This window comes from Brienomyrus brachyistius, unplaced genomic scaffold (genome assembly GCF_023856365.1).
Source record: "Brienomyrus brachyistius isolate T26 unplaced genomic scaffold, BBRACH_0.4 scaffold163, whole genome shotgun sequence".
Classification (NCBI taxonomy): domain Eukaryota; kingdom Metazoa; phylum Chordata; class Actinopteri; order Osteoglossiformes; family Mormyridae; genus Brienomyrus; species Brienomyrus brachyistius.
In genome coordinates this window covers 13,228-84,956 of record NW_026042438.1, presented here as the reverse complement: position 1 = coordinate 84,956, position 71,729 = coordinate 13,228, and the positions used below count along the sequence as shown (strand labels likewise).

The 71,729-nt window shown below is 46.6% G+C and overlaps 1 pseudogene; it reads left to right on the top strand.

Moving 5' to 3' along the window:
- Window positions 1–25,444: 25,444 nt before the first annotated feature.
- On the top strand, window positions 25,445–52,728 carry LOC125728128 (intersectin-2-like; annotated as a pseudogene).
- The last annotated feature ends 19,001 nt before the right edge of the window (window positions 52,729–71,729 follow it).

Here is a 71,729-nt window from a genome sequence, read left to right as displayed (position 1 = left end):
TGCTGCTGGTTTGTCAGTGTCAGGCTGCTGCTGGTTTGTCAGTGTCAGGCTGCTGCTGGTTTGTCAGTGTCAGGCTGCTGCTGGTTTGTCAGTGTCAGGCTGCTGCTGGTTTGTCAGTGTCAGGCTGCTGCTGGTTTGTCAGTGTCAGGCTGCTGCTGGTTTGTCAGTGTCAGGCTGCTGCTGGTTTGTCAGTGTCAGGCTGCTGCTGGTTTGTCAGTGTCAGGCTGCTGCTGGTTTGTCAGTGTCAGGCTGCTGCTGGTTTGTCAGTGTCAGGCTGCTGCTGGTTTGTCAGTGTCAGGCTGCTGCTGGTTTGTCAGTGTCAGGCTGCTGCTGGTTTGTCAGTGTCAGGCTGCTGCTGGTTTGTCAGTGTCAGGCTGCTGCTGGTTTGTCAGTGTCAGGCTGCTGCTGGTTTGTCAGTGTCAGGCTGCTGCTGGTTTGTCAGGGTCAGGCTGCTGCTGGTTTGTCAGGCGGGTGCTGGTTTGTCAGGCTGGTGCTGGTTTGTCAGGCTGGTGCTGGTTTGTCAGGCTGGTGCTGGTTTGTCAGGCTGGTGCTGGTTTGTCAGGCTGGTGCTGGTTTGTCAGGCTGGTGCTGCTTTGTCAGGGTCAGGGTGCTGCTTTGTCAGGGTCAGGGTGCTGCTTTGTCAGGGTCAGGCTGCTGCTTTGTCAGTGTCAGGGTGCTGCTGCTTTGTCAGGGTGCTGCTGCTTTGTCAGTGTCAGGGTGCTGCTGCTTTGTCAGGGTGCTGCTGCTTTGTCAGGGTGCTGCTGCTTTGTCAGGGTGCTGCTGCTTTGTCAGGGTGCTGCTGCTTTGTCAGGGTGCTGCTGCTTTGTCAGGGTGCTGCTGCTTTGTCAGGGTGCTGCTGCTTTGTCAGGGTGCTGCTGCTTTGTCAGGCTGCTGCTTTGTCAGGCTGCTGCTGCTTTGTCAGGCTGCTGCTGCTTTGTCAGGCTGCTGCTGCTTTGTCAGGCTGCTGCTGCTTTGTCAGGCTGCTGCTGCTTTGTCAGTGTCGTGCTGCTGCTGCTTTGTCAGTGTCGTGCTGCTGCTGCTTTGTCAGTGTCGTGCTGCTGCTGGTTTGTCAGTGTCGTGCTGCTGCTGGTTTGTCAGTGTCGTGCTGCTGCTGGTTTGTCAGTGTCGTGCTGCTTGTTTGTCAGTGTCGTGCTGCTTGTTTGTCAGTGTCAGGCTGCTGGTTTGTCAGTGTCAGGCTGCTGGTTTGTCAGTGTCAGGCTGCTGGTTTGTCAGTGTCAGGCTGCTGCTGGTTTGTCAGTGTCAGGCTGCTGCTGGTTTGTCAGTGTCAGGCTGCTGCTGGTTTGTCAGTGTCAGGCTGCTGCTGGTTTGTCAGTGTCAGGCTGCTGCTGGTTTGTCAGTGTCAGGCTGCTGCTTGTTTGTCAGGGTGCTGCTTGTTTGTCAGGGTGCTGCTTGTTTGTCAGTGTCAGGCTGCTGCTGGTTTGTCAGTGTCAGGCTGCTGCTGGTTTGTCAGTGTCAGGCTGCTGCTGGTTTGTCAGTGTCAGGCTGCTGCTGGTTTGTCAGTGTCAGGCTGCTGCTGGTTTGTCAGTGTCAGGCTGCTGCTTGTTTGTCAGTGTCAGGCTGCTGCTTGTTTGTCAGTGTCAGGGTGCTGCTTGTTTGTCAGTGTCAGGCTGCTGCTGGTTTGTCAGTGTCAGGCTGCTGCTGGTTTGTCAGTGTCAGGCTGCTGCTGGTTTGTCAGTGTCAGGCTGCTGCTGGTTTGTCAGGCTGCTGCTGGTTTGTCAGGCTGCTGCTGGTTTGTCAGGCTGCTGCTGGTTTGTCAGGCTGCTGCTGGTTTGTCAGGCTGCTGCTGGTTTGTCAGGCTGCTGCTGGTTTGTCAGGCTGCTGCTGGTTTGTCAGGCTGCTGCTGGTTTGTCAGGCTGCTGCTGGTTTGTCAGGCTGCTGCTGGTTTGTCAGGCTGCTGCTGGTTTGTCAGGCTGCTGCTGGTTTGTCAGGCTGCTGCTGGTTTGTCAGGCTGCTGCTGGTTTGTCAGGCTGCTGCTGGTTTGTCAGGCTGCTGCTGGTTTGTCAGGGTCAGGCTGCTGCTGGTTTGTCAGGGTCAGGCTGCTGCTGGTTTGTCAGGGTCAGGCTGCTGCTGGTTTGTCAGTGTCAGGCTGCTGCTGCTTTGTCAGTGTCAGGCTGCTGCTGCTTTGTCAGGGTGCTGCTTGTTTGTCAGTGTCAGGCTGCTGCTTTGTCAGGCTGCTGCTTTGTCAGGCTGCTGCTTTGTCAGGCTGCTGCTTTGTCAGGCTGCTGCTTTGTCAGGCTGCTGCTTTGTCAGGCTGCTGCTTTGTCAGGCTGCTGCTTTGTCAGGCTGCTGCTTTGTCAGGCTGCTGCTTTGTCAGTGTCAGGCTGCTGCTTTGTCAGTGTCAGGCTGCTGCTTTGTCAGTGTCAGGCTGCTGCTTTGTCAGGCTGAGGCTGCTGGTTTGTCAGGCTGAGGCTGCTGGTTTGTCAGGCTGAGGCTGCTGGTTTGTCAGGCTGAGGCTGCTGGTTTGTCAGGCTGCTGCTGGTTTGTCAGGCTGCTGCTGGTTGGTCAGGCTGCTGGTTTGTCAGGGTCAGGCTGCTGGTTTGTCAGGGTCAGGCTGCTGGTTTGTCAGGGTCAGGCTGCTGGTTTGTCAGGGTCAGGCTGCTGGTTTGTCAGGGTGCTGCTTGTTTGTCAGGGTGCTGGTTTGTCAGTGTCAGGCTGCTGCTGGTTTGTCAGTGTCAGGCTGCTGCTGGTTTGTCAGGCTGGTGCTGGTTTGTCAGGCTGGTGCTGGTTTGTCAGGCTGGTGCTGGTTTGTCAGGCTGGTGCTGGTTTGTCAGGCTGGTGCTGGTTTGTCAGGCTGGTGCTGGTTTGTCAGGGTCAGGCTGCTGCTTTGTCAGTGTCAGGGTCAGGCTGCTGCTTTGTCAGTGTCAGGGTCAGGCTGCTGCTTTGTCAGTGTCAGGGTCAGGCTGCTGCTGTGTCAGGGTCAGGCTGCTGCTTTGTCAGGGTGGTGCTGCTTTGTCAGGGTGGTGCTGCTTTGTCAGGGTGCTGCTGCTTTGTCAGGGTGCTGCTGCTTTGTCAGGCTGCTGCTGCTTTGTCAGGGTGCTGCTGCTTTGTCAGGGTGCTGCTGCTTTGTCAGGCTGCTGCTGGTTTGTCAGGCTGCTGCTTTGTCAGGCTGCTGCTGGTTTGTCAGGCTGCTGCTGGTTTGTCAGTGTCAGGCTGCTGCTGGTTTGTCAGGGTCAGGCTGCTGCTGGTTTGTCAGTGTCAGGCTGCTGCTGGTTTGTCAGGGTCAGGCTGCTGGTTTGTCAGGGTCAGGCTGCTGGTTTGTCAGGGTCAGGCTGCTGGTTTGTCAGGGTCAGGCTGCTGGTTTGTCAGGGTCAGGCTGCTGCTGGTTTGTCAGTGTCAGGCTGCTGCTGGTTTGTCAGTGTCAGGCTGCTGCTGCTTTGTCAGGCTGCTGCTGCTTTGTCAGGCTGCTGCTGCTTTGTCAGGCTGCTGCTTTGTCAGGCTGCTGGTTTGTCAGGCTGCTGGTTTGTCAGTGTCAGGCTGCTGCTGGTTTGTCAGTGTCAGGCTGCTGCTGCTTTGTCAGTGTCAGGCTGCTGCTGCTTTGTCAGGGTGCTGCTTGTTTGTCAGGGTGCTGCTTGTTTGTCAGTGTCAGGGTGCTGCTTGTTTGTCAGTGTCAGGCTGCTGCTTTGTCAGGCTGCTGCTTTGTCAGGCTGCTGCTTTGTCAGGCTGCTGCTTTGTCAGGCTGCTGCTTTGTCAGGCTGCTGCTTTGTCAGGCTGCTGCTTTGTCAGGCTGCTGCTTTGTCAGGCTGCTGCTTTGTCAGGCTGCTGCTTTGTCAGTGTCAGGCTGCTGCTTTGTCAGTGTCAGGCTGCTGCTTTGTCAGTGTCAGGCTGCTGCTTTGTCAGGCTGCTGCTTTGTCAGGCTGCTGCTTTGTCAGGCTGCTGGTTTGTCAGGCTGCTGGTTTGTCAGGCTGCTGGTTTGTCAGTGTCAGGGTGCTGGTTTGTCAGTGTCAGGCTGCTGCTTTGTCAGGGTCAGGCTGCTGCTTTGTCAGGGTCAGGCTGCTGCTTTGTCAGTGTCAGGGTGCTGCTGGTTTGTCAGGGTGCTGCTGGTTTGTCAGTGTCAGGGTGCTGCTGGTTTGTCAGTGTCAGGCTGCTGCTGCTTTGTCAGGCTGCTGCTTTGTCAGGCTGCTGCTTTGTCAGGGGGCTGCTGCTTTGTCAGGGTGCTGCTGCTTTGTCAGGGTGCTGCTGCTTTGTCAGGGTGCTGCTTTGTCAGGGTGCTGCTTTGTCAGGCTGCTGCTTTGTCAGGGTGCTGCTTTGTCAGGCTGCTGCTGCTTTGTCAGGCTGCTGCTGCTTTGTCAGGCTGCTGCTGCTTTGTCAGGCTGCTGCTGCTTTGTCAGGCTGCTGCTGCTTTGTCAGGCTGCTGCTGCTTTGTCAGGCTGCTGCTGCTTTGTCAGTGTCAGGGTGCTGCTTGTTTGTCAGTGTCGTGCTGCTGGTTTGTCAGTGTCAGGCTGCTGGTTTGTCAGTGTCAGGCTGCTGCTTTGTCAGTGTCAGGCTGCTGCTTTGTCAGTGTCAGGCTGCTGCTTTGTCAGTGTCAGGCTGCTGCTTTGTCAGTGTCAGGCTGCTGCTTTGTCAGTGTCAGGCTGCTGCTTTGTCAGTGTCAGGCTGCTGCTTTGTCAGTGTCAGGCTGCTGCTTTGTCAGTGTCAGGCTGCTGCTTTGTCAGGGTCAGGCTGCTGCTGGTTTGTCAGGCTGCTGCTGGTTTGTCAGGCTGCTGCTGGTTTGTCAGGGTCAGGCTGCTGGTTTGTCAGGGTCAGGCTGCTGGTTTGTCAGGGTCAGGCTGCTGCTGGTTTGTCAGGGTCAGGCTGCTGCTGGTTTGTCAGTGTCAGGCTGCTGCTGGTTTGTCAGGGTCAGGCTGCTGCTGGTTTGTCAGTGTCAGGGTGCTGGTTTGTCAGGGTCAGGCTGCTGCTTTGTCAGGGTCAGGCTGCTGCTGGTTTGTCAGGGTGCTGCTGGTTTGTCAGTGTCAGGCTGCTGCTGCTTTGTCAGTGTCAGGCTGCTGCTGCTTTGTCAGTGTCAGGCTGCTGCTGCTTTGTCAGGGTGCTGCTTTGTCAGGGTGCTGCTTTGTCAGGGTGCTGCTTTGTCAGGCTGCTGCTTTGTCAGGCTGCTGCTTTGTCAGGCTGCTGCTTTGTCAGTGTCAGGCTGCTGCTTTGTCAGTGTCAGGCTGCTGCTTTGTCAGTGTCAGGCTGCTGCTTTGTCAGGGTGCTGCTTGTTTGTCAGGGTGCTGCTTGTTTGTCAGGGTGCTGCTTGTTTGTCAGGCTGCTGCTGGTTTGTCAGGCTGCTGCTGGTTTGTCAGGCTGCTGCTGGTTTGTCAGGCTGCTGCTGGTTTGTCAGGCTGCTGCTGGTTTGTCAGGCTGCTGCTTGTTTGTCAGGGTGCTGCTTGTTTGTCAGGGTGCTGCTTGTTTGTCAGGCTGCTGCTGGTTTGTCAGGCTGCTGCTGGTTTGTCAGGCTGCTGCTGGTTTGTCAGGCTGCTGCTGGTTTGTCAGGCTGCTGCTGGTTTGTCAGGCTGCTGCTGGTTTGTCAGGCTGCTGCTGGTTTGTCAGGCTGCTGCTGGTTTGTCAGGCTGCTGCTGGTTTGTCAGGCTGCTGCTGGTTTGTCAGGCTGCTGCTGGTTTGTCAGGCTGCTGCTGGTTTGTCAGGCTGCTGCTGGTTTGTCAGGCTGCTGCTGGTTTGTCAGGCTGCTGCTGGTTTGTCAGGCTGCTGCTGGTTTGTCAGTGTCAGGCTGCTGCTGGTTTGTCAGTGTCAGGCTGCTGCTGGTTTGTCAGTGTCAGGCTGCTGCTGGTTTGTCAGGCTGCTGCTGGTTTGTCAGGCTGCTGCTTGTTTGTCAGGCTGCTGCTGGTTTGTCAGGCTGCTGCTGGTTTGTCAGGCTGCTGCTGGTTTGTCAGGCTGCTGCTTGTTTGTCAGGCTGCTGCTTGTTTGTCAGGCTGCTGCTTGTTTGTCAGGCTGCTGCTTGTTTGTCAGGGTGCTGCTTGTTTGTCAGTGTCGTGCTGCTTGTTTGTCAGTGTCGTGCTGCTGGTTTGTCAGTGTCAGGCTGCTGCTTTGTCAGGCTGCTGCTTTGTCAGGCTGCTGCTTTGTCAGGCTGCTGCTTTGTCAGTGTCAGGCTGCTGCTGCTTTGTCAGTGTCAGGCTGCTGCTGCTTTGTCAGTGTCAGGCTGCTGCTGCTTTGTCAGTGTCAGGCTGCTGCTGCTTTGTCAGTGTCAGGCTGCTGCTGCTTTGTCAGTGTCAGGCTGCTGCTGCTTTGTCAGTGTCAGGCTGCTGCTGCTTTGTCAGTGTCAGGCTGCTGCTGCTTTGTCAGTGTCAGGCTGCTGCTGCTTTGTCAGTGTCAGGCTGCTGCTGCTTTGTCAGTGTCAGGCTGCTGCTGCTTTGTCAGTGTCAGGCTGCTGCTGGTTTGTCAGTGTCAGGCTGCTGCTGGTTTGTCAGTGTCAGGCTGCTGCTGGTTTGTCAGTGTCAGGCTGCTGCTGGTTTGTCAGGCTGCTGCTGGTTTGTCAGGCTGCTGCTGGTTTGTCAGGCTGCTGCTGGTTTGTCAGGCTGCTGGTTTGTCAGGCTGCTGCTGGTTTGTCAGGCTGCTGCTGGTTTGTCAGGCTGCTGCTGGTTTGTCAGGCTGCTGCTGGTTTGTCAGGCTGCTGCTGGTTTGTCAGGCTGCTGCTGGTTTGTCAGGCTGCTGCTGGTTTGTCAGGCTGCTGCTGGTTTGTCAGGCTGCTGCTGGTTTGTCAGGGTGCTGCTGCTTTGTCAGTGTCAGGGTGCTGCTTTGTCAGGCTGCTGCTGCTTTGTCAGTGTCAGGCTGCTGCTGGTTTGTCAGGCTGCTGCTTTGTCAGTGTCAGGCTGCTGCTGGTTTGTCAGGCTGCTGCTGGTTTGTCAGGGTGCTGCTGGTTTGTCAGGGTGCTGGTTTGTCAGGGTCAGGCTGCTGCTGGTTTGTCAGGCTGCTGCTGGTTTGTCAGGGTCAGGCTGCTGGTTTGTCAGGGTCAGGCTGCTGGTTTGTCAGGGTCAGGCTGCTGGTTTGTCAGGGTCAGGCTGCTGGTTTGTCAGGGTCAGGCTGCTGGTTTGTCAGGGTCAGGCTGCTGGTTTGTCAGGGTCAGGCTGCTGGTTTGTCAGGGTCAGGCTGCTGGTTTGTCAGGGTCAGGCTGCTGGTTTGTCAGGCTGCTGCTGCTTTGTCAGGCTGCTGCTGCTTTGTCAGGCTGCTGCTGCTTTGTCAGGCTGCTGCTGCTTTGTCAGGCTGCTGCTGCTTTGTCAGGCTGCTGCTGCTTTGTCAGGCTGCTGCTGCTTTGTCAGGCTGCTGCTGCTTTGTCAGGCTGCTGCTGCTTTGTCAGGCTGCTGCTGCTTTGTCAGGCTGCTGCTGCTTTGTCAGGCTGCTGCTGCTTTGTCAGGCTGCTGCTGCTTTGTCAGGCTGCTGCTGCTTTGTCAGGCTGCTGCTGCTTTGTCAGGCTGCTGCTGCTTTGTCAGGCTGCTGCTGCTTTGTCAGGCTGCTGCTGCTTTGTCAGGCTGCTGCTGCTTTGTCAGGCTGCTGCTGCTTTGTCAGGCTGCTGCTGCTTTGTCAGGCTGCTGCTGCTTTGTCAGGCTGCTGCTGCTTTGTCAGGCTGCTGCTGCTTTGTCAGGCTGCTGCTGCTTTGTCAGGCTGCTGCTGCTTTGTCAGTGTCAGGCTGCTGCTGGTTTGTCAGTGTCAGGCTGCTGCTGGTTTGTCAGTGTCAGGCTGCTGCTGGTTTGTCAGTGTCAGGCTGCTGCTGGTTTGTCAGTGTCAGGCTGCTGCTGGTTTGTCAGGCTGCTGCTTTGTCAGGCTGCTGCTTTGTCAGGCTGCTGCTTTGTCAGGCTGCTGCTTTGTCAGGCTGCTGGTTTGTCAGTGTCAGGCTGCTGCTTTGTCAGGCTGCTGCTTTGTCAGGCTGCTGCTTTGTCAGGCTGCTGCTTTGTCAGGCTGCTGGTTTGTCAGTGTCAGGCTGCTGGTTTGTCAGTGTCAGGCTGCTGGTTTGTCAGGGTGCTGCTGGTTTGTCAGTGTCAGGCTGCTGCTGCTTTGTCAGTGTCAGGCTGCTGCTGCTTTGTCAGTGTCAGGCTGCTGCTGCTTTGTCAGTGTCAGGCTGCTGCTGCTTTGTCAGTGTCAGGCTGCTGCTGCTTTGTCAGTGTCAGGCTGCTGCTGGTTTGTCAGGGTCAGGCTGCTGCTGGTTTGTCAGGGTCAGGCTGCTGCTGGTTTGTCAGGGTCAGGCTGCTGCTGGTTTGTCAGGGTCAGGCTGCTGCTGGTTTGTCAGGGTCAGGCTGCTGCTGCTTTGTCAGGCTGCTGCTTTGTCAGGCTGCTGCTTTGTCAGGCTGCTGCTTTGTCAGGCTGCTGCTTTGTCAGGCTGCTGCTTTGTCAGGCTGCTGCTTTGTCAGGCTGCTGCTTTGTCAGGCTGCTGCTTTGTCAGGCTGCTGCTTTGTCAGGCTGCTGCTTTGTCAGGCTGCTGCTTTGTCAGGCTGCTGCTTTGTCAGGCTGCTGCTTTGTCAGGCTGCTGCTTTGTCAGGCTGCTGCTTTGTCAGGGTGCTGCTGCTTTGTCAGGCTGCTGCTGCTTTGTCAGGCTGCTGCTGCTTTGTCAGGCTGCTGCTGCTTTGTCAGGCTGCTGCTGCTTTGTCAGGCTGCTGCTGCTTTGTCAGGCTGCTGCTGCTTTGTCAGGCTGCTGCTGCTTTGTCAGGCTGCTGCTGCTTTGTCAGGCTGCTGCTGCTTTGTCAGGCTGCTGCTGCTTTGTCAGGCTGCTGCTGGTTTGTCAGGCTGCTGCTGGTTTGTCAGGCTGCTGCTGGTTTGTCAGGCTGCTGCTGGTTTGTCAGGCTGCTGCTGGTTTGTCAGGGTCAGGCTGCTGCTGGTTTGTCAGGGTCAGGCTGCTGCTGGTTTGTCAGGGTCAGGCTGCTGCTGGTTTGTCAGGGTCAGGCTGCTGCTGGTTTGTCAGGGTCAGGCTGCTGCTGGTTTGTCAGGGTCAGGCTGCTGCTGGTTTGTCAGGGTCAGGCTGCTGCTGGTTTGTCAGGGTCAGGCTGCTGCTGGTTTGTCAGGGTCAGGCTGCTGCTGGTTTGTCAGGGTCAGGCTGCTGCTGGTTTGTCAGGGTCAGGCTGCTGCTGGTTTGTCAGGGTCAGGCTGCTGCTGGTTTGTCAGGGTCAGGCTGCTGCTGGTTTGTCAGGGTCAGGCTGCTGCTGGTTTGTCAGGGTCAGGCTGCTGCTGGTTTGTCAGGCTGCTGCTGGTTTGTCAGTGTCAGGCTGCTGCTGGTTTGTCAGGCTGCTGCTGCTTTGTCAGTGTCAGGCTGCTGCTGCTTTGTCTGTCAGTGTCAGGCTGCTGCTGCTTTGTCAGTGTCAGGCTGCTGCTGCTTTGTCAGTGTCAGGCTGCTGCTGCTTTGTCTGTCAGTGTCAGGCTGCTGCTGCTTTGTCTGTCAGTGTCAGGCTGCTGCTGCTTTGTCTGTCAGTGTCAGGCTGCTGCTGCTTTGTCTGTCAGTGTCAGGCTGCTGCTGCTTTGTCTGTCAGTGTCAGGCTGCTGCTGCTTTGTCTGTCAGTGTCAGGCTGCTGCTGCTTTGTCTGTCAGTGTCAGGCTGCTGCTGCTTTGTCTGTCAGTGTCAGGCTGCTGCTGCTTTGTCTGTCAGTGTCAGGCTGCTGCTGCTTTGTCTGTCAGTGTCAGGCTGCTGCTGCTTTGTCTGTCAGTGTCAGGCTGCTGCTGCTTTGTCTGTCAGTGTCAGGCTGCTGCTGCTTTGTCTGTCAGTGTCAGGCTGCTGCTGCTTTGTCTGTCAGTGTCAGGCTGCTGCTGCTTTGTCTGTCAGTGTCAGGCTGCTGCTTTGTCTGTCAGGCTGCTGCTTGTCTGTCAGGGTGCTGCTTGTCTGTCAGGGTGCTGCTTTGTCAGGGTGCTGCTTTGTCAGGGTGCTGCTTTGTCAGGGTGCTGCTTTGTCAGGGTGCTGCTTTGTCAGGGTGCTGCTTTGTCAGTGTCAGGCTGCTGCTTTGTCAGTGTCAGGCTGCTGCTTTGTCAGTGTCAGGCTGCTGCTTTGTCAGTGTCAGGCTGCTGCTGCTTTGTCAGGGTCAGGCTGCTGCTGGTTTGTCAGGGTCAGGCTGCTGCTGGTTTGTCAGGGGGCTGCTGGTTTGTCAGTGTCAGGCTGCTGCTTTGTCAGTGTCAGGCTGCTGCTTTGTCAGTGTCAGGCTGCTGCTGCTTTGTCAGTGTCAGGCTGCTGCTGCTTTGTCAGGGTCAGGCTGCTGGTTTGTCAGGGTGCTGCTTTTGTCAGCTCTAACATGGGAAGTCTAAATTGAGACCACTCTATACTGGAAAAAAAATCTGCTTGTTTAAAGCTGGTTTTGCTGGCAGAAAGGTACGCTGAGCGTCAGGTTGCTTCCAGGTTCTAAGTACGCAAGTGTACTTATATGGTGAAACGGGAGACACTGAGAAAGGCCAGAAAGCAGCCAGGTAAAGGGTGGAAACGACTTCCCAATGCTTGAGATGCCCGTTCACTTATCCGACAGTGCCTTATGAATCATGACCTCAAGTGACCTGTACTTGGTGGAAACGTTAAGTGCAGGTGTGAGGTGCACTGCTAGGACAGTTCATAACAGGCTCATAGAAGCAGGGCTGAAGTCCCATAAAGCAAGGAAGAAGCCCTTCATTAATGAGAAGCAGGAAAGAACCAGGCTGCAGTTTGCAAAAGAAAAAAAAAACATTATTCACAGATCCATACCCATAAAGGAGAACTGAGTGAAACAAAAATTGGTGCTATGGTCTCTAACTTTTTTCCATAGTTATATGTAATGAATGGGGAAAGGCGGGGGGGTTGAATATGCTGTGTCAGGCCTTGACCCATCTGGAATCACAGGCTAGGAGGCTTTGTTACAGAAAGGGAGAGTGTCCCCATACACTGAGATACTTCGACTGAGCCCAGCTAAGGGACTCCTGATGAGTGAGCACGGGAAGCTGTATGGTGGTTGTTCCTGTGTAGCCTGACTCAGAGTCTACAGCTTGATGGGACCAGCCCATCAAGTAAAGGTTTCAGCACCACGGACAGTGACCTGTGTTAAACTGACCTCAGGTTCCTACATTGGCTCTATGGAATTTTCTGTAAATAATTAAATGCCACTGGCCCCCTACATGCGGAAATGTTTCCCCCTCCCCCAGACTTCTTCAGAGAGCTTTGGAGGACATTGTCTGCACGCTACCAGAGGCAACTAAGAATGTGCTTGAGTTGGGAGGAGGCAGTAGTCCCCATTTTTCCCTCCTGCTGTAGAGGGTCATCGGGAGGAGGTGGGTTTGCTGCTCTCTTTCGTGTCTCTTCAGCAGGTGGCTCTTAGAGATTTGTCTAAGAAAGGTCTGTACCAGGCTTGTGTTAAAGTGCTGCATTTTCGGGCACATTTTCGGATTCTAGGTGGTCAGGTTTGTTGAGGCCTGGATCTTCCCCGCGGGGATGTTGGAGGTCCCTGTACAAGCCCCCCATTGAGAAGCACACGGTGGATCTTCAGTGGCAGATTGTGCACGGGGCAGTGGCCACAAACAGCTGATGCACATTGATTCCACAGGGTGGGAATTGGTTTTCTTAGCTAATCTGTTTCTTTAAAACAAAGAAATGGATTGTTTACTTGTGTCTTTTATTCTACATCATAGATAATGCGAACCTTCATATAAGTAAGAGGTAATATTTTGCTCAGTATCAGTTCAAGTTCAAATACTTCAGGTTTTTTATTTGGCAAAACACATAAAATTGTTCAGATACTTCAGGTTTTTTATTTGACAAAACACATAAAATTGTCATGCAAAGTCATTGATTTATTTTTAAAACTATTGCACTGTGATACATTTAACATCATATTTTCAGTTCTGCCAAATCTCATATTGACATCTTAGTGGTTTTCCAACGGCTTGTGGTGTCACATGGTGGTCGAAAATGATATTACAGGCTTTTGTTGAAATTACCTTAAAATTCATCTGGAATGTATTGATTTATGCCATAATTAATGATGCAAATTAACACAGATGGGGCCATTTTGACCCCATTTTGATGTTTTTGAAGAGGTAGACGGTCCAGTTGGCTGTATTAGTCAGTCTGCTAAGAAACATGGCGCCAACAAGCCCATGGCCCCTTTTCATGTAAAACTTCGTACAGGAGGCTGTTTGTGCAGATTAGTGCCTTTGTTAGCCTCGGCTCCTGTAAATCATATAAGCACACCCACCACACCCCCAGGAGCATTCCGCGTGCCCCCACCGGCCAACCTGCTTGTCCCCCCCAACCCACAGACCGTCTGTAGTTCTGAAATTTATCCACATGGCTGCTGACCAAGTCTAAGGTAAAATTTCATAAATGAAATTTTCAGTAAAATACATTTTTTTCCTCTAATCTGGGAGACAGTGCAGAATTATTGGAGTCGGTCCTAACTCTGTCAGGCACCTAGGACTCGTATCTCCCTCTGAGAATCTCTTCTAATGCGCTCAGCAGCAGAAATTCTCCATCCTAGATGAGCCTGCAAAGTTCTGTAGAAGTTAAATACAAATAAAGGATGAGACAATTTACTTAAAGCATGATACAGTTCATATTGCTCTTCAGGCTTCGTGATAAAATATTAAAATTATGGAGTACAAAGTTGTACAACCCAAATAATACGGATTATTTTCCATCTTAACCCATATTCTAAGCATATTGATTTCTCTTGTAAATTTTACTTTTACAGCAGTATGATTTAAGACACTAACAGCAATTCATTTTTCAACCAGTAATTGTTAATGTGATAGCCTCTGGATCTCCAGCAGAAGGGCTCCTTTCCTCAGCCGGATGTCCTCAAGTTCAGAGTGCTTCTCTGGACTCAGGTCCATGGAGACTGCAGCAGACAGGAAAAGGAGATCGTCAGCGGGTGTGGAGCTCAGCAGGTTGGCCATCTCTGCCAGTTTGGTTGTTGGTTCAACTCCCATGGCAGAGTAATCGTAACATTGTTAAGCCCTTGAGCAAGTCCCTTAGACCCAAGTGCTCTGACCCCAAACTCTCCTCACTTCGGACAAAAGCATATGCTGAATATATGTAATCCCAAAGGGCAGTTACAGAAGACCCCAGGACCGGAGTAACATGGGAAGCAATTACTGATGCCTGGAAGCTTTGGGGCATGCAAATAAACTGCATCCAAAGGCAAATGGCTAATAAAGAATGCTCTGAATGCCAGGCATTCGTCCAGCAGTGAGATCGTAGAGATAATGAATAAAGATAGAAAGTGTGAATAAAGATAAAACATTTTGATTGTATTTGCGAAGCGATGCTGGATGCGCTGAGCTCGCCGGGAAGGTCATGTGGTCCGCATTCCCTCCCCATGCACACGTGATCAGCTCAATCACACCGAAATTGTCGGTTTGCTGCCCTTCAGGGAAACAATCTAAAGGGTGTTACGGGAAAAGTAATCGATGCAAGAGCCAATGATGTTCTCCTGGTGCCTACCCGTGTTTATGTTATCGTTACTGACACAAACAATGATGAACGATAATAAGCATTTATAAGCCATGATGACCGCACCATTAACGTGGAGTTGCACTAACGTCTGTTTTTATAGCTAACCAACAAGTCAACGTCTCACCCTGGTAATGCAACAGCGCCGTTTAAACAATACGTTTACACCGATCAGTGGCCTGTACTACGAATCAGGGTTACTGGCTTATCGGGGTAACTTGACGGATTTAAGGTACCACAGTTTAAATGAATTTCATATTTGTTCATCGGGATGCCTGAATCGGTGCTAATCAGTACTACGATGCCAGTTATGCAATGTAGTTTTGATAAAAACTTTTCTGTCATTTAACATAAGAGGAAAAAAATAATTATACTGTAGTAAAATGGTTTAAAACTGTGACAAATTTTGCCTTTTTTTTACAGTGTATACTTCCAGTCACAAGGTAGCAGATACGGATTTCTGAAATAGCAAAGATAAAGGTCAATGATTAATATCCCTCATCTCTTTTAAAACGATAGGTAAGATGCTGTTTTGATATCCTGTCTAGGGTTGGAGTGTAACAGTATTCACGGGAAAGGGGAATGGGATAAAGGGACAAACAGGGTGAGGGCAAGAAGGGAACACCAGTGGACAAAGGGATATTTTTTGTATTTTCATTTTTTTTCCATGTATAATACTGACACTGAACAAATAACCCAGTGCAAAAGACTTTGGGACTGACCACAGCCAAAATAACAAACAAAATCCCCAACTATCAAGTGCGACCCACAGCTAATCTCACCTAAGTGCAAAAGAAAAGGAAACCAAAAGACAAACACTCCACCTCACTCCCTAACCAAATAAACAGAGTCCAACACACACTTGCAAAACAAAATAGCAGTCACTCCCTATGCAGCAATACAATCACACATACATAACTTACACACAAGTCAAAGCAACAAGGGGGCTAGTGAAGACGTAAACCAAAGAAAACCAAGCGGGGAGACAGCAAGCCAAACTGAGGTCGCGGGGGGGACCGGAGCCTGTCCTTGGAACAACAGGCGTAGGCAGGAACCAACCCTGGGCAGGAGTCAACACTCTGCAGGGCGCAAACACTCACAACTCAGATTTGCCAATTAACCTACCCTGCGCACTTTTGGACTGTGGGAGGAAACCGGAGCCCCTGCTGGAAGTCTTTCCCCATTCACCAGATTATATTGCCAGAAGACTGAAAATTAGATATCAAATACTAGAGTGACATAAAAACAAAAAACAAGTTTGCTTGTAATGAGACGCAAAACAGAAGATTATCTCTTTTTATATTTTGAGAAAACATTTTAACATTTATCCAATTGCAACAATTTTCTAGGAGAAGGGGTGTGTTTTTTGACACAAGTGCCAATATTTTTGGCCATGACTGTAATAGTTATTTGTGATTTGTAATAATTATTTAATTTTATCGATCCATCTACTTACCTACACTAAAAAATGTACTGTTGGATGTAATTAATTTTAAGACTAGTGGTTACATGAAATTACTTTCTAAGAACATTTTATTTTGTAATTCAAATTTTTCTTATTTTTCAAACCAAAAAGTTACAGCACTCTCATATAATACACTTCAGCCATTCACATTTATAAAACAATATGATCCAAGCGTCGACCCGGGACTCGGTGGGCTGCTGTCTGCCAAAGTGTGCTGTCAAGAACAAAGCAAATTGTTGTTAGGAAGACTATGTAGATAGGATTGCTTATCAGTAAAGTGCTTTAAAAATTAGTGCTACAAACAATACTCAGGACATGCTGGACACGCATCCTCATCTGGGCCTTCAGCCAGCACTCAGAGCTGTCGCTGAAACTGGCCCGACCTGTGTCCCTACAGTCTTGTCTGGGATGTCGCCATCCAGGGTCACGGGGTGGATTCGAAGGAGCTGATGGAATGCTGCCTGGAGATCCATCTGCTGGTTGGACGCCAGGGCAGCATCCCGTGCGGCGCCATGGGCAGAACAGCTGGATCCTTCCTCTGCGGAGTCAGCGCTGGGATAAAAAAAAACACACAAAGTTTTACGGTTATTGTTCAGTGGTGAGGGCTTTGGTTTTGTGTCTTGATGTTGGTAAGTGTGTTGACAAACGGAAAACATGCCTACCTTGAGTCACCTGCCAGCTTCTTCAGCAGCTTATTGGCCAGCACCACATTCCATGACTTTTATCCGGTAGTGCTTGTCAGCCGTTGCAGTGGAATGCGTGAGGTAATCGGCCACCAAGGACGACTTCTGGTCACTCAAGTCCTTGGTGGCCGTCTCAAAGATGCGCCGGGCCGTTTGGCTGGTGACTGGATCCAGCTTGTATCTAAAATACAAAACGAATAAGATTTATTAATACGTCTCGCACAACACATGACAACATGTATCACTAAATGCTGCTTAATAGTACCTAACCGGGGTTGCTCCCCCCAGAGAGAGTTGCTAGTCCATATCATTTCTCACTTAAAACATGACAGGGCTTTTGGCGTTGGAAAATAACGCATTTACTTAAAATAACACATTGACAAACACAACAAATGTTTTTATCCCTTAAATTATTAAAATAACTAAGGTATTAGTCTAACAAAGTTTTTAAAATGTTTTTGAAGTACGTAGCTAAATACCGCTCACTAGTTCCTGCATCTATTAAATTAATAATGCGCTGGGTGTGTTTTATTGAAAATAAAACTAACAAAATACAACTAAATTATTTTATTAATTAAATCTTATTGGCTTAAAACTTTATACTAATTTGTCATACCCCCGTTTAAGTTACGGCACTTTACCCTGCTGATTAAGCAATTGAAGTTAGATCCTTCATCCAGCCCCACAGGCCCGCAGCGGGGCGCCCGGGGCTATGCTAGAGTCCCAGAGCTGTGGTGTTAGACATCGACTTTTATTTCCATTAGACATATATTATTTTATACTATTTACGAATAAAACTGATTAACAAATAGACGTAATGTGCATTCTGCCGGGGCGTGAATGCTGTCTGTCTGCTTGTCACACTCAGGACCAGCGGTTAAACGAGAAGTTACACGCACTCTGCAACAATTTGTCAATTTGTCAATTGACGCTTCCTTCTCATAGGCGTATCACTCACGGCTCCATAAGCTCTTGCGCTTCCCACTGCCGCGGACATTAGCTGATCGACATGTCTAGACATGCAATACGCATAAATCCCCCCTAAAAACAGGATTGCTGTGTTTTTACGGTTATAAAATAGGACATTTTGTTAAAAATAAACCGTTAACAATACACAACTACTGCTTTTACCATTCAAAACTGCCCGACTCTCCTTTCTAGCTAGAAAAGCTCGACGCGTCCGATGACCCCTTAAAACGTATTTAAAATGTCGCATTGATAAATTCATATAATGTATTTTATTCTTTTAACGACTACTGATTCCAATTTGGTGCCATATACTTTTATCTTGTAGGCCTGGGCTATTATGCTTAAATTCTTTATTAATTAATGTTGGCTATGTGCTTTATAACACGTTTTATACTTCCTTTACACACGTTTACTTATTGTATACACACTTTAAAGTTCCGAAAACGACTTGCCTCACCTGTTTTCAATAAAAGACAGATAGCGGTGTGTGGATATCGTGGCTGCACGCACAAGCGCGACATGGAGTTATTTTAACAAGGATCTCCAGCGTTATTCCCTGATTCTTGTTTGATTTGATTTGATTCAAACCCTTTATTGCTGTTGCAATATACCACAAGTAACAGGCCATCGCCCGACCTTACATATACAACATCACAGTAGGGGGTAGACCGGCCGGGAGACAGGGGAGGAGAGAAGAGAAGAAAAGAAACAGAGTAACATGAGGAGAGAGGAGGAGAATAAAAAAGCAGCCCCCAGACTGTACTCCAGTGGGGAGGACATTGTGGGAACCGAAAAAAACACCTCAGCAACATAAGCACATGGTCACACCTTACAACATAAAAATGACACGACTTGCAACGGGTGAGGGAAAAGGGGTGGTGGAGGTAGTCCAGCAGAGACAGACAGCCATCCGGTCCTGCAGCCATGTAGGCGCTGGTCAACAGACCCGCCTGTTCACGCTGGGGGTATGAAGCGGCGAAGGCGTTGGATGGGGGGGAGGGAGCGGTAAGTCCTTGGGATCGGGGGAGAGGAATGCAAGAGAGTCTCACTGCCTTGTCCTTCAGGGGGAGTTGTTAGTTCAGCAGCGGCCTTGGCCGAGGCCAGTGCTGATTGGGGGGAGCCAAAACCTGATAGAATAGGGTTGTTTGGGTTTTTGTACGAGAAGCTGTAATTTCCAGCTCCACTAATGTCCACGCGTTGTTGTGGAGATGCTTAAGATGTTTTATTTTAAATAACACATTAGCCGAAAAGAGTTTCATTGCTTAAAAACGATGAGGTTAAAGAGGCTTATTTTAAATAAAAGATCAGCATGTGTTGTCATCTTTTCAATCTTTTCAAGTTCTGGTTATACCTTTTGATTAACCATACGTAGATAAATTTAGCTAATTGTAGCTAAGCAATCCGGGGGGGGGGGGGGGGGGGGGGTTAGAGATCGACTTTTATTTAAATTAGAAATAGATTATTTTACACTATTTACAAATAAGCATATAAAATATAGAATTGGTGTGCATTCTGCCAGAATGGCGGCATGCTTCTCACAATCCAGGCCAACGGTTCGCCTCACGACAACAATTTCCCCTGGTAGCCATTTGACAGCAGCTTCACGCAACGAGCTGGCTCAATAAAGGAAATGCTGTGTGGATCTACGCGCGTGCGCCACACGAGAGTGAGAGCATGCATTCGTTTAAACAAGAATTAACCGCGTTATTTCCTGATTATTGCTATCGAAAATGCTCAGAGCGCTTTACTTTATTATTCACATTGACAGAAATGTGCTTCATTACTTAAAAACATTACGGTTATAGGGGTTTTATTTGCTAAAACAGGCGCTCCGCCGGCGTAGCCATTTTTAAAGGGGCGTCGGCGTGGGTGCGCATGCGCCAAACGCCGGACTAGCGATCGTCCATTCCGACCCGCGTTGTTCAAACAGGGCAGTCGCATGTGTCGGAGCTCCAGGATCGTTTCGTCCTATTTCTTCTAAAAGTTTGCCGCTTACATGCTTTCTCAAACCTGGTAAATATAACTAAAGTCTTTCGTGTTGGTTAAATGTAATGAGTGATCGCTTCTTTTAAAACGACGGGCTTGTTTGTTGTTTTCGCTTGTTTAAATTTGCTGTTCTGCTGCTTCTTTCGGGCATGTTTGTTTAAATTCACACTGCTTTTCTTTTAAAATAACACTAAGGGTTTTCTTCTTTAACACACTTGGTGCTTTCTTCTTTTAAAACATTTGGGCGCTTTCTTTTAAAATACGCCGCGGCGCTTACTAACAACACAGGGCCGGACGGACGCCCCCTCTGAACGTGTATGCGCTAGCTTGCCATTATCCTGTTCTATGTTTTATTATTATTATTTACCTTAAAAACGTAATTTAAAAAGCACATTAATTAAATACATGTAATGTATTTTTATTCTATTAAAGTTTAATCTCCCAAACCCCCCTATCTGCAACACGTGGCATAAGCATGTATTGATACCATATATGGGCATAAACCCTCGACCAATCAGCATCAAGGATAAGCCACTTCCTCTTATGACGTCAGAAGCGGAGAATTAAGCTCCGCCCAAGGTACCACATAATATTTTTTCACATAAATATATAAAATGTACATATACAGGGGAGAGGGAAAGCCCCCCCCCCCAATCAGGATTACATTTAGTTATATTCTAGCCAGAGAGAAAATGTATAATACTATATTTTTCGTGTTTAATCAGCTCACTGAACACAGGCATTTATTTTTGTCAAACATACAGTACTGTGCAAAAGTCTTAGGCAGTCCAAAGAAATGTTTAAAGCTGTTTATCTGGGTAGCAAGTGTACTTTGGCTTAGAACAAAAAATACAATTTAACATTAGAACGTGTGCAAATTAAGAGTAACACAATAAAAACTAGTAATAATTTCTTCTGTGTTCTAAAAAGTTACTGATATCTAGTTGGATGGCTAGATGAACACCACATCAGTTCCCAAACTTCTCCTCAGGGGCACCTCAGCCGTTCCATGATTTTGCTAAATTTCACCAACAGCTCAATTAAATTATTAAATATATTGGTTAAAAAAGTCAGTGCGAGATTGACTAGCTGTATGAGGTCTGCTAGTGGCCAAGTCAAAAAATACATGGCTGCACTGGACGGTCGCTGCAAATACTAGGATGATTTTAGCAGAGGTTCTGAAATGGCGAAGATGACACACTTTCAGAGTGAAAAGGATTATAAAGGTTAAAAAGCAGAGATTTCACCTTTTTGCCAGGAGAACCAGCAACATGTCACAGTGACACTGAGGAGTCACTATAAACCCAAAACCCTGGATAGAGGGACTGAGTGAATGAGGAGGTGAATCTGTGCAGGGGGGTCAGTCCATCAGAGAAGACTCTGTAGAAGGACAGAGCACCAGCCCCCCAGTCCAGATACACTCCTACTCTGCGGGAGCCTGAGGGCCGTATGGGTATGAGAGTCTCTTTGTGCCAGACAGAGTAACTGTCAGTATAACAGCACAGAATCCATGACTTGTCATTGTATCCAAGGAGACAGTCCCTCCCTCCTTTCCTCCTGATCCCTTTATAAGTCACTCCTATCCAGGCTTCATATCCATCCCACTCAGCCTCCCAGTAACAGCGGCCAGTCAGACTCTCTCTGCACAGAACTTGGGGGCGGCTGTCAAATCTCTCTGGATGATCAGGATATGGCTGCCGCTCTGCCCCCTCTGTCACCTTCCTGTTCCCCCCTGACAGAGACAGGCGTCTGTTTGCTGTGTTGGGGTCCAGTCTGTAGGCAGGAGGAAGAATTATTAATCCCATCAGGCCGCCTGTTTCTGTACGATATAAAAACAGCACAGCTTCCCCTAACGAAGCGGGAACTGAAGCTTATGAAACAGCTCAGGAAATGTCGGAGGGAAGCGAGCTAAACTAACAGCTTAATTAGTGAAATTACGGGGAAGTAAAATTACAAAGCAGCGATATTCATCAGACATATTCATCACAAGCATATTTACCACAAAACGGCACCAGAGATCAATACTAAAGTCAGTGTCTTTCCTTCTAACTGCTAATTCCGGCGCGTGCGGCATGAAAATGGCCATCAATAACAGAATATTTAAGTAATATTATTACATATTTAAAGTGACATTTAATAAAAGTTTGGACCTGGATTCTGATACAAAAGCTGTTTCCGGCGCCGGAGTTGCGCTCCATGAGGATTCAGTATTTACAGCGATTGCTAAAGATGGTCTTTAGTCACAGCAAAGCCGGTCTGAATGCATTTCAAATGCATCGGCTTATTTCCATGAAGCATATGTCATACTGTATCTACTGATCCGGGAGAAACGCTGCAGTGTGGAGCGGGGCGGAATAGGTGCCGCGCAAAGCCGGCAAACTAATGATAAAAGCGGATTAAACTACACAGTGAGACGTGCATCATGAAAAACAGAAAGGTTCTCATTACCTCATTAAACAGAAAAATATTGCTCAGAAAAACGGGATTATTATTTTATTAATTCGAAAAAACAGACTTGATTTTTTTCCCAGATGAATGCAATACGCTTCCATAGCGAACCGCTTACCACGCGCGTGACTCTAGATACGGCGCCGCTACCGCGAGGCGTGAGCCCCGCATCTCGCGCACGTGGCCGCTCTAATCTGTTAACATGGGCGCCGAAATGAAATTTGATATTTTCCGCCGCACATGATGCACATCCAGTGTGTCCTGGGCGCTAATTTCTTTTAGCACCGTGGATCAGGAGAACTTTTTAATATTCATGAGTGAAGCCCTACACGATTGGCTGGCTGATTAATATTTATGAGAGGGGCACTACCTCATTGGCCAGTTAACATCGACTTGTGCTGCCTGTTTCTTCTACCTAAGCAGGGGTGTCCAAATCCAGTCCTGGGGGGCCGGTGCCCTGTGTAGCTCAGCTCTTTCCCTGTTCCACCATAAATAATTCAGCACAAGGAGATGAATCAGGTGTGTTAAATGAGGGGAAACCCAAAAATGTGCAGGACTCTGGCCCTCCAGGACTGGATTTGGGCTCCCCTGGTTTAAGGCATTCAGTGACCAATCAGTAATATTCTCTCATGAATATTAATGAGTGTTACAGAACCACCCTGTAAAAATGCAAATTCACATTTCGCACATTTGCACGGAAAAGATGGCGGCAGGTGCAGTATTTATCAGAACAGTTTTGGTCACGTTGGAAAAAGGAGTATCTGTCTAACATCGCAACAAGACAGAAATGGCACTCTCCAAGGAGAAACTTGAAGGTTGGAGATGTTGTGATGGAGAAAATGGATGACTTGCCACGCAATGAATGGAGATTAGCACGTGTAATGGACACAACAACTGACAAAGATGGACTTGTAAGAAAGGTAAAGCTTCGTTTTGGAGAAAGGAAGATGGACAAAGGACAATGTTACAGTAAACCTTCTGTAGTGGAACGCCCAGTGCAGAAACTGGTTTTGCTATTGGAGACTGTTTAATTACATTCTGAAGTTTAAGGTTTATTCTGTCATGTAAACTGTGTTTTCATACAATGTAATGTTTACAGGTCAACGGTTACAGGTCATTTCTTCATTAGGAAATCATTATCACTCCGTTTGGTTCCCATTTGAGCTCTAATGATTTGGTGGGAGTTTAAATGACCGTATTAATATTTCGTTTATTCCATTTATTAGTTACAAATGTTATTCCTTGTTTAACTGTATAAGACGAGTGATGCCTTTTATTGTGAAAGAACGGCTTTTATTTTGAAGGAACATAGAACAACAAGCTGCCGTAAACCAGTGTTGCAAACCGCACAGTAGCGGGAAAACTTCATGGAAGTCGAAGCAAGGTGTGTTCCGTGAAAAAGGAATAGTTATATTACGATTCTTTTTTGGTTAATTTCTTAAATACCAGTGATGGTTTTAGCTCCTGGTTGATGAGGAACAAGGTGGGTTTTGAAGGTTGATTTGTAAATGTATATATGTTTAATATTTCTGTTGTAAGGTGTTTTGCCGAGTAAAATGGACTACGTTTTTGCTCACTACAAGGTGCTAAAGAGCACGGATAAATTAAGCGTGTTAAAGGGTTATAATTTACAAGCTGCTTTGTTTTATTTGTCATGTAAGGTCACGGACAATTTGATAATGATTTACTTTAGTTTATTTCGTGATTCAAAGGTGTTTAAAAGCAAGTGTGACGGTGCGTCACGACGTAACGTGGCTGCGTATAGCAGGGCAGTGGAGTTGGCGGGAGAGAGAGGGGGAAAGGAGGTTTTTTTTTGGTTCGTTCGGGTGATGTAGAGTAAGTAGGGAGAATTCCTTAATGTAGTCACACAGGACCAGATTAGTCTGAAGGCAGGTTCGAGCCACGTTGGTGCTCCGGAGAAGGGAAATTGCTGTGTGTTACCAGAACGACAGAGGAGAGCTGCTCCCGGTGCCGCGCAGTGGGAACCGGAGCTTGGAGGAATCGCGGTAGCTTCCCTGCTATACAGAGACGACTCATCAGCTCCAGTACCAAGGACGACGCAGGTGATATTTAATAAAGTTTATTTCGGCGAATGTACATCAGGGTGATCAGCAACTTGGCCAAGAAGTAGAAGACTTCTGCTAACGTGACGGACACTAAGCGGAGTTTTAAAAGATCGCTGCTGCACACCCCATTTTCTGCGCACGCTACCACCTGGCAGGGCAGGCCCGCTATGTTCTAACTGCATGCCCGGATGCCTGATTTCTCTGGCGGTCATTTTTGGAAGTAAATGTACTGAACAGACTTTCGCATGGGAGTGTTGATGTTATCGGACGGATTATTACAATGTGCCGGTGGTATAAAGTGCTAAATGAATAAGGTTCATTTCTGTTATGAGGTTGTTGTGCATGTTTAATATGAATGTGTCCTGTTGTAAGGTTACTACGAACGTGTTATATGAAGGGTAAAAAATATCCCGTCGGAGGTAAACGGGAGTTCTTGCTTGAAGCCTCCACCGTTAGACACTGAGCGCTCAGTAGGGTGACTGGGGCTGGGGTTTCATTAATAGAGGGGAGTCAGGTGGTTGGTGAAACTCAATTTGGTAATTGCAGTCCTTTGTTTTATGTGAGCTTTGGTTCTTTCCATCTAATAATTTAGTTTACAGTTATTAATTTAGTTAATAATTTAGTTGTAATAATAATTACAGAGAATAAACTGCCTATGTGTTCAATTTACCCTATCCTGGTGTACAGTGGTTACCCTGCTTCTATTATTTAGGCTCTCTCCGGAGTAGGGGCGTCTCACCTGCTACTGCTGGGTACTTCGGTCGGGGGGTGGGGGTACGGTGTGGGTACTTAAACATCACGCTATCCCCAACAGTACTACACTCCAGGTTGGCACCGTGACGCTGATAGGGAAGTGCTGGAGCCTTAGCCGATCTGCTCACGTAGTGCATGTAGCAGACTAGGGAGGCGATTGGTGAGGGTACAGGGACCTACATCCTGCTGTACCTTCTCCGTTTGGAGGATTGGGCAGCCTAGACCTCTACTACGCAGGCTGTGGCCCAGTCTGTTACATGTTGTTAAAATGGTTTAATTGAATATACGTGTAAAAGATAATCCATGTAGAAAACGTTAACAAAAGGATATTAGAACTTAAAGGAAAGAATTCATTTATGTTTTGGAATAAGGAAAGGTGTTAAAGGTAACTTGCTGTCTGAGCTACTAATGGTGATTATTTTCTGTACACTTTATAGCTCTTACGGTGAGTTCACAAGGCAAGGTTAAATAAAGGATTGTGAACCATCAGTTTGAGAGACCATCATTTCAACCGGGGACGCTACATTCTGTACTTTGCCTATTTTGACGCTAGTTTCATCACCTGATTCTACTCATCAACTCTCATCTGAGGAACTTTGTTTCTAGTGTCGACGACATTCCTAGGGTGAGTTACGCCCACTTCCGGATTTGTTGCTAATATGCTAGCATGATTGTAGTTTTTTTGTGCATTGCCTGTTTTGATGCTAGTTTAATGTCTTTACTCTACTCATCAACTCTCATCTGAGGAACTTTGTTTCTAGTCTCGACGACATTCCTAGGGTGAGTTACGCCCACTTCTGGTTTTGATGCTAATATGCTAACATGATTGTAGTTTTTTCTGTACATAGCCTGTTTTGACGCTAGTTTTATTTCTTTACTCTACTTATTAAGATGGATCTGAGGATCTTTGTTTCTAATCTCTAGGGCATTCCTAGGCTGGTGAGATGCCGACTTCTGGTTGTGATGCTAATATGTTAACATGATTGTAGTTTTTTGTACATTTTGATGCTAGTTTTATGTCTTTTCTCATCATGTCTAATCTGAGGAACTTTGTTTCTAGTCTCTACGAGATTCCTAGGCGGAGATACGCCCACACATCTGGTTTTGATGCTAATATGCTAACATGCTAAGTTTTGAGATTACTCCATATTCTGAATCTGGGTGTTGCTATACGCCTAGATCAAACCTTTCAGCCTGATCTGAGCATGCCAAGGCATTTTACATGCTAACAGGCTAGCATGCTAACTTTTGAAATAATTAAAATGCTTGTAGCTTTTTTATACAGTGCCTATTTTGACGCTAGTTTCATCACCTGATTCTACTCAACTCTGATCTGAGGAACTTTGTTTCTACAGGGACTACAGAATGTTATTCAACTAATTAGATGCTGGTCAAGAACAACACATCAGTGTTTTTTTACCTTTTGCTTGCGTATTGGCTATGTTACTCCTTGTATTTGTGTTAGCACTGGATATTCAGTAATTTCTTAGTGTTCCTCATTTTAGTCTGTGAAGGTTAACTAAAATCTAAGTATATGAAAGAAATATAATGAACCATTTTTTTCTGGAATGTGGTTAATGGTCTGTAGTTGGTACTATTGCCTGTACTTTCTTTGGATCTTTGAACAGATGTAAAAAGTTTTTAAGATAATGATCAGGTAGATAAGAGTATCTTTAACATGTCGGTAATAGGTGCTGAGCAGAAATTACCTTTGGAAGGAATTCGTCCTTTGCGGTGTAAGACTATCGCACAGCCATAAACGCTTTTCCTTTAATGATCTGAATGTGGGTGTTGCAGTCATAACAGTAAGTAATTCACAGAGATGTGTAAGGAGTAGATTATTCAGATGCCACCTCTGCACTTGACAGCACTTCCCCAGCGAACCCAGTTAGCACCTTTTAATGACAATTAAACACAGCATGTTATTTGTAATAAGCTTGTTCAGGGATTCGTCAGGCATGTTCGTAATAATAGGAAAGCAGTTCACATTAATTACAGACTTTTGCATCACTGGTAAAAGGCTCAGGGCTCCGGCTGTTGATTTAATTACTCCAGTAATTAAATGAGTCACAGCTCACAAGTGACATTGCAGGCTGTGTTCGACGGGAGCTAGATTATGAAACATTTTGTACGTTAATGGTGGTTTCTTGGTGGGAACCCCCCCTCCCCCCCCCCACAGTTTTCAGGTCGTTCAGCTTGAAGCTCATATTCCCCTCGCCATTTTTCTACCTTGCAGGTGTGCAGGTCAGGAACGTTCTGGCCTCATCCCAGCTCACTCAGACTCAGCTAGCCACTGTTTGGTGAGTGTCCACTGAATTCTTCACGGCCGCAGTGGTGCGCTTGGTTTATTTGCCCCTCTTAAATTACGTAGCTCAATCCTTTCAGCATCCACTCTATGCGGGCAGTGTGTGGCTCCACAGGTGAGGACCATATGTCTGTAACCGCAAGGTCGACAGTTCAAGTCCCCGGATTGGCAGTGATTTCTCTGCTGGTCCCCTGAACAACCTCTAATTGCTCCAATTGACCCTGCGCTGATTTCAGAAGCCATCATGATATTTCCAGGGCTGGTTGCTTTTCTTAAGTGGTCTGTTCCTGTTAGCACGCGTCAGGCAGCTGGTGCGACGGCTCGAGGCAGGAGGTCTGTACTTCTGAGTTGTGACTCATGGGATCCTACTGATAATCAACTAATAGGAAGCGTGTCGCAGGTTTTTAATGTGCTGCAATAATGCAAAAAAATAAAAAAATTTAAAGGCATTTTGTTTTTTATATGTCTGTCTCTCAAAATACTGCTAAAAAATATATTGTTAGGTGAGAATACATTTTATTATTACAGCTCACCTAACAAACTTCATAGCCTAGCCTAGCATACCTTAAACATGCTTGGAACACTTGGCCTACAGTTGGACAAAACTCAGGGTAAGTTGTCATTTTTTTGTAGGTTAGTTTGGTTTTTAAATTGGACCCCTCATGGTCTGGGTGAAGTTATGCTGGTCTTCGCCATCTGTGCACCCGGTTCGATTACTGACCTTCCCACATGTTCTCCCAAGGAACCTGGCAGATGTGGACAAGGACGGCCAGCTGACAGGGGAGGAGTTCATCCTGGCTATGCACCTGGTGGACATGGCGAAGGCCGGACAGCCGCTGCCCCTCACGCTTCCCGGGGACCTGGTGCCCCCCTCCGTCAGGTAGACAGCCGCCGCCGGTGGCCAATCGGTGAACCCGGCAGAGCAGTAAATAGAGCTCTGGAAAAAAATTGAGACCACTCTATACTGGAAAAAAAATCTGCTTGTTTAAAGCTGGTTTTGCTGGCAGAAAGGTACGCTGAGCGTCAGGTTGCTTCCAGGTTCTAAGTACGCAAGTGTACAAGAATATGGTGAAACGGGAGACACTGAGAAAGGCCAGAAAGCAGCCAGGTAAAGGGTGGAAACGACTTCCCAATGCTTGAGATGCCCGTTCACTTATCCGACAGTGCCTCATGAATCATGACCTCAAGTGACCTGTACTTGGTGGAAACGTTAAGTGCAGGTGTGAGGTGCACTGCTAGGACAGTTCATAACAGGCTCATAGAAGCAGGGCTGAAGTCCCATAAAGCAAGGAAGAAGCCCTTCATTAATGAGAAGCAGGAAAGAACCAGGCTGCAGTTTGCAAAAGAAAAAAAAACATTATTCACAGATCCATACCCATAAAGGAGAACTGAGTGAAACAAAAATTGGTGCTATGGTCTCTAACTTTTTTCCATAGTTATATGTAATGAATGGGGAAAGGCGGGGGGGTTGAATATGCTGTGTCAGGCTGGACATTGACCCATCTGGAATCACAGGCTAGGAGGCTTTGTTACAGAAAGGGAGAGTGTCCCCATACACTGAGATACTTCGACTGAGCCCAGCTAAGGGACTCCTGATGAGTGAGCACGGGAAGCTGTATGGTGGTTGTTCCTGTGTAGCCTGACTCAGAGTCTCAGGTTCTAGCACCTTCTACCTACACGGAGGCATGTTGTATTTTGCAGAACGGGGAAGCAGGGGGAATTGCTTCCTTTGAATCGCACCATCGTCCCTGAAGAAATTCAAGTTGAACCACCCCAGAAGACAAAGAGTAATGGTAGCATTAGTAGAACGGACAGACGGATTTACACACACACACACACACACACACACACACAAAGACAGGCACCTTCAGCTAGTGAATGTTTTTGGTGACACAAGTGTGTATTAGTGATGTGCCGTTCTTAGTATCTTTACAAAGAATCACCTGATTCACATTGAATTGCAGGAGGTCAAAGGTCACTGCCCCTATTGCCATGGTTACCACGTGTGCGTGTGCATGGCCCTCCTTGCAGTTTCGTTCGAGGACAAGCTAAAGGAGAACTTCCAGCGGGGAAACGCTGAGCTGGAGAGGCGGCGGCAGGTCTTACAGGAGCAGGAGCGGCGCGAGCAAGAGAGGCGGGCCCAGAAGGCCCGGGAGGAGCAGGAGCGGCGTGAGCAGGAGGCGCGGGAGCAGGAGAGGAGGCGGCAACAGGAGCAGGAGCGGCGGCTGGAGAGGCAACGCGAGCTGGAATGGCAGAAGGAGGAAGAGCGCTTAAAGGAGCTGGAACGCAAGGAGGTCAGTCTTTCTAGTATGGAATGCTAGCATTGTACTTGGGGTTAGGCAGTCGCTCTTTGGTCATTGGTCCAGTCCCAGCCAATCACATTTGGGTTTAGCAAATTAATGTTGTTGGCGATTCACCAGCACTGTTGCCTCATACCTTTCAGAGCTGGGGGTTGGAATCCCACCTCCACTCTTTGAGAGTTTCCATGTTCTCCCAGTGTTGTGTGGCCTTCCTCCAAAAACATGCCCTTAGGTGGTCTGGTGCCTTTAAATTCTCTGCAGTGCGAGGTTCTAGTGTAAGTGCATGTTTTGTGCCCTGCGATGGGCTGACATCCCGTCCAGGGTGTACCCCCCCAGCCTGGTGCCCTGTGCTGTCCTGGATAGACTCCAGGCCCCCCTGTGATAATTGGCTGGAAGTTAATAAAACTTCATTATTGTAACCCTGTGTTGGGCAAATACAGCATTATAACTAATTAAACTAGTTTACTGGTGAAACTCCGTTTATGTACATCTCTGAATGGCTGGGAAGGTTTGACAGCATGTATTTGGTTATTGGTTTAGCTTGTGTGTGAACGTGTGCGACCTGTGATTAGCGCGTGTGTGTGTGTGTGTGTGTGTGTGTGTGTGTGTGTGTGTGTGTGTGTGTGTGTGTGTGTGTGTGTGTGTGTGTGTGTGTGTGTGTTTGGTCGTGATCATGTGTGTGTCCCTGCAGGCTGCTAAGCAGGAGCTGGAGCGTCAGAGGAAGATGGAGTGGGAGTGGAGGAGGCGACAGGAGCTGCTGAATCAGAGGAACCAAGAACAAGAGGACATCATCAAGCTTAAGGCCAAGAAGAGGAGCTTGGAGCTGGAGCTGGAGGCTGTGGTGAGGACCAGGCCGTCCTGCACCTGTTTGCCCCGACCGACTGCATTCCCCTTCAGGAACGAGGAACAGCCAGCTGTTGAAATCGCACTATCAGAGACGCACGTTTTCCTTTCAGATGTCAATGGTACACATGCTTGTGTCCACAGCGACAATATTCCCGCCCTCAGGACTCATAAGACCACTGTTTAATTTCAGAGAGACAAGCACAAGCAGATCTCTGACCGACTCAGGGACGTCCAGAGCAAGAGGAGCATCCAGAAGGGAGAGCTGGAACTGATCAGTCAGAAGCAGGACAGCTGCCTGCTGGAGGTCAACGCCCTGCAGCGGCAGCTTGAGGTCTGCGGCCTTCCTCCGCTGCCGTCCAAGATCCCAGCAGCTATGGGACGAGCACCAGCTGCAACACTGATAAATAGATTCAACACGGTTCTTTTTCCATGTGATCTGGCGTTATGTCTGCTGTGCGTTATACAACAGCTGTGCCACTCCTGTCTGATTAGCAGTCTTCAGATTTTGGCAACCAAGGGAGAGACTGTTCTTCACACCTTTCCTGGAGAATGTGCAGTTTTTTTGGGGGGGAATTTACTATAAAAGCAATAGATAGATAGGGTGAAGTTTCCAGGGAGGGTTTATTTCAGGATTCTCCAGCTTTCTGAGGGAGTTTGGCCTGTTTTTGTGCAGGAGGGGCAGAGGAAACATTCTCAGCTGATTGTGGAGCAGCAGAGATGCAAGGAGATCCTATGCAACATGGGGCTGAACAGTAGGTCTGGTGAGTCTGATCTCCCTGCTTCTCCCTGCGTTACCTGGCGCCCCCCCCCCCTGCAGTCATTCTTGAAGTACTTAAATGTCATGGTGGCACATGGGTGGTACATGCTTCTTGTGCTTCTAAAATGTAGGTGTACACTACCAGACAAAAGTTTGGATGCACCCACTTGTAATACATCTTTATATTTTAGCTACATTATTCACCTTAGACTAAAAGGCTTGGAGGCAGTCGACAGTTTTGCTTCGATGACAGCAATGCAGAATCTTGGCGTTCTTTCAGCCAGCTTTCAGATGTAACCCCCCCTGGAAGGCTTTTCCAGCAGTACAGGAGTTTCCAGAAGTTCTGGGCACAAGTCGGCTACCAACTCATCTCGGCTCTGTAGGGTTTGGGTGGAGTGGGGGATTGTGGGGGCCAGGTTATCTGTCACAGCCCTCCCTCTCACATGTCAACAAGAAAATACTTACCATATAACCTTGAGGTGCACTTAGGGTTGTTAATGTAAGGGCCCCCTGCTGATACAGCACGTTGCTGCACCCTCCACACGAACCACCTCAGGGATGAGAACCTGAGTGTAGTCGTGCAGCGGGTGACACCTCAGCATCACACTAGTCCGAATGGAATGGAACAGTGTACATTTTTTTCCGGTGGCTGGAGTGCCAACCCTGCCACCAACCCCCTTGCAGTTTTCCCTGCAAGTTGGAGGACTTCCTTGCAAGGCTTAGATGTAGATTGTCAGTCCCAGGATGAAGCAATTGCAGGTGAAGGGTCTTGCTTAGAGGTAGTGTTTCTGTATACAGGTCCGACACTTTCCTCCGTAAAGAGGGGCGTGACTGAGAAGGACATCGTCTGTCGGAAACTCAAGGAGCAGCTGGATGTGCTGGAGAAGGATACCGTGGCAAAACTGTCGGAGATGGACCAGTACAACGTGGACATCAAGGTGAGGAGGCATTACTGGTGGTAGAAAGGCATCAATGTTGTGGCTTGCCTCTAGTTAGCCCAGTGTGCTGTACAGGGGCCAGTAGCATTTGTAAATAGAATAAAGTGGAGAAGTGAAGCCTCAAAACATCCATAATCTATGGCCCAGAATCCCGTGTGTTCTGAATTGGATCTGGTGTCTGTACCTTGTATAGCGAGTGGTGGTTGGCGGTGTGGCTTGGTGCTCTGCGCTAATGGTGGTGCGGGCCCGGTCCCTTCCCACAGGAGCTCCGGGAAAGCCAGACCAAGCAGCAGCAGGTCCTGGACAGACTGCGGCAGGTCAAGGCCGACAAGCTATGTGACCTGCAGCGGAGGCGAGAACTGGAGTTGGAGAGGAGGAAGAGAGAGGAGGAGGAGGCGGTCAGGTGAGCTAGGCCTCCTGCAAGGCCTGCATGCTCTGTTGTCGTTTTTGCATTTCTGTTGGCTGTCATGGTGCCAGGTTTGGTTTCCCTGCAATGGTGACTGACCTGTCCTAAATCGCTTTTTAATATCACTTTAACACTGTGCTTCCCAAGCTGGTCCTTGGGGATCCAGAGCTCCCTTTTACTTATTTTTTGTTTGTTTTTCTATTTTTAAGTGGGTCAACACATCACCTACATAATGTCAGAACATGTCAGATGGCTAAGAGCAATTTTAATGTCAATTACAGACCCAGTGTGACAAAGTTCAGTTAAAGCATTAAATTTGAATGGATGACGTGACCTTGATGGTTTGTTTAAAGAAAATATAGCTGCATCACGTGATTGAAGGGCCATGATGTGGTGCTGGGCCAAATTCAGCTTCAATGTGATGCATCATGTCATTCACAGGCAAGCCAAGCTGGAGAAAGAGCGGCAGTGGCGTGTGAAGTTGGAGCGGGAGGAGGAGGAGCGGCGGAGGAGGATCCAGGAGGAGCGGGAGGCCAAGCTGAAGGAGGAGGAAGAACGTGAGCGTGAACTCCGGGCCAAACTGCGCGCCGCTCAGGAGCAGGCTGAGCGGAACCGCCGGGCCGCTGGAGAGGAGGAGGCAGGAGGAAGCCCAGAAGAGGGAGGAGGAGAAGAGGATAGAGGAGGAGAGGCGGCGAGAGGAACATAAAAGGGCGGAGGAGGAGAGGAGGCAGAAGGAAGAGGAGAGGAGGCGGCAAGAGGAGGAGCGGAGAAAGGTGGAGGCAGAGAGAAGGAAGCTAGAGCTGGAGAGGAAAAGACTGGAAGAAGAGAAAAAGAGATTTGAGGAAGAGAGGAGGAGGCAGGAGGAAGAGAGAAGGAGGCAAGAGGAAGAGAACAGAAGGAAGAAGGAGGAGGAGCAGGAGCTGGAGAGGGAGGAGGAGGAGAGAAGACGTCAGCGGGCTCAGATAGCTGCTGTCAGGGATGCAGAGGAGCGGAGGAGACAGGAAGAGGAGCGGAGGAGACAGGAAGAGGAGCGGAGGAGACAGGAGGAGGAGCGGAGGAGGCTGGAAGAGGAGAAGAAGAGACAGGAAGAGGAGAGACGGCGAGAGGAGGACAGGAGGAGAAAGCAACAGGAGGAGGAGGCCGTGGCCAGACAGCGGGAGGAAGAGGCCCGGCAGCAAAAGCAGCAGCAGCAGCACAATTTAGGCAAGACAGACATTCATGAGAAGCTGTCGGCCCTGATCAGGGGCCTAGAGGAGCGAAAAGGTAAGGATTATGGCCTCGATGCAGCCCCCTTCGGGAGGTGTGGAAACGCAGTGACAAATCACAATCTCAGACACGTAAAGCTACCATTAGCGGTGGGGTTTGTACAGTTTCTTCATCAGCCTCCAAATGCAAGTGTCCCATCAGCAGACCCGAGGTGTCGTGTGCTGGTTCAATAGCTGCAGTGCGTCATTAGTGACACAGCGTTCTGAAGAACAGTCACACAAGGAGGTGACTGACTCACTGTCGTTGCAGGGAATTTGAGACCCGTCAAGTCAACACACAGGAAATCGGCCTCCCTGACAACCTACAGAGCCCTGTACCCCTTCACAGCACGGAACGCGGACGAGCTCACCTTTGACACGGACAGCTTGATTGAGGTATACAGAGTGCACCCCCATATGTTAATCTGTTTGTACCATAAATTAAATGTGCTGAATCATTGCCCTGGTGCCTGATTAGCTCTTTTTTTCTGAATCCTTTTCGGGTGTTTTACAGTTAGATCTAGAATCCTTTTGTTCACCATAAAGTGCAACAAGGAGCAGTTTTTTGGGGGGGGGAGGACAGAGGGGTACAAGTGCCCCTGTGACAAAATAAATAAACATGTAGACATATTTAATTTATTAATGGCACATTTCTCCTTTCATATGTTTTAGGGTGTTTTCTGGCCAGTCGTGACCTGGTTTTGGATAGTACGCCCATGTGTGTCATGTGGTAGCCCTTAACCAATCGCCTTGAGTCCGCAGGTGGACGAGAAGACGGAAGGCGAGCAGGGCTGGCTGTATGGCAGCTACCAGGGCAAGATGGGCTGGTTCCCTGAGAGCTACGTCGAGAAGCACAGCCAACCGGAATCTGCGGCCAGCACCAAGCAGGCTCTGATGCCCACAACTGCATCTACCTCAGTCTCTGCAAGGTAATGTTGCCCCTTGGTGTCCAGCATCTAAACTGGTCCTGTGTCATATCTGAATGCTTATGTGGGTCTCACTGACCGTTTTCTCCTGGTCTGTCCCTACTTCAGCAAGGCGGAGGCTAATTCCAGTACCTTCCCAGCAGGACAGAGCACTCCTGGGGGGGCAGGGCAGAACTCTGCCTTCACTCCCACCCACCCTCCAGGCTCTGCCTCTATGGAGTATGGACAGGTAGTTATCCTGGGAGCGCCCCCTACCTGAAGAATACCGTAACTGTCTCGAGTGAGAATTCAGAACTGGCCCCACCCGATCGGTCGTGTTCTTTTTCTGTATTTCCACTGCATGCCTATGCGTATTTATGTGCCAGTGAGTCTGTGGCCTGTTTGCATGGCTGCATCTGAACCATGTCTGTTCAGAAGCCTTCAACTGCTTCTGCGACTGTCTTGCACGTTACTGCAGTATTTTGTTCTGTACTATGCTTTGCTGTTTCTGGGGACCCATTTAAAAAGCCACTTTGGGGCCCCTCCACAAGGTGGTGACTTTGTGGCCAGCAAGGGGCCCCCAACACAAATGCATGATTTTATCGCCATAAACAAGTCAACTATGTTTGCTAATAGTGTAGTTTGTATATATGTTGTTTTTTTGGTCATATTTGTGCATGTGTTTGCACATATATAACAATACACTGAGATGTACCATGTATGCACGAGAGTGTTAACTTTCTAGGTATATTCATAAGTTGGTAAACTTTCATGTTAACATTTATCAAAATGTCCATTTTTGGGGGGATTTTTAAGGTAGTTTCAAGTACGTCTAGATCAGATCTTGTTTCCTGAGTGGTGTCCCGGCTGACAGACATGTTTTCTGCGTTGTCAGGTGGCAAGTGGCCTCCAGGTGCAAGCGCTGTGCTCCTGGACGGCCAAGACGGACAACCACCTGAACTTCTCCAAGGATGACATCATCACGGTGCTGGAGCAGCAGGAAAACTGGTGGCTGGGGGAGCTGAATGGGGTGCAGGGCTGAGCCGGAATGAGTAAGTGACACTCTTGGCGGTTCCTCGGGAGGTTCCAGAAGGGTTCTGGTTCTGCTCAGACCAAAGCCTGTCAGCTACCTGGAGACTGGTGGTCATTTACTGAGCCATTTCCTTATTCTAATTCCATATTTCTACGTATTTATTACTGAAGTGGTATTTGATTTGCATTTTTCGGGGCAGGCATCTAGGAGTGATTTTAAATAATCCCTGCCTTTTCTTTGTGACATGTTTGAGAAAATGTGCTAGATTTAGTATGGTAAATTTGGTTTGACTGATTGACTCAACACTTATGAATGCTATTGTGATGTTTTTGTGCTTATATTATTGGTTGAGATAAGCGAGATCAATTTGTAAGGGATTTTTTTCTTTTTCTATTGAAAAATGCGTATGAGCAGAATCGCCGATCCATTTTTTTTCACTTTATTTTGCCAGACCCCTATATTCTTCTGTGGATGAGTTCAATAACCCTGACAATACTCTACAAGAAGGTAAGTTTCTTTTCCAGGGAAGAATTTGAATGAAAAGAAGTTAAATTAAGCTAAGCAGAAGCGCATTTTGCATACATTGTGTCTTTCTTTGATACCCAACATTCCATTTTAGCCAGTCACTACTCTTCACTTTGTTTGGCCATATTGTCATCTTGACTTCTCTTGCGTACCTTTTAATCATCTTGATATTAATGGTATTGCTGCTAGCATGTCAGAAGTAACCTTGAAACAGGGTCTGGTGTGAGAGGCCATTGTCGAAAAGGAGAAAGCCGGATTTTGTCACTGGCTGTTGACCGTTGATTTTCTGTCTAATCAGAAGGCAGGTTTTGTGGCAGTTAAAAATCATTTGGCCATTCTGTCTCTCATCCAATCAGAGTATGTAGCCTTATATACCTATGAAAGCCCAGAGTCAGGAGACCTCACTTTCAACGAAGGAGACACCGTCGTTGTGACGGAAAGAGAAGGGGACTGGTGGAAAGGGTACATCGGAGACAGGAGTGGAGTCTTCCCCTCCAACTACGTAACGCCAAAGGAATCTGAAGTAAATTGTCATGAACGACTTTTCTCAGAGATACTTAAACTGCAGAGTTTATTGTCTATAAATAATAAATCATGACAGGCTAACTTTTGCTACTCTGACCTCTACCAATATGTGTGTCTGTCTACAGACATATAGCACCACTGGAAAGTCAGGTGGAGTCGGCAAAAAGCCAGGTAAGGATGCGGGATCCCACAGTCACCACTCAGTAAAGAGCCAAGAAATTCACTGGCAGCCACCACACACCTTTATCTTTGCCTTTCCGTTGATGCTGGTGCATCTGCAGCTAGGCTGTGTCCTGTATACAGATGAAACACAGCTGTGTTCAATAGTCTTTGCGAGTGCCGACTGTTGCGAAGCTCTATCTACCTTGAACACGTGTGCTTGTTTGCGTTCGCATTCATTTGTGAATGTGTATGACAGAGGTTGCCCAAGTGACGACTGCGTACACGGCCACCGGAGCGGAGCAGCTGAGCCTGGCCCCGGGACAGCTTATCCTCATCCAGGGCAAGAACCCATCTGGGTGGTGGCAAGGGGTTCTGCAGGTCTGTGGACCCGTGTTGTCATGATAGTGACGTTAATCAAATGTGGAGGCCGCCCATAATGAGGTCTAATCCTGGGCTGTTTTTGGGAGGAGGCATTGAAGTTGAGTTGCGGGTCTCTCTCAGGTCAGATGCATTTGTCCTAAATTAGGTTGGCATGTATGTCCTGATGAGGAACCTCTTGTCTTGTATCTGTCCAGGCTAGGGGTAAAAAACGCCAGAACGGATGGTTCCCCGCCTCCCACGTCAAGCTCTTGGGCCCCACCAGTGGGAAGTCCACACCAGCTCCAGTTCCAAGTAAGATCAACAGCATCACATGCCAAGATCTGCGATGATCTCCGTCTGCATCTTCCGTAACAGCCTTTCCTACATGTTGGCTGTTCCTTCAGTTTGCCAGGTCATCACCATGTACGACTACAAGGCGGGCAACGAGGATGAGATGAGCTTCTCCAAAAGTCAACTGATCAATGTGCTGAACAAGGACGATGCTGATTGGTGGAAAGGGGAGCTGAATGGCGTCGTCGGCTTGTTCCCCACCAATTACGTCAAGATGACCACGGAGTCCGATCCCAGTCAACAATGTAAGTTTAATTTTTTTCCCCCCCCAAGTAATATTTGTTTGTCTTGTTGATAGTTGCAAATGTCTTAAGATACAAAGTTTGCAGCCTAGTGTTTCATGCTGTTGGCAATAAATGAGAGAGCGGTAGTTCCAAAATCTAAGGTGGAAAGTGACCTTCGGGTAAAAGTTGACCCACGTTACAGTGCCCACCTGCATTGTATGGGTCTCTCAAAGGGCTGTTCTCCTGCTGACTGCAGCTCTACCAAGGCTACGGTTTGGCTTCCTGCTTGGGTCTGACTTTCTGAACAGAAATGGTTTGTGTCCAAAGATGAATCGAGAGAGTTTGCAGTAGCTGTGTGCTGCAGGGGAAACCTAAACACAGATAAGAAATGATTCATTGGTGACCTCATGGGAGGCCTGGTGATGTGAAGTAGGGCAGTTTGAAAGATACTACCTGGTATTGGCAAATGTCTTCATAAAAAACCATGATGAGAGGGTCGATGAGTTTCCACATCATGGCGTGCATACTCTCTCTTCTGCCATCCGCCTATTAGGACTGGGTTTCTTCTCAGAGTTGTGCTTCAGAGAAGCACTCCTCTCCTTCCATCCATCCGTCCACCCTCCTTACACTCTTCTCCTGCCATCTTTCCCTTCTTTCCCCCCCACCTTTCCCTCCATCTTTCCCTCTATCTGTGTTGTTCTTGTAGGACGGCATCGTTGCCTCTTCCTCCACAGCTTCTCAGAGCTGTTCAGATACCCTTTAGGTGCTCCATATCAGTCAATGCTTCCTCGCTGGATAGGGCCTGCCTTCTCATCAAATTCACTTTCTTTTACTTCTGCTTTAATATTATTATTATTATTATTATTTAAATTTTTTTCCTCATGTGTTGAAGCAGGTCCCACACACCTACCAGTCCAACAGCAAGTGCCCCCCTCTGTAATTTTTATATTCATGTTTTTAGTCTTTAAAATTGTTCTTGCTTATGATGCAAAGCAATTACAATGCCAGTGATAGATGCTGATGCCATATTTAAAGTATAAAGCATATCATTTAAACAGCTTTTTGGGAGAGCGTGAAGGTATGTAGAGTCATAGTCATTAACTATTTAAAACATATTTTTCTTTCAAAAATGGCTTTTTACCCTAAGTGCAATTGAGTATCCTAACTTTTTTTTGTTTGTTTGTTAAAACGTCTCTCACTGACAGTTATATCTGAATGTTACTGCGCAGATGGAAAATCTGGGATAATCTGTGCAGGCAACGGTGCGTTTACGCTTAGCTTGTAGTTCAGTTATGGGCTACGTACCGTTGGGTAATTGCATAAGTGTGTGTGCGTGTGTTCACAGTATGAATTCACATGTACACAGACACATGCTTTCCATTGGTAGGTTTTTTTTGCCAACCCCATGAGTGCAAACCTAACCCTAACCCTAACCCTAACCCTGCTAACCCTAACCCTAACCCTAACCCTAATCCTCTCCCTCTACGAAATCCCATGGCTTTAGCTATAGTACTGTGCTCAGTGCTGGTCAACCCATTAGGTGACATAGGCAGCCACCTGGGGTGCCATCTTTTGGTGAGGCGCTGCCTTAGCCAGCCAATATCACTTTGTCGCAGACAGGGGGCCCTGGTGGTGTAGCTTGCCTACGGCGACACATGAGCTTCAACGATTACTGGCTGTTTACGTACTTCTTTAAGTACTGTGTTTTGCCTATGGGTATAGTGTGTAGAATATTCGTCATACATACCTAGACTAAGGGGAAACCTTTGTTGCCTTACATGTAGTTGTGTATTTTGAGGGTGTTATTTGTTATAATGTATGGAGTGGAAGGGTATTCAAGCAGGCAGTCATACACTGGTTGCAGCCTTCATCTTTTCCCTATGTGGGGGTCGGTGAGCCATTCGAGGGTCAAAGTTCTGGGTCCTTGCTTCACTGTTTGCTGTTTTTTCCGAACACTCGCGGCGGGCTTTGGTGGACTTTGGTTTGCCCTGTTAGTGCCCCGGTGCAGTGTCTGCCGCTTTCCCGCCTGAGGGGGTTTGGACCAGGATGCTGTGAGTTTTCAGCTGATCTGCCATAATACTGGAAATGTTTTAGAATATATTTTTTTTTGCTTTAAGTGACCTTAGGGAGGTAACGTCAATGTAAATGCCCCCCCCCCCCCACCAAGATGGAGTGGTTAATTCAGGTAATTATATGCATAACCTTTAACGAAACAAGGCCTGCTGGTGTTTAACAGTACATGTTTTGCGGTTTCTGGGTTCTAACAAGTTTAAAAACTAGTTATAACTAAGATACATGTCTTTATTTAATAATAATTGATACTTTATTGAGCCCTATGGGGAAATTCTCTTTACGCCACCCCCAGTTTGCTTTCTGTAAGTGACAGCAAGCTGGCCGCAAAGGGTAGCCACCCATAGCAGCATCCAGGGAGCTGGGGGTTAAGGGCCTTGCTGAAGGACCCGCAGATGTACTGAGGCTGGGCGAAAAACGAGGCTTTAGCCCACTGAGCCTCACACTTTGCTTTTTCATGCAACTTAAAATGAAAATCTGCCTTGCAGTTAGATACCATTGATTATTTGGTTATTGATAAAATTCAGATGTTAGATGGGCTAATTCTTTTTTTGGTCACTAAGGTTTAGACTCTGAAGATTATCCTTCTGCATGGTGCCTGCTGACTATTTGGTCCATGCCAGTGTAACTATTAGCCAGAGGTAAATTCATGTGTTGACAATGTCCTTGGAACAAATGCTAAAGAATCGTATTACTCGGTTAAGGATAAAAATGGCAGATTTGGTGGTTTATAAAGTGTGGTCTTTTGCTCTCACATCAGGGTGAAACTCTCTGTGCCTCAGTGTTCAAGAAATCATCACTGCTGCGGCACTTTGTAGTAAAACTACAAGCATTTTGAATGTAACCTGGTTTGCCCAGATTTTACTCTTAGTTGTATTGACTTATTTTATTTTATATGAAAGTGCAGTTTAATGAAAAAAAAATGGATGACTGTGATATTGTGTGCTCAGTCTACAATATGTGTGATTACTTGCAGTAAGGCATAGAAATGTCTGAATAAGGTATTTAACAGCTGAAAAATATCCTCTACTTGGAAAACATTTTGCAAGCAATTAAAGGTTTGCTCTGTTTATGCAAATTTGCAATCTGTTTATGCTGCTGGCAAGAGAGATGCATTTTGAATGAATCCCTTGCATTAATTGTTAAACAGTCTATGCAGTTTGAGGTTTCATTTGGCCCCACTGGGAATTTACCCACAGTGCATTGGCAGTAGTCAAGTCAGTTTGTCTGTGTTAAAGTTCCCAAGCTGTGTTACTTTGAAAATGTGCCTCAAATTATACATATGTACATTTATCGTGAAAATAAAGGATTTGCTTAAAAAGCACCTGCTTTTTTTTGGCAAGTCATTGTCTTACACAAGGATGGTGTGAGGTTTGGTTATTAGCGTCTAATATATATATATATCCAGGACCAGGTTATTCAAGAAGCTAAGCACTAGGATGGTTACAGTCCCAGACAAAATGGGTTCGAGAGAGGAAACCTGGCTGCGGTTTTTAAGGCTTGGGGATGAGGCTCATGCAAAAAGGCGTATTGAAAGTTACCCAATGGAGTTTCAGCGTCTGCGCGCATCTGAATTTTCAGCAAAAGGTAAGACGGACGGGAGGGTTGTTCTCGCGCAGTGACTTAGCGACAGCTCCGGGTAGCGGCTTCTCAAGCCAGTGGTTTAGCCACATGTTTGGGGCCACGCAAGACAGCTGCTGACCGCGGCTGCCCCCCCCCCCACTCCCACCCCCACCCCCGTCATCCCCGACCCTGCAGGGTGTGCTGACCTGACCAGCCTGGACACCATGAGTCCGCAGGAGAGGAAGCGACAGGGTTACATCCACGAGCTCATTGAGACGGAGGAGCGATACATGGCTGACCTTCAGCTGGTCCTGGAGGTATGATCTGCAGTGGGGCCCCCGTGAGGTCTTTGCACTTCAGTCTGCTTTAAGCATTTGCAGTTTTGAGTTTTTATATTCTTGTCATGGATCTCATGTATAGGGCTTTGAGTGTAGGTTTTTGTGCCAGAACATGTTTAACTTATTTTCCCTAACATTTTGTTATCCCTCTTAACCTTTACTAACCCTTTCCAACTTTGCCCGTCTCTCATTTTTTTTTCTCCAGGTGTTTTACAAGCCCATGTCTGAGTCGGGACGCCTGACAGAAGTTGAAATGGCCATGATCTTCGTCAACTGGAAGGACCTGATTATGTCCAACACCAAACTTCACAAGTGTGTCTTTCCACAAGCTTGTTTCTTCTTGGTAGCTGAAATTCTTGGGAATGAAACGTGATCCGATGCTGCCACCTTGCTCTAGGAATACGAACTGCGAGTATCGTGTCCCACAACAGCAAATGTCATAGGCAGAGTGAAGTCCCAGAAATAGAGAAGTGCCAGGAAAAGGAATTATCTATGCAGTCGATGGATAATAACAAAACAGGCTGCACAGTTTTTGCACTTAAAGATCATGGAAACTGGAATGTTTGTTGAGAATGGCACTGGCCAGCATTCTGTTTTTGAAACTCACCTGAACTTTTACGAAGAAATTGCTTGGTACTGGACTTGGCGGCCTTTGCGGTTTTGGTGATTGTGTTTGTGAATGGCAGGGCACTGAGGGTGAGGAAGAAAACGGGTGGCGAGAAGATGCCGGTGCAGATGATTGGGGACATCCTGGCCTCGGAGCTCTCGCACATGCAGGCCTACATCCGCTTCTGCAGCTGCCAGCTTAACGGTGCAGCCCTGCTGCAACAAAAGACTGACAAGGAACCCGAGTTCAAGGACTTCCTCAAGGTGAGGAATGGTGGGCAGCAGCCCTGGAACAAATGGGAGGGGTAGATAGTTCATTGTTAAAGGCTGTTCCAGAGCGATCGGTAAGCGGGAGAATTGCAGCCGTCCAAATGTCCTCAGTGAAAAAGCGGTAGCGGGTTAAATGGATGTTGAACTGTTCTTTATTTTCTTCTGAAATGAATTACAAAGATATCTTGCGGGCCAATACTATGTTCTATGAGACCTCTGGACTCAACTCTTCTAAAGCACCTAGACTGAAATTTAGAGTGGTGCTTTAGATAAGGACGTAGGCTAGGGTTTCTGACTCCTAAGTGTGTGTGTGTCTCTCTCTCAGAAAATCGCTACAGATCACCGGTGTAAAGGTATGCCACTGTCCAGCTTCCTGCTGAAGCCTATGCAGAGAATCACCCGCTATCCACTCATCATAAAGAACGTAAGTCCTGCACATTGTCACCCGTGGTCCCTCCTTCAGTGTGCGATGTGGGAGGCATGACGAATTAGCCTCATCCAATTTGCCTTGGATTTAGCTCAATTTGGGTTGCTGCTACGTATGACTTTGCCCTGCCAAAGATGCAGTTCGTGTCAATTCCTTTGGGGACCAAATGATAATGGTTGTGACCATCATCATGGTCAGCAAATACAAGAAAGAATGTGCTGTTTTGCTGGAGTTAAATACCAATGAAATGCAAAAACTTCAGGCAGAAGAGTGAGTGTTGGGGAAAGCGCCCGGCGTTTCCACCCCAACTCCACATTTACGAGACACACACAGGTTACAGTTTTACTTGCAAGGGTACCCACACTCTCTGCAATGCAAACTACAGCAGAATGTGTTACAAAGGGTGGTTCCCCTTGGCTTCTTTATTTATAGTCAATGGGGGGCGCAAGAGAGGGAAGTGAGATTCTTATCTAAGTAGGCAGCTGTTAACCACCTACTTAGAGTACAATAGCTAAGAGTATGTGGCTAGAAGATAAGAAATAACGTATACATATATATTTACACTCATTGCTGATCATACAGAAATGATTAACAACTGTTTCTTCAACCTAACAGTCCCTCCTGTTTATCATGACAGTATGATCAGAAGCATCAACATTGTAGAAGTTGCAAAAGCACTTTAGGTACAACCTTCATTTAGACCACATTGTCATTATCCTGGAAAACATTTAATTCCGTTTCTTCAGGTCCGAGCCCTGCACGGGTGCTTTCGGCTCGGCCGTCATTATGAATTATATGTCTTCTTCATCGCCATCGCTGGAAACAGGCTCTGTCTCTATAGTTTGGGTAAGGGAGAGAAACATTGTACTGCGTGTCCGAAAAGCAGCATTAAGAGCTTGATTAATAAACATTTTCAAACATGGTATAACAGTAATAAAACAACAGAAAAATAAAATGAAAAACAAAAGAAGAGGTAGGCATGTTTTCATCAGTATTGACCACCATGTTCCTGTAATAAACCAGTCTAACCAGGATGAGGAGGACTGCGGTCGACTGTCCATGGTCATCACTTTTTGTAAGTTTCGGAGGCGGTCTAAGGCAGATGTCATATTGGGTGAGTGCACATTGTCAGGAATGTAAGTGCAGCACGTTTGGTTCAGGAGGACACATACTCCTCCTTGTGCGGCTGTCAGTAGGTCTAATGCCATACGATTCTGGATTACCATCTGTCTGGTTATGTCTAATTGTTCATTTTGTTTTTGGTTAATCAGTATCGAATCATTCATAAATAGACCTAGTCTATAATTTAGAGTTTCTACGCGTAGCATGAGTTTTCCAATTCCTAGCCCAGGGAACAGGGCCAGCATAACTTTACTGCCTGTTCCCCACAATTTATGTTCAGCGGGCACGTCGGTTCCCCACACACTATCATGGGGTTGTATTGATATCGAACGCCTTCTCCTGCTTCTGAAGAAAGTTTTACTTTCCTGTGCTATCAGGAAGGTGTGATCTGAAACAAAAATAAGAGCGCACACTCCAAACCAGTTCGGTGGTAAGACAAAGTATGCACGAGGTCCACACAACCTAACATATGTTCCATTACTGGGGCGAAGCATCGAAATTGGAGATCCATACATGCTGTCTACATATGTTAGGTTACAGTTCGTGGTGTTTCCTCCTATCCATCGCGTACCATTATCTTGCTTAAAACAAATGGCATGCTGATATGTCAGTGGGTCTCGGTCCATCAAGACAGAAAAAGGAAGTGAGACATTAGTTTTAGCAACAGCGAAGTCTACCCAGAAATCCTGTATACAGGTACCATTTTGAAACCCAACGTCATCTGGGTAGTTTCCTGTAGCCTCCTGATACTTAATTCGGACCACTGTCATTCTATTAGTCCCAGGTATAGTTATGTTCACATCTTCCCCTGCTAGCGAAAATATAAGGGAAAGACGGCTCTGGTATCCTATTCCTGCGAAAGAAGCAGCGCACTTGGCTTGGGATATGTTCATAGCTTTACCATACACCGTAGGTCCTTCACTATGAGTGGGCATTACTGAACAAACATAGCAATTTGTCACATTTTTCGCTGTTACAGTATCATGTACATATCGGTACCAGTAGTTTTGCATAAATGGATGTGAGTGGTCAGCGGGCAACGGGCGTAGATGGAAGTCATCATGGGTCCATCGCCGTAGGTGCTGTAATGGAGCTGGTGAGAGCCAGGACAACCATACAAGTCCTACAACAAGAATGACCCCTAGAGTCACTTTACCACATCCCCACCCTATCAGGGCCATCCTAAATAGAGTGCAGCTCAGTTGTTTTCTTCACCGGGTTGAGACAACAGCACCCTATTGGTTACTGTGCCTTTGTAGCGGACTTCCACTGCTACTCTGTTGCTGAGGCCTCTGATAAGGGCTTGATGGGTTTACAGTGACTTTTGTGTATCCAGGAAGGTCGTTCTGCGATCTTTACTGCTGTTGGTGTTGTGAGGAGGACTTGATAAGGACCGTCCCACCGAGGTGTGCTCCAATCTTTCCGCAACAGGACCTTGACCAGGACCCAATCTCCCGGCTGCAAGTTATCCTGTTGAGTAGAAACAGAATTTACCGGCAGACTACTGGGGCTATGTTTTTGTTGTGATGTTAGTAGTTTACGCATCCAATCAGCCAGCGTATTTTCTCGGTCTGCTTTTTCTATGTCATTCATTTCAGTTGCTAGGGGAAATGGTCTACCATACACTATTTCAAAAGGTGTTAATCCTGCAGGAGTGGGAGTTATTCTCATCCATAATTTTACTAGAGACAAACATTCTGGCCACGGCCTTTTTGTCTCTTCCATTGTCTTTTTTAGCCTTGTTTTAATAGTGCCGTTGGTCCTTTCCACTAAGCCTGCGCTCTGGGGGTGATACGCACAATGATTCTTAAGCGTAAAACCTAATGCTTGTGAGCAAAGGGACATAGTCTGATTTACAAAATGAGTCCCATTGTCTGATCTTATAATATGAGGTATGCCATAGGTAGGGAAATAATGGCTTACCAAACATTTTGCAACGGTCATTGCATCACAATGCTTTACAGGGTATATTTCTACCCACTTAGAAAAGGTGTCTATAATAACTAGACAGTATTTCTTTCCTTGTGACCAAGATAATTCAATAAAATCCATATGTACAACTTGAAACGGATACTCAGCTGTGGGGAACTGGCCACGTTTTGGTCTGATGTTTCCTTGTGCATTGTGTTTACAACAAATTAAGCATGTCCTACAAAATTGTTTTGCATAATCAGAAAAATTTATAGCATAGAAATATTGTTGTATGATATGTACCATCCCTCCTGTTGAGACATGAGTATTTCCATGGCTCACCAAAGCAGCTGTTTTGTATAAATTTTTTGGTAGGATGGGCTTGTCATTCATATAGTAAACTTTCTCTCGTTGTATTGCTCCTCTTTTGATCCAACTTTGTACTTCTATTTTAGGAGCATGAATCTGTGCATCACATAGCACATCGCTATCTATAAAAAGAATGTCTGCCACTGATAAGGTAGGTTGTTTCAGTGCCGCTTCTTTGGCGGTTTTATCTGCAAAACTATTTCCTGCGGTTTCTGCAGAGTCATCAGTCTGGTGTGCTTTGCATTTGCACAGTGCAAAGTGAGTCGGTAAATGCACAACGTCTAATAATCTAAGTAGCAAATTCGTATGAGTAAGAGATGTGCCCTGTGATGTTCTAAAACCTCTATTTTTCCAGACTCTTGCATGGTGATGGACAGCTGCAAACACATATTGACTATCAGTGTAGATAGTAAGTGACTTGTTCTTGAACAGTTCACATGCCCTGATCACAGCATAAAGTTCAGCCGCTTGTGCTGAACAAGTAGAAGGGAGTGCATTGGCTTCTAACACTTCAGTAGATGTAACTACAGCATACCCAACTTTATTTTTTTCCATATCATTTTTTGATGCTGAGCCATCTACATAAACAACTTCTGATCCTGGTATAAAAGTTTGCAGAATATCTGCTCTTGGTTTTGTTTGTTCTTCTATTGTTGCTTTGCAAGAATGTGGCTCCCCATCCTCTGCGGTAGGGAGAAGCGTACTAGGGTTCAATAGGCCACACCGCTGAAGTTCAATGTTACGTTGTGAGAGCAAAAGTGACACTAAGGTAAGATGTCTTGTATGTGTTAAGAATGGAAGCGGTGTCTGCAACAAGATTAGAGACACAGAATGAGGAACTTTAAGTATGAGGGGGTGACAAAGTACCAATTCTGCTGATACCTTTACTGCTTCTGCAGCAGCTGCACAGGCCTGTAAACACTGTGGAAAGCCAGCTGCTACTGCATCTAATCGTTTTGAATAGAATGCTAACGGTCTCTCTTTTGCTCCGAATGGCTGTGTTAATACTGCTTTCATATAACCTTGATTAGCATCTACACATAGGGTGAATGGTTGTTGATAATCTGGTAGAGCAAGGGTCACATTGGTTTGCAACATTCTTTTTAAATTTGTAAAAGCATTTTCTCCGTCCTCAGTCCATTGTATTTTGTCCTTTAGAGTCATCTCCTTCCCGTATATTAAATTTTGCAAAGGTTGAACTAGAAAAGCATAATCTGGTAACCATTCTCTACAATAATTGCATCTGTTGTTTAGTCTGTGGTTTAGGTGCTTCCTGTATAGCTTGTTTCCTTATCTCTAGCAGCGAGCGACCTTTTTGTGAAAGGTTATGCCCTAAATAGACAACTGTCTTTTTGCAGTACTGCAACTTCTGTTTAGAAGCTTTATGTCCAGTATTGTATAAATGCTGAAGCACAGTTAGGGTAGTTTCTTTGCAATGTTGTTCTGAATCTGCTGCTATTAAGATATCATCCACGTATAGTAATACCTGACTATGTGATGGTATTTCACAGGTACTCATAGAGTATCTAAGGGCCATGGTATATACATGTGGGCTTTCAGAAAATCCCTGAGGGAGTCTAGTATATGTATATTTTTTCCCTTTATAGGTAAATCCAAATAAATGTTGAGAATCAGGGTGCAATGGTACTGAGAAAAATGCATTACTAAGATCCACTACTGAGAAGTAGCTTTTATCAGGAGTCAATGAGTTGAGCAATAAGTGTGGGTTAGGCACGTCTGGTGCTGCATGTTGCACTATGTTATTAACAGGTCTTAAATCCTGCACCATGCGCCATTTCCCTGTATGTCCCTTCTGGACTGGAAAGATAGGAGTGTTGCAAGTGGCTTCAGGAGCCTCTCGCAATATTCCTGATGCTAACATGTCTTGCACTACAGGGGCTATACCTTTCTCTGCTTCAGGTTTTAATGGGTATTGCCGGACGGTGTTCTGATTTCACAGTTACTTTGTAAGGTGGGAATCCCTTTACCAGCCCTACATCAGTGGGGGAGGACGACCACAACCCTTCTGGAAGGCGATCTAGATCTGGACATGATCCCTCCTCCAGGGTTGAAAAAATTTGTCAGGTTGGGTCCTTTAAGTGTGTGGTGGGAGTGGTTTGAACTCTCCATCCCAAAGGAAACCGCCACACATTGTGTTTCTCATCATAGCTCCAACAGGAGCCAGATACGGGTTGGTAGTCATTGTAACTGTGCATAGAATCTCGTAAGAACATCTCTACATCTCTCCACTGCATCTGGGGTGGTTTTGAAAGAGATACGTGTGGTGTTCTCTCTCTAAATACAGCTTGTTGCTTGTTAGATAAAATGACTGAGGCTGCTGAAAACCCAGTGGTGGGGTTAACATACATATATTATACAAGTGTCTTGGAGGGCATGAAACGTTTTGTCATAGACGTAATCTGGTCCAAGGGTGTCTTTGTACCACATAGTGACGTGTAAGGCATCGTCAGGCATGAACTGGGCCTGTCTAGGGGACTGCTTTTCTCTAGTTTTCCGCAATAATTCTCGTGTCTGTGCAGTTCCCCCTAGGTCCAGAGACCAGTAATATTGTGGTGTTGTGGTTCCTTGCACAACATAAGCTTCCTCATTTACGATTGCTTTCATGCCAGTGGCTGTGGCAACCACGCTAATGCCCATTTGTACCATAAGGTCTCGACCTAACAAGTTAACAGGACAAGAAGGGCTTATTAACACCTGTGCTTGACATTCAAGTCCAGTTTCCTTATCTTTTACTGCAACTGGGTTTGTTAACTGATGTCTGTCTGTCTGACCTCCTGCCGTTTTTATATTTATGACTGATGAAGAATATGTGACTCCGGGAGGACTGGAGGTTAGGACAGTCCTACATGCTCCAGTGTCACACAGACATTCATATACTTTGCCGTTTATGACTAACTTCCGACTTGGCAAGGTTTCCCACTGCCTTTCTGCTAATAACTGACACACTGCTTGTAAATCTATTTCCTTATCTAAAAGGTCTTGTAAAGTGACCTCCGTTTCCTTTCTTAAAATCACCTCTGTTTTGCCTCGGATGGTGTCGGTAACAGGGGCCTCCGAGGGGGGTCATTGATCATTGTTTTCAATGGAGTTTGGGTTATATGGTTGTTTCCCTACTCTACAATTCCTAGCTAAGTGTCCAGGTTTCCTGCATGTCCAGCAAATGTTATCTTGCTGAGACGAATTCCTGTAATTGTTTCTGAAAACACCTCTCCCCCTTCCTCGGCCTCTTGACCTTCCTCTGAATCCTCCCCTCCCCGGAGGATTCATTTGCACTAACGCTACTACATCTGAGGCGCTGAATATTGTGTCTGTCTTTTCCTGTTTCTGCGCTCTCTGCGCGTGTTGGGCATATTCTAGTGCTTGTTGGACTGAACCAGTATTCTGATGTACCCAATGTTTGTCAAGATATTTTCGCAATTCGGGCTTTAGGCCTGCGACAAAAGCTCGTTTTAGCTGTTGTTGGTACACTCCTACTGCCTCTTCATCAAATGGGATCCCTGAGTTTCCTCTAAATACAACTCTCATTCTATCCATAAAATCCTCAGGTTCCTCTCCATCTTTTTGTTTACATTGCGCTATTCTGCCATAATCTGCTCGTCTCATAAACACTATCTCTATCCTTCCATGTAATTGTTGCATACTCTGTTTTCTACGTACATCTCTTAACTTACTTTGTTCCAACCATGCATCAGAAAAAACATATTCTTTTTTTCTGTCTTTACCTTCTTTCTTATTGGTAGTCTGTAACATCTCCAGTTTTAAGTTTAGCTTTTATACAAAAGTCTGTGAGCTTTTATATATATCTGGAGTGTGGAGTTTTCCTTCAAACCCATGTTTTTTCCTCCATCTACTTATTTGTCCTGATCCTGGCTTATATCCTTCCATAAACTTCTCATCTCCCTCTAGTTCCATTTGTTTACTTTGATTCTTCCCCATTGTTACCTTTTAATGGATACACTACAAAAAATAAAAAATCCTAAAAGCAAGTATCTGGCATGAGACCTCAGGAGGACACTAACACGGCCTTCTACTGCTCCCTATTAGAGCAGCGGTGTTAGTTTTCAGGGATGAAACCCGTCCTTGATCCTTCAGTCACCAGTATGTTGTTGCTTTTAGGGTGGATCGTGTAGGTTAATCTAAAACCTATAAAAACACATCCACATACATCAATATATATATTTCCAACAACGCCTACTTTCTCTCCCGGTTAATTTCGGCTAACCTCAACCACATGCATGTCTTGGCCACCTACTCACTTAGGTGCCGTATCTCTCACCTGTATAGTGTGCTCTCTGATCCGTCACCGAGGTCCTTCAGACATCACCAGACGTCGAGCGCAGTTCTAACCACCGGCCTGATGACGAATTCACATCACAGGTCTTTCTTGCACCCGACTTCGAGTGGCTGTCGACAGACTTCGGTGTCGCTTCTCTCGGCGTACTGGAGACGTCTTCGGGGTTCCTCGGATCCGGCTCGAAGGACCAAATTCTATGTTGGGGAAAGCGCCCGGCGTTTCCACCCCAACTCCACATTTACGAGACACACACAGGTTACAGTTTTACTTGCAAGGGTACCCACACTCTCTGCAATGCAAACTACAGCAGAATGTGTTACAAAGGGTGGTTCCCCTTGGCTTCTTTATTTATAGTCAATGGGGGGCGCAAGAGAGGGAAGTGAGATTCTTATCTAAGTAGGCAGCTGTTAACCACCTACTTAGAGTACAATAGCTAAGAGTATGTGGCTAGAAGATAAGAAATAACGTATACATATATATTTACACTCATTGCTGATCATACAGAAATGATTAACAACTGTTTCTTCAACCTAACAGTGAGTATGGGTATTGTGAAATGTTGGATGTCAACTGTTACAAAACGTGCTGCACCAGTTTATTTATGGATGGATGGATGGATGGATGGATCTGATTAACATCAAACCGCCAGTAACTTCACTCTACCCTGAACTCCACAGTCCTTGTCCAAAGACAGAGTTCATTCTTAGGCAGGTCCCAGACCTATTTCCAAATCTCCTGCTCCCCAGATTCTCGAGAACACTCCAGAGAATCACTTGGACCATGGACACTTGCGGGAGGCTCTGGACAGGGCCGAGGAGCTCTGTCTGCAGGTCAACGAGGGGGTCCGGGAGAAGGAGAACTCCGACAGGTTAGAGTGGATTCAGAGCCATGTCCAGTGTGAAGGCATCACTGAGGTGAGCACATCTAATGCAACTATATCACGAAGCTCTTGTCTATAGCCTGGGTTTTATATAATCTACAATATTCCCTCCTGAAGTTCTTAACAAATGTTTGTTTACATGCACAGCCTCTAACAAAGTCGTCTACAGAGTTAATCCTACTACAAGTTAGGGTCTGGATTTTTGCAGCTTTCCTACAGTTTACTGGACACTTCCAATTGTTCCATTTCCCTACAGAACTTGATATTCAACTCCTTGACCAACTGCCTGGGTCCCCGAAAGCTGCTACACAGCGGCAAGGTCTATAAAACTAAGAGCAACAAGGAGTTATACACCTTCCTCTTCAATGACTTCCTGCTGCTCACCCAAGCAGTGAAGCAGTTCACCTCATCAGGGACGGATAAGCTCTTCAGTCCCAAGTGCAACATGCAGTTCAAGATGTACAAGAACGTGAGACTCTTTTTCATGCTGGGGAGTAATGGAGGGGGCTAGCAATACCAGACAGTTACATTTACGGCACAAAATCATACATTGCGTTTTAAATGAACTTTTCATATCCATACAATTCGGAGTAGAACTTTCTAGAAAGAGGTGCCATTTCCTTAGTTGTATGTTTAGCCCATTTTTACGGGCTTTCTCTACTGTGTGTACTTCCAATTTAATGCGAGTCTATGACCCGATTTTGGTCTTCTATCCAACCAGCCCGTGTTTCTAAATGAAGTTCTGGTGAAGATGCCCTCCGATCCGTCTAGCGATGAGCCAATCTTCCACATCTCCCACATCGACCGTGTTTATACTCTCAGGACAGAGAACATCAATGAGAGGTTAGTGGGGAAGGAAGGGAGTTAGAGAAGAGACTAAGGAGAATTGAACAAGGAAGCTGTGGCTTCAGTCCACAAGGAGGCTCCCTCGGTGTCCTGTTCTGGTAACAAATCAGGTGTTTCTTCTTATTTAATCAATCAGGACTGCCTGGGCGCAGAAAATCAAAGCTGCTTCAGAACATTTCATAGAGACTGAGAAGAAGAAGCGAGAGAAAGCTTACCAAGGTGAACTATTTTATTTGCATTTAATCCTTTTCAGTGTCTTAGCATAACCCTTCAGTCCAGTTTGATTATGTAATGGTTTTATTCATCTGTCTACAAAATTGCTTGTCCTTTTCCTATTTAATTTAGTTATATGTATGTGTGTGTGTGTATATTTATGTATCTGTAATATAAAATCCTCTAAGTCACCAGTATATATTCATTACCCTATTCAGTGTTTCAGAACCCTGACCCCATGTTTTAGTCCATGTTGGACGTTTCACAGCCAGAACCTACAAACCCCATGAGCAAGAATTTGTTTCTTCCAACCAGTTGAGCATAGAGAGTCAGTCAAAGGCTACTCAACTGGTTTGTAAAAACAAAATCTTGGTCTGAGTTTGTAGCTGAGCACTGGTTTTTCCTAAATTTGAGTTTCCCTCTTTTACACAGCCTGTCCTTCCAGTGAACACATCCGTTGCAGTTTAAGAACCTACTACTTTCCCTTTTGGTTGCTGTACAGTCTATTTATGCAGACCTTCATTACTGAACCCTTGATAACCCTATCATAGACTGCAGTGCCCCATTAACTACAGTTTTTTTTTCCAGTTGCTGTATCTTATTTCTGCCAATTCCTTGGGAGTTCCTTGCATCTTAACTTCTTTATTATGAATCTTATTTATTGTTCCTTGGTCTTTCGACTCATGCATCACTTGCTGTATGCATTTCCAGCTCGTTCCCTGAAAACCAGTGGCACTGGCCGCCTGCTGGTCACTATTTTGGAGGCCACAGAGCTCAAGCCCTGCAAGCCCAATGGTGAGGGTCAAAGGTCAAGTCCTATCTCCCGAAACTCCAGCCGCTGCTTTGTCAGGCTGCTGCTGCTTTGTCAGGCTGCTGCTGCTTTGTCAGGCTGCTGCTGCTTTGTCAGGCTGCTGCTGCTTTGTCAGGCTGCTGCTGCTTTGTCAGGCTGCTGCTGCTTTGTCAGGCTGCTGGTTTGTCAGCCTGCTCCTGAGCGGCGCGCAGTTTGGCCCGGAGTTCACGCTCACGTTCTTCCTCCTCCTTCAGCTTGGCCTCCCGCTCCTCCTGGATCCTCCTCCGCCGCTCCTCCTCCTCCCGCTCCAACTTCACACGCCACTGCCGCTCTTTCTCCAGCTTGGCTTGCCTGTGAATGACATGATGCATCACATTGAAGCTGAATTTGGCCCAGCACCACATCATGGCCCTTCAATCACGTGATGCAGCTATATTTTCTTTAAACAAACCATCAAGGTCACGTCATCCATTCAAATTTAATGCTTTAACTGAACTTTGTCACACTGGGTCTGTAATTGACATTAAAATTGCTCTTAGCCATCTGACATGTTCTGACATTATGTAGGTGATGTGTTGACCCACTTAAAAATAGAAAAACAAACAAAAAATAAGTAAAAGGGAGCTCTGGATCCCCAAGGACCAGCTTGGGAAGCACAGTGTTAAAGTGATATTAAAAAGCGATTTAGGACAGGTCAGTCACCATTGCAGGGAAACCAAACCTGGCACCATGACAGCCAACAGAAATGCAAAAACGACAACAGAGCATGCAGGCCTTGCAGGAGGCCTAGCTCACCTGACCGCCTCCTCCTCCTCTCTCTTCCTCCTCTCCAACTCCAGTTCTCGCCTCCGCTGCAGGTCACATAGCTTGTCGGCCTTGACCTGCCGCAGTCTGTCCAGGACCTGCTGCTGCTTGGTCTGGCTTTCCCGGAGCTCCTGTGGGAAGGGACCGGGCCCGCACCACCATTAGCGCAGAGCACCAAGCCACACCGCCAACCACCACTCGCTATACAAGGTACAGACACCAGATCCAATTCAGAACACACGGGATTCTGGGCCATAGATTATGGATGGCAAAAATAACAATAAAAATAAAAAAAATACTCAAAGATCCCTGCTATTAATGCACTTAAATATTTCAACCAAGGATTGTTATACGCACTACAAGGAAAACGCCGATTATTTTCTAAATGTGGCTGAATTAAGGTGACAGCAACTCACAGAACAGGAAATGAATATGGAGCGAATGGAGATATCGGCAGAGACTGAAAAGTGAAGGAAAAAAGTAAGCTGAACACAACAAGAGCTTTGTAGCGACAGGCAGCATGCGATAGGTGGAAATGAGGAGGCCAGAAACACATCACAGGTAACGGCGATGAAAGTGGCACGGCCTTTCACAGGATCCATAACCCACGGGGCTGGGAAGACGGGATGGAGGGCGAGAGACGGACACGGATGTAGGGAGACAGAGGGGGGAAAAAGCAGAGAAACAACCTTAATCAGAAGGAAGAGACTGCTAAGGCAGCCCAGCAAAGAAAGGAGACCCTGAAGAAGACAGTCGTCCATGTCCTCAAACTGGGCAGGACGCGAAGGGGAGAGAAAGATAGAGTGAAAAATGAAAGAGTTAGCGGGGAAAATTAATGGGAGGAGGTTGGCCTGCTAATTCTTGGCATCAAAGGTAGAATGGCGTGGCGAGCAGCTCTTAATGTGCCGTTTAGGCCCACTGTGGGTCAGATCCGCCCCCCTCCCCTGAGACAACGTCAGCCTGAGTCACAAACGCGAGTGGCATCTTCATAGCCAAAAGCAGAATTACAGGTTGGGTGACATTGCTCCCCGTTCCCAAAAGCAGATGCTGACAGCACGCGTTGATGCATATTTACATTTATTTATTTAGCAGATGCTTTTGTCGAAAGTGACGTACAAGCGAGGATCAGAGAGCAGAGGCAGCCAACGTCTCTGGGACAACTGTGGTTAAAGGCCCTGTTTACTGCACCTGCCATGGAATTTTACCCCACAACCTTCCAGAGGGAGGTACATGCAGATGCATACCTCACTGAACTATGCATTGTCCTACATCACAAGAATATATTTTAATTATGTTTGGGTTTCCTATTAGAGAATGACACCTGCGTTGTCATCTCCTGACAAAATCTGGAATCTCATCTATACTAATGTGTGCAAAATGTCACTGGTTACTGCACTGCAGGGATGGGCTTCACAACTCAAAATGGGTGAAATTACAGTGGACTGTCAATCTCTGCCTTTAACCCAAAAGGAATCAAGGACAAAAAAAGATGAGTAGTTGGCATTGATGGAGAAAATGATGCCTCAAGAACCATTTGTTGTATTTTTTGAGCCCACTAGATGGTGCTCTTGGCATGCTTTGGGGCAGCGCTGTGGGGCAGCGCTGTGGGGCAGCGCTGTGGGGCAGCGCTGTGGGGCAGCGCTGTGGGGCAGCGCTGTGGGGCAGCGCTGTGGGGCAGCGCTGTGGGGCAGCGCTGTGGGGCAGCGCTTTGGGGCAGCGCTGTGGGGCAGCGCTTTGAGCCCAATTATGAATTGAATGCAATCAAATCAGCAAATACAGCAAATGGCTCATGGGGCATCATTTTTGTCCATCACTAGTTAGTTTAGTAAACTGGGCAATCGATAAGTCCCACCTCCTGCCAATTTTGAGGCTTCACTTCTCCACTTTATTCTATTTACAAATGCTACTGGCCCCTGTACAGCACACTGGGCTAACTAGAGGCAAGCCACAACATTGATGCCTTTCTACCACCAGTAATGCCTCCTCACCTTGATGTCCACGTTGTACTGGTCCATCTCCGACAGTTTTGCCACGGTATCCTTCTCCAGCACATCCAGCTGCTCCTTGAGTTTCCGACAGACGATGTCCTTCTCAGTCACGCCCCTCTTTACGGAGGAAAGTGTCGGACCTGTATACAGAAACACTACCTCTAAGCAAGACCCTTCACCTGCAATTGCTTCATCCTGGGACTGACAATCTACATCTAAGCCCTGCAAGGAAGTCCTCCAACTTGCAGGGAAAACTGCAAGGGGGTTGGTGGCAGGGTTGGCACTCCAGCCACCGGAAAAAAATGTACACTGTTCCATTCCATTCGGACTAGTGTGATGCTGAGGTGTCACCCGCTGCACGACTACACTCAGGTTCTCATCCCTGAGGTGGTTCGTGTGGAGGGTGCAGCAACGCGCTGTATCAGCAGGGGGCCCTTACATTAACAACCCTAAGTGCACCTCGAGGTTATATGGTAAGTATTTTCTTGTTGACATGTGAGAGGGAGGGCTGTGACAGATAACCTGGCCCCCACAATCCCCCACTCCACCCAAACCCTACAGAGCCGAGATGAGTTGGTAGCCGACTTGTGCCCAGAACTTCTGGAAACTCCTGTACTGCTGGAAAAGCCTTCCAGGGGGGGTTACATCTGAAAGCTGGCTGAAAGAACGCCAAGATTCTGCATTGCTGTCATCGAAGCAAAACTGTCGACTGCCTCCAAGCCTTTTACTCTAAGGTGAATAATGTAGCTAAAATACAAAAGATGTATTACAAGTGGGTGCATCCAAACTTTTGTCTGGTAGTGTACACCTACATTTTAGAAGCACAAGAAGCATGTACCACCCATGTGCCACCATGACATTTAAGTACTTCAAGAATGACTGCAGGGGGGGGGGGCGCCAGGTAACGCAGGGAGAAGCAGGGAGATCAGACTCACCAGACCTACTGTTCAGCCCCATGTTGCATAGGATCTCCTTGCATCTCTGCTGCTCCACAATCAGCTGAGAATGTTTCCTCTGCCCCTCCTGCACAAAAACAGGCCAAACTCCCTCAGAAAGCTGGAGAATCCTGAAATAAACCCTCCCTGGAAACTTCACCCTATCTATCTATTGCTTTTATAGTAAATTCCCCCCCAAAAAAACTGCACATTCTCCAGGAAAGGTGTGAAGAACAGTCTCTCCCTTGGTTGCCAAAATCTGAAGACTGCTAATCAGACAGGAGTGGCACAGCTGTTGTATAACGCACAGCAGACATAACGCCAGATCACATGGAAAAAGAACCGTGTTGAATCTATTTATCAGTGTTGCAGCTGGTGCTCGTCCCATAGCTGCTGGGATCTTGGACGGCAGCGGAGGAAGGCCGCAGACCTCAAGCTGCCGCTGCAGGGCGTTGACCTCCAGCAGGCAGCTGTCCTGCTTCTGACTGATCAGTTCCAGCTCTCCCTTCTGGATGCTCCTCTTGCTCTGGACGTCCCTGAGTCGGTCAGAGATCTGCTTGTGCTTGTCTCTCTGAAATTAAACAGTGGTCTTATGAGTCCTGAGGGCGGGAATATTGTCGCTGTGGACACAAGCATGTGTACCATTGACATCTGAAAGGAAAACGTGCGTCTCTGATAGTGCGATTTCAACAGCTGGCTGTTCCTCGTTCCTGAAGGGGAATGCAGTCGGTCGGGGCAAACAGGTGCAGGACGGCCTGGTCCTCACCACAGCCTCCAGCTCCAGCTCCAAGCTCCTCTTCTTGGCCTTAAGCTTGATGATGTCCTCTTGTTCTTGGTTCCTCTGATTCAGCAGCTCCTGTCGCCTCCTCCGCTCCCACTCCATCTTCCTCTGACGCTCCAGCTCCTGCTTAGCAGCCTGCAGGGACACACACATGATCACGACCAAACACACACACACACACACACACACACACACGCGCTAATCACAGGTCGCACACGTTCACACACAAGCTAAACCAATAACCAAATACATGCTGTCAAACCTTCCCAGCCATTCAGAGATGTACATAAACGGAGTTTCACCAGTAAACTAGTTTAATTAGTTATAATGCTGTATTTGCCCAACACAGGGTTACAATAATGAAGTTTTATTAACTTCCAGCCAATTATCACAGGGGGGCCTGGAGTCTATCCAGGACAGCACAGGGCACCAGGCTGGGGGGGTACACCCTGGACGGGATGTCAGCCCATCGCAGGGCACAAAACATGCACTTACACTAGAACCTCGCACTGCAGAGAATTTAAAGGCACCAGACCACCTAAGGGCATGTTTTTGGAGGAAGGCCACACAACACTGGGAGAACATGGAAACTCTCAAAGAGTGGAGGTGGGATTCCAACCCCCAGCTCTGAAAGGTATGAGGCAACAGTCCTGTCTGTAAACCAGTTTTTGATCCAGGCTGATACAGTTTGTAAAAACCCTGTAGCTTTGACCTTAAGGACTTCTGGAAATCTAATAATTCAATGAATCTACATGGTGGTGAGTTATTTGTGTTCTCTACTGTGAACACCCATGTACAATAATCATTAAATTCATTTACTATATTAATTTCATTTTCAATTATAAAGCCCTTACTATCCTGTAGATTAGTGATTTCAGCTTTTAGAGCTTTTTTGGAGATAAAACATTGGAAGAAACTTTTAATGTCATACTTGTCATTCATTTTTTAACTCAACCTGTAGACTCCTGCCTTATTTTGAAATCATTAGTTATCTTCCATTTGTGGAAGAGAGCCCTTCTCCCCCGGACTTTATTCTTAATTTCCTTAGTAAACCACCTTGGTTGTAGTTTCCTAGATTTAGTTCTGCTGGTAACAGGTATGAAGTCCTCTTGTCCTTTTAAAAAATTCCCATGCCTCTTCAACCGTTTTGCTATTTAACTTGTTCACAGTTTCTAGTTTCAGTCTCATACCATTAAAGTTTGCCTTCCTCACAATATATTTTTTTCTTTTGGATTTTACTCTTCTGACACGAAAATTAGCCTGAAATTTAACCATGTTATGATCACTACTGTCCAGTGGTTCTAAAACCTCTAATTTTTCAATCCTATCCTGGTTATTAGAAAAAAGAAGATCAAGAATGGCTTCTCCCCTGGTAGGGGTATTAAACTGAGTAAAAAAACAATCCTGTACCACTTCCACCATCTCCAGTTCATTTACAGAAGAGCCAGAGACTGTGTCCCACTGTATCCCTGGTAAATTAAAATCACCCATAACCACCACATCATTTTTATTACTCATAATCCTGATGTCGTCATACAACATTCTGCTTTCCTCTGCAGCTACATTAGGTGTCTATAACAAACACTGACAATTAGGCCATTTGAGTTTTTAGCATTTATTTTAGCATCTGTCATTTCCGTACTGGGCATCTTCCCAGGGCTACGGGGACCTTCAGAATTCATTATGCCCCCCCCCCCCCCCCATTATGTACTGGGGATCCCAAAGTGGAGGGGTGGGTTTGGGTCCCATCTAGGATGACTCCTTCTCTTTATCATATTGATTGTTGCGATGAACCAAGGCAGTAGAAAGTGTAACAGGAAGCTTCATCACCATACCAGGTCTGAGGCTTAGAACGGCCATGTCCTCTGCTGGGTCTCACTTTGTCTATGGCCAACAGCTTTTACCTGCTTGTCATGGTTAAATCAGGCATCGCTTGAGGAAGGCTCATGCTGCACCTCACAGGGGCTTTATAACCTAGGGGTCTCTGAAAAGAAGCACTAAGTACCATTATGTGTGTCCAGAGCCCCTTTGCTGTTTAAAGTGGACACACTAAGAAAACACTCACCCAGCCCCGACTGTGCAGCAGAGTGGCGCAGAGGAAGTGTGCTGGGCCCATAACCCAGAGGTCGATGGATTGAAACCATTCTCTGCTATGTTGTCTCTCTTTTCTTATGCCAAGTTTAAGTGCTTCACAGCAAATTGCTGATCTTTCCTTCATTAAGGCTCTTATCCCCAGTGTTCAGAGGTTTTCAAAGGGAGGTGTTTTGCCCCCCTTTCCTCAGCTCTTCTTTGAAATTCTGCTTCTAAGGTCAGCATCCCAGACACCTTTTCACTGATGCTGATGACACTGATAGAGATGGTGAAACATGGCACCAAGATAGAAGAATGAGTGAAGCACCAAGTACTCTAAAGTGTGTTATGATACCCTTTGCTATTTAAAGTAGAAACACTGAGGAAAGACTCAGCTGGTCATTGTTCTACTACCTGCAAGCCGATCATTAGTGCATCTCCAGCCAACCGCCTCTGCTGTTTTACAAAATTCACAGCTAATCAGCTCAAAAATTTGTCAGACTTTTTCATTTTCTGTTGGCATTTATACCCCTGACCGCTAGATGGCAGTGATGTAATCTATCTTCAGCCATCTGACTCATCCACTCCAACGTAAACAGAGTCAAAAACCAAAATGGCAATGCATGCAGGCACAGCGGCCTGGAGCTTTTCAATGCTACGCTTTTGTTGTGTAATATCTGACAATGTGCTACTGGTTTCTTTGCTTCTAGCACCAGAATTTTTTCTTTATTTTTATTCTTTTTTATTTTTGGTCTATGTATCTTTAGCTTTTATATGTATTTTATCTGTATTTATACTCTGTAAGTGTTAGTCTGTAGTTTTATGCTTACTATGGCGTCTACAGGCTTGCTCCAAATTACATCTCATTGTATTTTCACAGTGACAATAAAAGCATCTCACCTTATCCAAGGTTGGAGGTTGGATAAGGGCGCACCGCTAAAGTTTAGCTTTAGCAAACCTAGCTGTTGTGTTCACTGACTTATTACAACCTTAGAACACTAGGTGGCAGTGTCGAAAGGCAGACACTGTAGAGACGAGAAAGGAAGAAGTGTGATGAGTAGAGTGAGACGAATACGAACATCCGTACTGCTGTGCTACCTTGATGTTTTTGATGTAATGCTTGTTAAGTAAATAGCATTTCGTTTAACAGCATTTGTATATTCTCTGGCCTGGTTATTCGAGTGCTACACTACATTTCTGGCGACGAGTTTTGTGTTTTCACCTCTTCTTTTTTTTGCTGACTCACCATGGCTGGAAACGTGCCTGCACCTCCGATGTTTTTGCCGTGCCCGGGAGAGCCCCCGATACCTTTCGACATGTGGATGCGGATTTTCAAGAACTACCTACTGGTAATTAATGCAACGGGAAATGCTTGGCCTGAAGCGCGCAGGAGAGCTACGCTACTCCACTGTCTCGGAGCCGAGGGACAACGGACTTTCTACTCGCTACCAGATACAGGTGACTCCTTTGACTCTGCTGTCACTGCTTTAGAGAAACATTATACACCTAAAGTAAACGTTGTTGTGGAACGACATACCCTCAGACAGCGAAAACAAGCACCTCACGAGACTATTATACAGTATGCGGCCGTATTGCGTGATCTCGCTTCAAAATGTGGATTTGATGATAAAACCGATGAGATGATCCGTGATCAGCTGATTGAACATGTGAATAAGAGAGAGGCTCCTGCTCGAATCGGATCTGACACTGGACAAAACCTTAACACTCGCATCACAAGTAGAATCTGCTGTTCAACAAGCAAAAACAATAGCAGGAAAGGACAGTGTCTCAGTGCAAGCTGTACAACCTCGTTCACAATTCACTAAAAAGAAATACACACAGCACATTCATCCTAATAAGCCATTCAATGCCTCCACTACATCTTCCCGCAGCTGTTTCAGGTGTGGTTCTAACACACATCTGGCTAATTCTTCTCAGTGTCCTGCAGCCAAAGCAACTTGCAAGTCTTGCCATAAAGTTGGACATTTTTCTCGTGTTTGTCGCTCATCCAAGACAAGTGATGTACGTGAGATTCAGCTACCTAAACTGACTGTGCTATACTTAAACAACACTTGCCATGCACCACATACACTTACATGCAAAATCAATATCAGTACTCCTGCTTCTCTTACCAAAGAGCATGAAATGGTTGTTGACACAGGATCAGGAGTATCTATTTTGCCACACCACATCTATGTTCAGTATTTCAATGACACACCACTACTTCCACCTGTTAGTCAGCTAGTGACTTACACAAGGAAGAGAATTCCTGTGCTTGGTTGCCTACAAGTCAAAGTGAGTAGAGGAGTTCTCACTGCCCCAGTTACATTTTACGTGGTGAAGAAGGGCACTTCTCTTTTAGGAAGAGATCTCATGAAAGCCTTAAGCATCTGCATTGAAGGTAACACTACCCTCCCTCCCGTGTTTACCACAAACTCTGCATCTGCTCCCTGTATCCCTACTGCTAGTGCTGTTAGCTGTGTGACTGTTTCAACCGCTTCCTGCATCCCTACTACTCCAGACATTGGTTGTGCACAAAACTTTGTGCATAAGGTGAAAATTGACCCCACTGTTAAACCAGTACGCCAGAAATTACGACGCCTGCCTTTTGCTGTAAGAGCTTCTGTCTCAGCTGAACTTGACCGCTTGCTGAAAGCTGGTGTGATTGAGAAAATTGATGCATCACCTTGGGTTTCGCCTATTGTAGTTACAGGACGGAAAACTGGTGGAATACGAATGTGCACAGATCTCCGTGAACCAAACAAGGCTGTGGTCACAGATTGCTACCCTCTACCTCATGTGGATGAACTGCTTGCAAATTTACAAGGTGCAAAGCTGTTTTCTACAATCGATCTGGCTAATGCATACTACCAGTTGCCTCTTCATGAAGATAGCAGAGACCTTACAGCATTCATCACACATGATGGTCTGTTCCGATTCTGCAGAATTCCTTATGGCCTCACATCAGCCCCCTCAGCCTTCCAGAAAATGATGGCTGACATTCTCAACGGTCTTCCAGGTGTTCAAAATTATTTGGATGACCTTATTGTCTATGGCAACTCCCCTGTTGAGCATGACCAGAACCTCAACGCTGTCCTCCAAAAGCTGAAGGAGGCTGGATTGGTTCTCAATGAGAACAAATGTCACTTCAGGAAAACCTCCCTACGCTTCCTAGGTCATGTCATTACTGTAGATGGCATTCTTCCTGACCAAGAACACATTAATGCTGTCCTGAAAGCCCCTCCTCCATCTGACGCTGTTGCCCTGAGATCGTTTCTGGGCCTAGTGTCCTGGTATTCAAAGTTTCTGCCTAACTTTGCGACGGTTGTGGCTCCTATGCGTGCCTGTGTCAGTGAAAAAGACACATTTACATGGTCTCCTGCAGCACAAAGCAGCTTTGAGGAAGTTAAGCAACTTCTTGTGGACAGTCCTGCGCTTGCTCTTTTTAACCCTTCTCTACGACCGGTAATTTCCACAGATGCAAGTGACTATGGACTTGGAGCTGTCTTTGCACAAGTACAACCTGATGGCACAGAGAAGCCTGTGGCTTTCGCTTCCCGCACACTGACTGAAACGGAGAGGAAATACTCGACTGTTGAAAAAGAAGCACTTGCTTGTGTGTGGGCTACAGAAAAATGGAGAACATACCTGTGGGGACGTCGTTTTACTCTCCGCACAGATCACCAGGCATTGACAACACTGCTCAGCACAAAGGGAATCGGTCGGGCTGGTATGCGGGTTGCCCGCTGGTCTGCACGCCTGCTATGTTTTGACTATGATGTTGTCTATCGACCAGGCTCCCAGAACTATACGGCTGATTGTCTCTCGCGCCTTCCCCTGCCTGCGCCTCCTGACTCTATTTCAGATTCAGAACCCGAGATGGTGGCACATATTTCTGCTGTCCTAAGCTCCCTTCCAGTGGCTGACTTCAACTCTGCTTGTTCTTCTTGTCCTGAACTGTCAGCCCTGCGCTCACAACTTGAAAGTGGTTGGCCTCCATCGGTTAAATCAGTAAGTGGTGTACTAGCCCTATACTATAAGATCAGAGATGAGCTCTCCGTCAAGGATAACTACATCCTCAGAGGCTCAAGACTCATCGTGCCACTCTCCTTACGACACGCACTGATCATGCTTGCACATGAGAGTCATCAAGGAATCGTCCGCACAAAGCAACGTCTGCGCGACCTCTACTGGTGGCCAAAGATGGACTCACAAGTTCAGTCTTGCATTGCTTCATGTATACTCTGCCAGGTTAATGATAAAACAGCTTCTATTCACCCTGCTCCTTTGCAACCAGTCCCGCTGCCTGATGGACCATGGAAGAAACTTGGCCTTGATATTGTTGGACCCTTTAACACTGCAGTTTCTGCTTGAAAACAGGCGGTATTCAGGGCTAACGGGGGTTTATTTGGGACGACAGGACCAGGAAACATTCACCCACGCCGAATCCACAATGACAGACAAAGGGAACAGGTCAGACCAGGACTTAAATACAACGAGACTAAGCAAAGAAATCAGACAACGCTGGAAACGATCAGGGAAGCACACGTGGGAATTCAGGGGGCGTGGCACACATGAGGAGCCGACGAGCAGGGCATGACACATACATACATACAAACGCACACCCACTGCCACCCCAGTCTTGTCTCTTAACGCACACGCGTAGGCCTTTTTGGAAAAAACATCAATCACCGCAAGCAGATACTTTAACCCATCATTGTACGTCGCCAGCCCTTGCATGTCGCATAAATCGGCCTGCCACTGACACATGGTTGTCAGTACAAACACTCTGTTCCTGGGGAAATTCTTTTTAACCGGTTTATGTGAATTTGTACATTTGTACATCTTACTTTGAAAAACTTTCATGTTACATTTTAAAACATTTGTACATCTTTCTTTGAAAAACTTTCATGTCACATTTTAAAACATTTGTACATCTTACTTTTAAAAACTTTCATGTTACATTTTAAAACATCTGTACATCTCACTTTGAAAAACTTTCATGTTACGTCTTACAAATATTTGTGTAACTAAAAACTATGGTCAAGTTATATTACCATTCTTTAAAGTTTTTAATGTGTATTTGCAGCATGGTGCTAAATGCAGCTTACTGGTTGCCATTAAATGTAATTAAATAATCATGTACACCTTCTTTAAAATAACAAGACTATATCCTAAATTCTTACACCCCTGCCTGATTCCACAGTTCCTACCCCACACTTATGTGTCCCCCATCCCACCCTTCCATGACTTGTGAGATAAGGAAAGCACACTTCTGCCTGCCTGGTCGGTCATTTCTAGCCACTATTTAGGTTCTTCCTCAAATCGTGTTGCCTAAATGACTTATATCCCACTCATATTAATTTAAAATTTCGCTATAACAAAACAATCCTTATACATTTTAATAAAAAACGTGAACTATATATGTTTGTTTTTTTGATTGAGCAAACTCTTTTGTGTTTTTGTGTGCGTGTCCAATACAACTGTAGTTTGTATCAACTTTTTTTTTTTTTAGTTTGACCTCCAGGGTGTGTGTGTTTGTCCGCATGCGCGTGAATAAACATTTACTGAAAAACGTATTTATTCAAATAACTAAGACTTTATTCTGTCAAAGTTTTTAAAAATGTGCTTAATAGTACCTAACCGGGGGTGCTCCCCCAGAGACAGTTGCTAGTCCATTTATTCTTTTAAAGACTACTGATTCCAATTTGGTGCCATATGCTTTTATCTTGTAGTCTCATTCTCTCAGAGTTTCTCTCAGACTCGCGCAGCACGGCTCTCAGCTCTCCGGCATCGCTCTCTCCGAGTCCTTTGCGGATTATCCAAAGCCGTGGGGACCTTACCACAGTACCGCACCAGACACAGCGTACGCTCACGCTCCATCAGGTAACCCACCCCGCTCAGCCCCGGCGGCGGCGCCCGACAAAAACCCCGACACTCGTAAGCACTCTCCTCAATATAAAATTATAATTTTTAAAATAAATAATAATGAATAATTAAATAAATTAAAATAATAATAAATAAATAAATCCCTCTCCCGTGACGTCACATCGTACCACCACAACCAAGCCCCGCCCACAAGTGAACTTTTGACCCGTGACCTTTGACCCAACCTGTCAATTTGATGGAAGCGGTATCCTCTATCTCTCTCTAGGGACATTTTTCACACAGTCAACAATGACAAGATGCAAACAGCGTGGGCTGCAGTGAACATAAAATAGATGGAGATACAGCTGGTCAGCACGCTCTCTATGGTGCCTCCGTAGAAGGTGCTGAGGATGGGAGAGGAAAGCTCTCTTCATCCGGCGCAGGAAGTGCAAACGCTGCTGAGCCCGTTTAACCGGTGATGTTGTTTGGTGACCAGTCCAGACTGTCAGTTATCTGCACCCCCAGGAATCTGACGCTGCTGACCAACTCCACAGCACTGTTGAGTGCTGAATGATTGGGCTGTTTCCTCCTGAAGTCCATGATCATCTCCTTGGTCTTCTCCACATTCAGGATCAGGCTGTTGTCACTGCACCATCCCACCAGTCTCTTCATCTCCTCTCTACAGGGCAGGTCGTCACTGTTCCTAATGAGACCCACTAATCTACTTTGGATTAAGCCTTCACCTCTCACCCCCCCATCACAGACTAACAATGCAACTTCTTCTCCATCCTGCGCTGCTTGCTGTACTGCATGGAGAAGGTTCGGATGCTGTCCTTCACACTCTCCCACCATTCGGCCACGGAGGGGAAGGTAGGCTTGTCCTTCTGCCACTCGGAGAAGTGATCTAAAAAAAGGTGTCTAAAATCTCTCTCCTCCAGGATCTGCAGGTTCATTTTCCAATAGCCGCCCCCATATACAAGGGCGTCTATGGAGACAGTGGCCTCCACTGCCAGATGGTCAGTGGGCCACTGTGGGGAGAGGGACACCTTTTTAAAAGCAACGGGGGGTGAAGCTAAAATGTAGTCGATGCGGCTGCTGGCTCCGCGACTATTATGCCAGGTGAAGCCCGGCATGCTGGGGTTGCATGTTTTAAAACCGTCCACAAGTTTAAAGGAATGAATAAAATGGCCTGAGCTGGCATCCTGTCTACCCTCCAACGAGAGCCAGGGCGAGCTGCTCCACCTTGTTCGGAGACCCCTCCTGCATTGGTGTCGCACTCGAAGGGGCCTCCTCCACCTCGACCAGGGCTTCTCCTCCTGCCCCCGTCGCCGGCTGTTCCTGCCCAGTCGTGGGGGCTAGAGCTCCCCCACCATTCTCCGTGCCGACTGCTCTGTTACCCGACAGAGCGTCGGCATATGTAGTCTTTTTCTGTGGGCAGGAACGAGCCAGATGGTCCTCGCCGTTACAGTGTTTGCAGCGACGGGGGCCCTTGCAATCCCTGGCCATGTGCCCCGACTCCAGGCAGTTGCGGCGGCGCAGGTTGGCGCATCCCTCCAGGGTGTGTCCAAAGCTGTGGCACTGCCGGCAGAAGGGAGGCTGTCCAGAATAAAAAATGTATGCCTTATTTCCCTGTAGGTTAAAATAGGCTGGGGGGTGGCTAAAACCGCCTGCCCCATTAGCGTCCGGGCGCAGGCGGGCCTGGAACTGGCGTCGGCCAGTCCAGATCCCCAGCTCATCCCGGATGTCCCTGTGGCCAGGAAGGAGGTCCACATACTTTTTTTTAAAAACAAGCAGACGGACTCGGCGGTAACATGCGGGTTAAAACAGTGGACAGTAATAACCCGCTTGTCGGGCCACCACAGAGGCTCGATGGTATACCGTCTAAGGAGAGGGTGCTGGGCCCCCTCCTTGCTCCGCTCCAGGACCTTGCTGCAGCTGTCATCGGTGGACAAGGTGACCTCAAAGAATTCGAAGGGGCCATTCCGCGGTACGCAAAGAACATCTTCCATACGAAGGCCCAGTGCTTCGAAGGCCACCTCCCGGATGAAGGCCAGCCGGTCGGGGAAGGTGCCCACCTCCCCCTCAGCCCTCCAGCAGAACCGGGCGGTATTCCGCAGGCCCCCGCCTGCTACCAGCCACGGCCCGCTGAAGGGCTTCCTCGATGGTCCGCCGGCCGTTGCCATCCGGGAAGGTCCACCGACGTCGCCGCTGGAGCAGAGTCCTTCCGCCGCCGTGGTCTCGACGTCCGCCGTCCGCCAATCCGGGATGAGTCGAGCAGAGCTAAACTATAAAACCAGCTAAAAATAAAAACACCAGTTCGCCCAGCAGGGCGGCGGACAAGCCACCAGCCACTGCGGGATCCCCAGCCTACTAAAAACAGTAGTAGTTATGACCGACTCGCGTCGCCATAATGAGATTTAGTCGTACTTACGTTAAAAACCAAGGAAGGCACGGGTCGCCCCGTGGCAGCGGCGGTCAAGCCACCTGCTGGTCACGCCTTAGGTTAACCGTGCCTTCCTCTAAAAAACCCGACACAGTCCGTGAAAACCGGTAAAAAGTCAGTAAAATCCACTTGATTTTAGCCAAAAGGCCGAGAAGCGATACCCGCAGACTGCACCCCGCCGACACAAAATCACAATCTAAAAGGCTGAAACACCATGCAAATCAATGCCAACCCAGTACAATAAGAATTTTATTTATCAAACATTTAACAAATAGAACTACCTGCAGAACTATTACCCTTAACACAGGCAAAAGAGCAATTCCACCAGCAAATACAATTATACACCATTAAAATCCAATTACATGGCCAATAAAACAATTAAAATGTTACCTTACATGCATGCCAATAAAAAGTTAAGACAAAAAGAAAAAGTTCAAAAAGGAACATACCCGCAGACTTCCAAACTCTGCACAAGGGTCGGGCTAAAACAGCATCATACACTTTCCTAAAACACATAAAATCAGTAACCTTAGGAATAAAATAGGTCAATCACAAAATAAACAGCACAACAGATAAAATAAAATGTTAATAATGTTAATATTGATGAATATGTGCCAACAGTGATCAACCAAAAAAGTGCTCAGTAAATTCTGTACATGCCATTAAATACAATCCAAACCAAATAAAACACAAGCACAGAAAAAGAAAGCAAACTTACATAAAACCCGAGGTGTCCTTTGTGTGCTTCAGGAAAGCACATCATGTCAACCCTGTAGGATGGATTGTCACCACCTAGACGTACTGGGGCAGCCTAGGATCAAGGCAGTTAGATGGATGTCAGCTTACCTCTGGGGGTAGGTCGTTTAGGTGGATGGCAGCTTATTTCTGTGATCAGGGTGTTTGGGCAAATGTCAGCTTGCCTCTGAGATCAGAGTGTTTAGGTGGAAGCGAGGTTACCTCAGGGGTCAGGGGGCTGGGTCAAAGGCAGCCTACCTCTGGGGTTAGGGCATTTGGGTGGATGTGAGCTTACCTGAGGCGCCTGCGTGTTTGGGTGGACAGCAGCTTGTCTGAGATCAGAGCATTTGGGTGGATGGCAGCCTACCTCTGGGGTTAGGACATTTGCGTGACTGTGAGCCAGGTCATTCTGGACCTGAGGGGTCTGCGTGTTTGGGTAGACCGCAGCTTGCCTCTGCGATCAGGGTGTTTGGGTACATGTCAGCTTACCTCTGGGGTCACAGCGTTTGTGTGTAGGGCAGCTTACTACAGCTAACTCTCAATTAGTTTAACTGAATTTATCCTAAAAAATAATATTCATCTCTATACCTGACACACAAAATACCGTGACTTATATATAATGTGGCATGTTGTAAATGCAACCAGTAATCAGAAGACATGTGAAGACACACAGAAGTGTGACATGTGCTGCACACCAGGGCAATTTCAGAATCCCAAATCAGATCTGTAGTTAACACCAAGCTATGGTAAACCAAGTGGCAACTATATACATGTATGGAAATCACACAACCCGAAAAACATATTAATACACAGGTATGTCTGACTCACTATCAAAAACGATGTAAACTTCTGTAGTAGATTAACAGACACAAAAAACCCAGAGGTACACCAACGAAAACACAGTTTTCCAACTAGCAAGTCGCAATTAACTTCTAAATTATCGAAACCCAGCTACATCGATAAGTACAAAAATTACCACGGAACATACATGTATTAGTTTAATAAAGTTTAAGCAGAAATTATCTAAATAAATCCGGCTTTAGTTTTGTTTGCCGGAGCTCGAACGCCGGACATGTCTTACTAAAAGGGCGCGAAGGGGGCAAAGTAACCATGACAACCGCCTGCGGCTGGCGCCACACAACGTCGTTGACCGCAGTCAGACTCTCGCGTGTTTATGTCTGACCGACTCGCGTCGCCATAATGAGATTTAGTCGTACTTACGTTAAAAAAAAGCTCTTACCAACCTCATTTCACTGTATCCTATGCACAGCAATTTATTTAGCTTTCAACAAACTTAATTTTACAGAACAGAATTTCGGTATTGCCTCATCATGAATATATGATAATAAAAAATTCATTAATTTTCTCTAGTCAACGCACTGAATTACGACGGCCAATATTATGTATTATTTTGACAATAATATAAGTAGATTATTCTTTTACTATATGTAAATTCCTTAATTATATTCCATTGCTACTTTACAAAAGCCTTCAGGAAGTTTGGTGTTTTCATGACAACTAACCAAGTGTCTAACCAGTGTTTACCTGAATAATACAGAAAATTAAATGACACTTGTTAAACTCACCTGGACGTACCTTTTACAGTCGTTTAAACCGTCATGAGCAATGCTGAAATCACTGTTGCAAACAGTTCAGCGCGTAACATTGTCATTATTTTTCATCCTTATTAAACAAGGGCACGTTTTTGTGTAGTCTGTGGTGAAATGCATTTTATATTTTCGTTTTTTGAGACACTCTCCCTCCGCCGTGACGCTCCATGGAACCAATACCTTCGGTTCTCTGGGAGTTAAATAAAGGCCCGCCCGCACTGAAATATGATTGGCTTATATGGCTAAGTAAACCAATCAGGTTTACAATCTAGCACTGGCTACATGAAGAGTCACACATATAGGGATCCACACATACGCACGTTCTCTCTTTCTCTCTATCCCTCTCTCTCTCGCTCATTCCTAGCTCATTTACTTGCTCATTCGTGTGTGCTACTGTCTCGCGTGCATGCTCTTGTTTGCTTGCTCTAGTTTCCAGGATATTTTTTTTTTAATTTAGGGGCATCAGGGAGCCGCTGTCAATATGCGGGAGACTTGGGATGTCTGGATAACTGCTTATTTGTACTATCATGATAACTGATCATTTCCAGGGAGCCGTAAATGTTTACACATATTTATTATTTTATAATATTTCATGTATATTTTCAACTTATTCACACCTTATTGTACCATGCGTCCATGCATACTTTACTGTAAAATCAGACAGATAAACATTTAGAAAAATAATCGATTCTACAACTTAACTTGCAGCTGTCCAATTACACATCCATATTTTATTGCTGCAGATAACTGAGGTAGGTGTGGTATATAACGCTGAAGGTTAGACGTATAGTACAATAACATATGTACAACATGTGGTCATTTCAGTCAGACAAACGTTTAAAGTGGAAAACGAGCTTTATATTTTACCGGCAATTTCCATAGCACGTCCATGGACACTGCCATCTATTGAACAAGTAGGGTTACTGAATCGTGAAATGTTTTTTTAGGACCACTAAAAGAGTCAATAAAAATAATTTATTAAAATAAATATTACAGGACTCTCCCTGAAAATAAGGTGTTCTTAGCTTCCAAAGCCAAGGACACATTCTAGTGATTTTCCAGGAGAAAACAATCAATCAGCTCATGTTGAAGCTCACAAGGTGTGGAGAACAAGAAAGACAAGTAAGGGAGAAAGGCAAGGTGCAGAGCATACACAAGCAATGTAGCGGCACATCAGTTATAGTGTATGATTAAAAATACATCATTTCTCACAGTATCAATAGTGGCCCATTGCTCCTACTGTAGCCTCACACCTCCAGGGTTGTGGGTTCAATCTGCACCCCTGCTGTAATAAACAGTGAAATTATCACAGTAACACTGTTTATCAGTAAAATAGTACAATACTGTAGAAAGTAGGGCAATATTTATGAGAACCTTGCCGATAAAATGCTGCAATGCACTGTAATTCAGTACGTAAACTGCAAATAAATAAACTGTAGAATTTACTCAAATTAAATGATGTAATAATTTGCACTCGCTTTTTTGGGTTGAATTTAGTATACGCAATTCTAGGAAATATTTTAAATAAATCAAGTTAAAATCTGGGGTGGCATGGTGGTGCAGGAGTTTAGAATGGCATCACCGGTTCATCAGGTGTGGAGTTTGCATGTTCTCCCCATGTCGTTGGCACTGTTGCCTCGCACCACTGGGACCCGGGTTCGAGTCTCTGCCTGGGTCACATGTGTGTGGAGTTTGCATGTTCTCCCCATGTCGTCGTGGGGTTTCCTCCGGGTACTCTGGTTTCCCCCCACAGTCCAAAAACATGCTGAGGCTAATTGGAGTTGCTAAATTGTGTGAGTGGTGTGTGAGTGTGCCCTGCGATGGGCTGGCCCCCCATCCTGGGTTGCTCCCTGCCTCATGCCCATTGCTTCTGGGATAGGCTGCGGACCCCCCGCAACCCAGTAGGATAAGCGGTTTGGAAAATCGATGGATGGATGGATGGATGTTATTCCAAACAATAAGTAAAAAAAACACTTACCGTGTCAATTCTAGGGAAATTAGTTTCAGTAGTTTTGTGGTTGAGGTGACACTTCATCCAGTCCAGACGGTGGATAATTGCTAGGCAAAACATCAGGTCAGCAGGATCACCGCTTCGTTTCACAACTAACATTTTCCGGGCTCTAACATA